Genomic DNA, 70,708 nt, shown 5'->3' on the forward strand with positions numbered 1-70,708 from the left:
AAACATTACAACAAACATTACAAAAAAAAAAAAAACATTTCGCATACAAACCAACAAATCAGCCAACCAACCCGAACCGAACTGAACCGAACCCAACAACATCATCAATGACATCAAAAGCAGGGAAAGTGGGAAACTGAAAATTCGTTTCGATTTCGAGTTTGACTGAATGGCGACCAACAACAACAACAATAACAACAAAATCATAAAAAAGTAGCAAACAAACAAACAACAACAATAACTAATGAAATAATAAAAGACAAATAACAACAACAAAAATAGCAACAACAACACCAACTAATGTAATAATAAGGAACCAAGAAAAGGAATGAAAACGGAAAACAAAACTTTCAAGAGAACATCATCGTCGTAATTTTTTTTTGAAAGGCCCTAAACTAATGAGAGAGTAGCAAGTTTGTTTCTGAGAAAGAGAGAAAAGAATAAAAGAAAGAAGAAGAAGAGATGGAAAGAAAGGAAAAAAGAAAAACTATAAACTTTCTTCAAATTTTTTACGTCATTTTGACATTTTATTTGCGAAAAAAACGGAAATTATGACAGCCTTTTTGGAGAGGGAGGGAGTAGCCAGTAATTCGCATTACAGCACACAAAAGTGAAAAAAGAAAATAAAATCAACAACAAAATAATGTTGTTGTATTAATAAGTCACACAGGGATTAGTTTGGAGAATTTAGTAGTTTGAGAAAAAAAAAAATCAAAATTCGTGCAAAACGAAAGATATATTGGGACTTTTCAATTACATAAAATCGGATGAAAATATATATGGGAGCTATATCTAAATCTGAACCGATCTTCACGAAACTTTGCACACATTATTCTAGACTTAATTCCGTACCCTATACCAAAATTCGTGTAAATCGAATGATTTTCAGAGACTTTGGTCCATTATTTACCTAAAATCGGATGAACATATATATGGAAGCTATATCTAAATCTGAACCGATTTTCATGAAACTTAGCACATGATATTCTAGACTTAATTCAGTACCCTATACCAAAATTCGTGCAAATTCATAGATATATTATAACTTTGGTGCACCAATTACCTAAAATCGGGCGTAATTATATATGGGAGCTATATCTAAATCTCAACCGAACTTCACGAAACTTAGTACACATAATTCTAGACTCAATTCAGTACGCTATGCCACATTTCGTGTAAATCGAAAAATATATTCGCATATTTGTGTACCATTTACATTAAATCGGACGAAATTATATATGGGAGCTATATCAAAATCTGAACCGATTTTCACGAAACGTAGCACACATGATTCTAGACTTAATTCAGTACCCTATACCAAAATTCGTGTAAATCGAAAGATATATAGGGTCTTTGGTGCACCATTTACATTAAATCGGACGAAAATATATATGGGAGCTATATCTAAATCTGAACCGATTTTTACGAAACTTCACGCACACCATTCTAGACTCAATTCAGTACGCTGTGCCGAATTTCGTGCAAATCGGAAGATTTATAGGGACTTTGGTGCACCGTTTACATTAAATCGTACGAAAATATATATGGGAGCTATATCAAAATCTGAACCGATTTTCACGAAACTTGGCACACATAATCCTAGAGTTAATTCAGTACGCTATGACAAATTTCGGGCAAATCGAAAGATATATAGGGTCTTTGGTGCACCATTTACATTAAATCGGACGAAAATATATATGGGAGCCAGCAACGTACACAGGATTTCATTTCGGGGGGGCCCGGTAGTACAAAATGTAAAAATTCGCTGTTGCAAACATAAATTTACTGTGAAAAAATTCATTTCGGGGGGGGCCTGGGCCCCCAGGGCCGCCCCCCTGCGTACGTCCCTGATGGGAGCTATATCTAAATCTGAACCGATTTTCTCCAATTTCAATAGAGTTCGTCCTTGGGCTAAATAAGTGACTTGTGCCAAATTTCATCCAAATCGGATCATAAATTCGATCTGTACTTTGTTTACAATTTGACATGGGCAGACAGGCGGTCGGACATGCATAAATCGACTCAGAAAGTGATTCTATGCATATTCTCAAAATGAACCATGGGTCTATCTCGATTCCTTTTGCCTGTTACAAACATATGCTCAAAGACATAATAGCCTGTACCACAGTGTGGTGAAAGGTATAAAAAATATATCATAGTAGATTTTTGTAGGTTCTAGTTTTTTTTAATTAAACGGAGTAATTAAAAATTTATATGTTTTTATAGAGTTCGGATTTACATTAAATGTATAAGTTTATAAAGTATTGACCATTTGTGAGGGAGGTGCCAGAAGGAGTAGGCCAAAGGGTCCCATCTGTGGACTTGATCTAGGCTTGGTAAAGAAAATAGGTTGTGCAGGTTTTGGTTCAAATCGGACATTATTTTGTGCAGAGTTTGGTTCAAATCGGATATTCCAAAAATGTTTAAGATTTGTGAGTGAGTGGAAAAAATGGGTCCCATCCTCGGACTTAATCTATACTTCGTAATGATAATAGGTTTTGCAAAGTTCGGTTCAAATCGGACATTATATTCGCCTGATAATGGATTTATAAGTATTGAGAATTTTGACCATTTGTGGGGGAGGTACCAGAAGGAGTGGAACAATGGGTCCCATCTCTGGATTTGATCTAGATACTGTAAAGATAATGGGTTGTGCAAAGTGAGGTTCAAATCGGACATCCTTTAAGCCTAATATTGCTTTTTTAAATATTGAAAGTTTTGACCATTTATGAGGGAGGAGTGGGAGTGGGGTGAAAGAAAATAGGTTGTGCAAAGTTTGGTTCAAATCGGACATTCCATTCGCATGATATTAGATTTATAAATATTGAATTTTTTACCATTTGTGAGGGAGGTACCAGAAGGAGTGGACCAATGGATCCCATCATTGGACTTGATTTAGGCTAAAACGGATTTTATTCAAAGAATATGGGGTCTAAAACCAAAATTTCGATGAGGCACATTTCATTAGCCATATGGCTGGGGGTATAAAAAACACACATATATAAAGGACTCTGCAAATATTACTATGGAGGAGTTTGAAAAAATATTCTTTAAAAAAATCTACGCCATTTTTAGTCTTCAAACAATTTACGCCCATGGAGGACCTTGAAAAAAAATCTGTAAAAAATACACGGCCTGGATTTGTGGTTCTATATTCTGAGCTTGTCCAATATTTCCCGATATTTGCACCCTCCTGACCGACTAGAGGTCAACAAATATTACTAATATTCAGTACAGCTCTTCTAATTACTTGTCCAGATTCCCTTCACCGTGGCTTGTGTTGTGATGTTCGGCTTTCAATTGTGGTCTATAGATCGACTCGAAATACACAAAAAATGAGTTTTCGGTCCACTTTGGGTCTAGGACCAGTATTTCGAGACAAACTCTTGGGGCTGCACGAAGCTATAATACCCTGACAACATAGTTTGTAGGGTATAATCATGATTATGAAATACAAGATATTAAAAAAAATATTGATGAGCCCTGATTAGATTAAATAGCTACCTAAAAAAATCGATTTTTTGGGTTCTGCATATTTTTTTAAAAATTATACGGCAAAATTAAAAATGTTATGGAGGGTATTTTTATACCCTTCACCACACTGTGGTACAGGGTATTTTATGGCTTAGCGCATATGTTTGTAACAGGCAAAAGGAAACGAGATAGACACATGGTTCGTTTTGAGAATATGCATAGAATTACTTTCTGAGACGATTTATGCATGTCCGTCTGTTTGTCGGTCTGTCCGTCTGTCTGCTCATGTTAAATTGTAAACAAAGTACAAGTCGCATTTATGATTCGAATTGGATGAAATTTGGCACAGATCATTTATTTGGGCCAGGGACGAACCCTATTGAAATTGGGAAAAATCGGTTCAGAATTAGATATAGCTCCCACATATATAATTTCGTTAGATTTTTAGCAAATGTTGCATCAAAGAGTCACATTTAGTCCGATTGACACGAAATTTTGCACAACGCACTGAAGTTAGTGTAGCATAACATGTGCCAAGTTTTATTGAAATCGGTTCAAATTTAGATATAGCTCCCACATATAATTACGTCCGATGTTTAGCAATTGGGGCACCAAAGAGTCACATTTAGTCCGATTGGCACGAAATTTTGCACAACGCGCTGAAGTTACGATAGCATAACGTATGCGAAGTTGCCATATATATTTTCGTCCGATTTTTAGTAAATAGGACACCAAAGATTTAAATTTAGCCAGATTGACACGAAATTTTGCACAACCTACTGAAGTTAGGACAGCATAACGTATGCTACGTTTTTTTGGAATCAGTTCAGATTTGGTTATAGCTCCCATATATATTTTCGTCCGATTTTTAGCAAATGGGGCACCAGAGAGTCCATTTAGTGCGATTGGCACGAAATTTTGCACAACTTACTGAAGTTAGGATAGCCTTAAATGAACCAATTTTTTTTGAATTTAGTTTAGATTTCAATATAGCTCCCATAAATAATTTCGTCCTATTTGTAGCAAATAGTACATTAAAGAGTCAAATACAGTCGCACATAATTGTGCACAACGTACTGAAGTTAGTGCAGCCTAACGTGTGCCAAATTTGATTGAAATCGGTTCAGATTTAGATATAGCTCCCCCATATATATGTTCGTTCGATTTTCAAGAACCCCCAAAATTGGGGGATAACCTTATATGCCTATGCGTGCGATATAGCACATCTTCGAACTGGACCTGCCTGCGGACAAAATATAACTCTACGCAAAATTTTGGCGATCTACCCCAATTCGTTTAGAGGCTAAACAACAGACCGACGGACATGCTTAAAATGTCATAGAATTTTACGCTGATCAAAAATATGTATTTTTTAGGGTGAAATAGTTATAAAAGAAAAAACAAACTTAATTTGTCCGATTATTAATCGTTCGGTTATGTCGGTTTACATATAGACACAGATCATATATATAATTTAGTCCACTTTCATGTCAATGGTCGTTCTATAATGCGAGGTCTGTTAGGATGTATCCCTTGAATATAACCAAAGTGGTAAAGGGTATGATATAGTCGGCACCGTCCGACTTTACTACTTTCCTTACTGGGTTTTTAGATATGTTTTTGGTATTGGTTGCATTTTCGCAACAGAAGTTTTTCAAGGTTAAAAACCTATGTCGTATATAATGTGTCTGCCTCATTTTAGGTATTTTAATAGTTCTACCTGAAGTTAGGAAGATAAAGTTCCTTCGGTCAAATAATTTCAATGTAGTTCTATTTATTGATATATAAGAGTCTCTACCGATTTTTGGTATTTTGAAGGCCCTAACCTAATTTCCTTTAAGATCCTTTAAATCTTTTAAAAAATCCACGCCTTGTTTGGATACTTTAAAAAATCTATGCCTTGTTTGGATCCTTTAAAAAATCCACGCCTTGTTTGGATCCTTTAAAAAATCCACGCCTTTTAGTCCTTCAAAAAATATTTTGAAGGACTAGGGCCTTAGAAAAATATTCCGAACAATATTTTCACACAGAATAGAAATTCTGTTCCACTGTGCATTTCGTCATTTTCATGTTACGACTATTATACGTATATCGTACAGTGCGTCAACGCGATGGTAATAAAAGTGTACGTATATACTCCCGTATATACACGTGCCTGAGCCAGTATATATTAGGGGGGTCTGCTATAAAATTTATGTAATTAGGGTCATAAAAACATCGTAACGAAAACAATGTCAGAAATTTGCCAAAAAAAAAAAAAAAAAAAAACACACACACACACACAAATGATATAAAAAAACAGTAAGAATGAAAGAAGGAAGGGAAAGGAAACAGAACAGCAACAAAACAACAATAAAATGAAGAGCTGGCGCTCCGCAATGAAGGCTGCTTTTGAGGCTTAGAGTCTGAAGAGTCCTCTCATCATTAACTGGCTGGATGTTATCTCTGTCTCATCAGATAACATTTTACTTCTATTTACTTGATTAAAATGATATGAAGAGATGGGGTGGCACAGAGGGGAGGAGTAGGTGAAGGGGGGGGGGGGAATTGAGGGAAGGAGGTTGGTACTAAAGGGAAATACTGAAACATCATTGCAGGATATAAACCTACTTTTATCATAATAAATGTAAACTCGTGTAATATTTTATTTGGTCTCTTCTTCTTCTTCGTTTTTGTTTTCGCTTTGATTAAAATATGAATGAAGGCGAAGAAACAGTCGAAGAATAATTCATATGTAAATGTAAGTGCATAAACCTTTTTCTCTCTCTCTCCTACTCTTAAGCACACAATTTACATACATATTTATTAGGCTCAACGCAACTCATCTCGGGTGTGTGTGCGGTTATAACCCACTTCACAAAAGCATATTTTTTTGGCTTTCCTCTATTATTTTATTCGGTAATAAGACCAGAACAAACAGACACACACATACACATCTCTCAAGGATAATCTAAGGCTAATGTATGCCCAAAACAAAAGACTGGCATTCAAACATCCATCCCATCGCGCCACTAGTCAAATATTCACATATCATCTGTCTGTGATCCGAGAAGCCCAAGTTCAAATTTAAAGAACTAGACCCATCCACCGACGGCCTGTCCTCCTGCCCTCGAGTCAGCCAGAAGGCACTTTTGTCCCCCGTACTTTTGTGGCTTTGACTCTGTGCGGTGTTTCTAATTAAATTTAATGCCTCCATGAATAATTTCGTATGCGTAAGCACATCCTTTGTGGACTTGTTTTCACACACACACAGAGACAATCTCTTCCACACACACAAAGGACAAAGTGATGGCATTTTTTCCCTTATTGTTGTTGTTCTTGTTGTTTAAGGTCCATAATTTTTAATAGGGAAACTGTCATTGCTGCCCCGTCCTGCCATAACTTTTGCCTTGCCTCAATGATTTTCATTCAAATTACGATGTTAATGATGATTTTCTTGCTTTTCCACTTTTCTTTGTTTCCTCATTTTTTTTGTTGTTGCTGTCGTTGTCATCATCCTTCTTGCTGTCCTTATAATTGCGTTAATTTGTTTTCCGCATTGTTATAACATTTACGCACACCTGCGAATTTAATATGATCTCATATGTGTGTCGGACTTTGGTACATAATTTACATTAAATCGGACGAAAATATATATGGGAGCTATATCTAAATCTGAACTGATTTTCATGAAACTTAATACACATCATTGCAGACTTTATTGAGTACGCTATGCCAAATTTCGTGCAAATCGAAAGATATATAGGGACTTTGGTACACAATTTACCTTAAATCGGACGAAGATATATGTGGGAGCTTTATCTAAATCTGAACCGATTTTCACGAAACTTGACGCACTTCGTTATGGACCTAATTCAGTACTCAATGCCAAATTTCGTGAAAATCGAAAAATATATAGGAACTTTGGTGCCTCATTTACCTTAAGTCGGACGAAAATATATACGGGAAATATATCTAAATCTGTACCGATTTTCACGAAACTTAGCACACATCATTCTAGACTTAATTCAGTATGCTATGCGAAATTTCTTGCAAATCGACAGATAAATAGGGATTGTGGTACACAATTTACCTTAAATCGGACGAAGATATATGTGGGAGCCAGGGATGTAGGCAAGGGGGTGGACGGGGGGCCCGGCCCCCCGAAATGAAATCCTGTGTACGTTGCTGGTGGGAGCTATATGTAAATCTGAACCGATTTGTCCCAATTTCAATAGGGTTCGTCCTTGGGCCAAACAAATGCGCTGTCCTAAATTTCATCCAATTCGAATCATAATTGCGACCTGCGCTTTGTTTACAATTTAACATGGACAGACGGATATGCATAAATGAACTCAGAAAGTGATTCTATGCATATTCTCAAAAGGAACCATGGGTCTATCTCGATTATTTTTGCTTGTTACAAACATATGCACAAAGACATAATACCCTGTACCACAGTGTGGTGAAGGGTATAAAAATCAGAGCCTTAGGAAGACTTTGAAAAATTATTAAAAAGTCCAAGCCATAGGAAGGCCCTGATAACCATATATTTTATTGTTCTCTAAAAAATCCACGCCTTGTTCTGGCCCTTAAAAAAATATTCGTTAAAAAATCCAAGCCTTCTTTGGATCCTTGAAAAAATATTCTTTAAAAAATCCACGCCTTGTTCTGGTCCTTAAAAAAATATTCTTTAAAAAATCCACGCCTTGTTCGGGTCCTTAAAAAAATATTCTTTCAAAAATCCACGCCTTGTTCGGGTCCTTAAAAAAATATTCTTTAAAAAATCCACGCCTTGTTCGGGTCCTTAAAAAAATATTCTTTCAAAAATCCACGCCTTGTTCGGGTCCTTGAAAAAAACATTCTTTAAAAAATCCACGCCTTATTCTGGTCCTTAAAAAAATATTCTTTAAAAAATTCACGCCTTGTTCGGGTTCTTTAAAAAATATTCTTTCAAAAATCCACGCCTTGTTCGGGTCCTTGAAAAAAAACATTCTTTAAAACATCCACGCTTTTTTTGGATCTCTGAAAAAATATTCTCTAAAAAATCCACGCCTTGTTTGGATAGACCCTAAAAATATTCTTTAAAAAAGCCACGCCTTGTTTGGATCCTTGAAAAAATATTTTTTTAAAATATCCACGTCCTTGGAAGACCGCCTTTGGGAATCCAAGCCTAGAATAATCTTATTTTTAAATTTTTTATTCCGCAAAATATGCAGTCATATTTCTTGGAAATTATTCTCCCACGAGGTCCTCCCGCCTCCATTTGTTATGCCTCATCATTTATCACCTTGTGTTTCAGTTTTTTTATTGTTGATGTTTTAGTTGTTGGTGTTGTTGTGGTTGGAGTATGGTTGTTATTAGCATTCATTAATTAATCATACGCTGCGGAGAGACCACCAGCACACTAACTAAAGGCTGTGTGTTGTTTTTTGGCTCCTCCTTCACATTTCAATGTCAACAGTCTATTTTTAGAAACTGTTTGGTGTTTGTTTTTCTTGATAATTTTTTTCCTAATGTTTTGAGGCGGAAGTTAGAATAGGGAGGGAGAGAGGGAGGCAGGGAGGGAGGAATGGAGGGAGGAAGGGATTGAGAGGCAGAATAAGGTTCGGGGATATGTCATTAGGTGGTAAACAATTTGCAGTTGGTTGCCAAAATCGAATTTAATAGCTCATAGTGGGCGTATGCGTAATCACAATAAATCATATCAATCATACGTCTGATGGGGGAAGCATTTTTCGTCACTCTTAAGGGAAGTGTTCAGATGTTAGGTATATTAGAGGTTACTAGAATGGAATTAAGTCTAAAACACATTCCGCTAGAAAAAAACTCCTCAAATTTTTAGAGGATATTTTTTCCCTAAAACGCCTTTTTCCCTCTGCATTCCGTCCCCTAAAGAAACTCCCCCTCCAGTGATAATTATGTCACTTTTTTGGATTTTTTGTAGTTTTAATTGCAGTTTAACTCAATAATAAAATGACCTAATTCCAAGGTCATCACCTTCAAAGTTGTTAATCATTGTCGAAAGAAATTTTGACAAAGAGAAACAAAAACAAAAACAAAAATGAAAACTTTGTCATTTCTTTGTTTGTTTATTCGGTTCTTGGGAATGTCCTTTTCAACAACTATTAAATTAAAAGTTTTTGTGTGTGTGTATTTTTGTGGGAGGGTAATTAGTGGAGTAAAGGTTAATATAAACGCAGAAAAAAACATTTTATGACCCACACAAAAATCCATGCACGTGTCTCTGCCGGAATCCGAAGTAAAATAATTAGAAGCATTTCCAAAATTTCGTGACCGCTGCAAGACTTTGAGACATGAGGTTTATTTCAACATGCAATATTCAGATCAGGAAGTTAAGGAAGAGAGAGAGAGAAATAGGACCTTAAAAATCAAATAAAGAATATTACTTTTAAGGTCCTTTATGGGAGTGGATTTTTTTAAAATATTTTTTTTTTTAATTTTTTAAGGCCTACCCAAGACGTGGATTGGAATTTTTTTCGGGGTACTATCAAGGCTTGTATTTTTATACCGCTCACCACACTGTGGTACAGGGTATTATGTGTTTCTGCCTGTTACAAACAGGCAAAAGGAAACGAGATAGACACATGGTTCCTTTTGAGAATATGCATAGAATCATTTTTTGAGTCGATTTATGCATGTCCGTCCATACGTCCGTCTGGGTATCTGTCCATGTTAAATTGTAAATAAAGTACATGTCGCAATTATGATTCGAATTGGATGAAATTTGGCACAGGTCACTTATTCGGTCCAAGGACGAACCCTATTGAAATTGGGAAAAAATCAGTTCAGATTTAGATATAGCTTCCATATATATTTTCATTTAATTTAATGTAAACGGTCCTTATATATCTTTCGATTTGCACGAAATTTGGCACATGCTAATGATTTAGGTCTAGAATGATGTGGGGTGAGTTTCGTGAAAATCGGTTCAGATTTAGATATAGCTCCCATATATATTTTCGTCCGATTTTAGGTAAATGGTATTCCAAAGCCCCTATATATCTTTTGATTTGCTCGAAATTTGGCATAACGTACTGAATAAAGTCTAGAATGATGTGTGTTAAGTTTCGTGAAAATCGGTTCAGATTTAGATATAGCTCCCATATATATATCTTTCGATTTGCACGAAATTTGGCATAGTGTACTGAATAAAGTCTAGAATGATGTGTGTTAAGTTTCGTGAAAATCGGTTCGAATTTCGATATAGCTCCCATATATATCTTCGTCCGATTTTAGGTAAATTATGTACCAAAGTCCCTATATATTTTTCGATTTGCACGAAATTTTGCATGGGGTACTGATTTGAGTCTAGAATGATGTGTGTTAAGTTTCGTGAAAATCGGTTCAGATTTAGATATAGCTCCCATATATATCTTCGTCCGATTTTTGGTAAATTATGTACCAAAGTCCCTATATACTTTTCAATTTGCACGAAATTTGGCATAGTGTACTGAATAAAGTCTAGAATGATGTGTGTTAAGTTTCGTGAAAATCGGTTCGAATTTCGATATAGCCCCCATATATATTTTCGTCCGATTTTAGGTAAATTATGTACCAAAGTCCCTATATATTTTTCGATTTGCACGAAATTTGGCATAGCGTACTGAATAAGGTCTAGAATGATATGTGTTAAGTTTCGTAAAAATCGGTTCAGATCATCTCCCATAGGTAAATGGTATACCAAAGTCCCTATATATTTTTCGATTTGCACGAAATTCGGCATAGCGAAGGTCTAGAATGATGTGTGGTAAGTTTCGTGAAAATCGGTTCAGATTTAGATATAGCTCACAAATATAACAAGGCGTGGATTTTTTAAAGAGTAGTATTTTAAGGTCCTTCCAATTTTTCGATTTTTTAAAGAGTAGTTTTTCAAGGTCCTTCCAAGGCGTGGATTTTTGAAAGAATATTGTTTAGTGTCCTTGCAAGACGTGGATTTTTAAAAGAATATTTTTTAAGGTCCTTCCAAGGCGTGGATTTTTAAAAGAATGTTTTTTAAGGTCCTTCCAATTTTTCGATTTTTTAAAGAGTAGTTTTTCAAGGTCCCTCCAAGGCGTGGATTTTTAAAAGAATATTTTTTAGGGTCTTGCAAGACGTGGATTTTTAAAAGAATATTTTTTAAGGTCCTTCCAATTTTTCGATTTTTTAAAGAGTAGTTTTTCATGGCCCTTCCAAGGCGTGGATTTTTAAAAGAATATTTTTTAAGGTCCCTCCAAGGCGTGGATTTTTAAAAGAATATTTTTTAAGGTCCCTCCAAGGCGTGGATTTTTAAAAGAATATTTTTTAAGGTCCTTCCAATTTTTCGATTTTTTTTCAAGGTCCTTCCAAGGCGTGGATTTTTAAAAGAATATTTTTTAAGGTCCTTCCAAGGCGTGGATTTTTAAAAGAATATTTTTTTAAGGTCCTTCCAAGGCGTGGATTATTAAAAGAATATTTTTTAAGGTCCTTCCAATTTTTCGATTTTTTAAAGAGTAGTTTTTCAAGGTCCCTCCAAGGCGTGGATTTTTAAACGAATATTTTTTAAGGTCCTTCCAAGGCGTGGATTTTTAAAGGAATATTTTTTAAGGTCCTACCAAGGCGTGGATTTTTTTAAAGAATATTTTTTAAGGTATTTCCAAGGCGTGGATTTTTAAAAGAATATTTTTCAAGGTCCTACCAAGGCGTGGATTTTTTTAAAGAATATTTTTTAAGGTATTTCCAAGGCGTGGATTTTTAAAAGAATATTTTTCAAGGTCCTTCCAAGGCTTCGATTTTTAAAAGAATATTTTTCAAGGTCCTTCCAAGGCTTCGATTTTTTAAAGTATTTTTTTTTTCATTTTTTCCCTCCCACAATACCACGAGATATTCCCCTATAAAACACCTCGACACCTGTCATTTTCACTTTCCCCAAAAAAAAAAAAAAAAAAAACGAATATCCTTTTACCCCAAACAAATTATGACAAATGTTTTCTTGTTATTGTACCGTGAAAAAGGGATTTGTTTGTTTTTTCTATCCCTTTCGCAAATGTCAACTCTAAGTGAGTGTGTGAGCGGAATATAAAGAAGAAGAAAAATGGCAAGAGAAAAAAAAAACACAAAAGAATATCCTCCGCATTTATATGACGTAAGAATGAATGGCATAGAAATTTATTGTCGGCATATAAATTCTATTTACAAAATAGCTGAATTTACAGAAAAGCGTAAACATATCTGCCCCCCCCCCCCCCCCCCCCCCCCCCCCCCCCCCTCTTACCCGACCGAACAGAAGGCAGTTTAATGTCATAATGCAAATGTTGTTGTTGTCGAAAAACAACAACAACAACAAAAATAACAACAAATTAAAATTTCATATTTCATTTGAAACTGAAGTTGAGTGGAAGACATTTAATGGCTGCTTCGTTTGGGAGGGAGGTTAGGAGAGGGTGGCTGTGTATTTTATTGCCACAAATATTTCTTTCCAGGAATGCTGGTGACAAATGATTTGGTTGGAGGGGAAGGGGGGGAATAAAGAAATTGAAATTATTTTTTACGAATTTTAATGAAAAGGTACATTTTTTTAAAGAATATTTTCAAGGTTCTTTATTTTTAAAGAATGTTTTCTTAGGTCCTTTTGAGGTATCGCTATAGGTGTGGATTTTTTTAAAAACAGTTTGGAAGGTCCTTCCTCGGCTTGAATTTTTATACCCTACACAACTATGTTGTCAGCGTATTATAGCTTTGTGCAGCCCCAAGAGTTTGTAACACCGCGAAATATTGGTCTTAGACCCACCTTTAAGTATAACGATCGTCATATCTCGACTAGCTGAGACGATGTAGACATGTGTGTCCGCCCGTCCGTCCGTCTGTTCATTATAATTTGTAAACACGATACAGGCCACAGTTATGGACCAATCTTCACGAAATTTTGCATGTAGAATGGGTTCTACCCAATGAAGACCCCTATTGTTTGGTGGTAAAGATCGGTTAATATTTAGAGGATGAAATGGACCAAATACTCCAGAGGCCGCAATTATGGCCCGAACGTGGTAAAATTTTACATGAAGAAGGGGATCGGACCAAATAATAAACATGATTGTTTTGATAAAGATTGGTCAATATTCAGCGGGTCAAATGGACCCTGACTTTTGTCAGGTTCCACTTGGTCGCCCCCGTCCGACTATTCTGCTCCGCTCACTGGTTTATAAATATTTTTGTATATTTTTATACCCTCCACCATAGTATGAAGGGTATATTCGTTTTGGTTTTCCGTTTGTAACGCATCGAAATAATAATTTCCGACCCTTGATCAGCGTTAAATTCTATGACGATTTAAGCATGTCCGTCTGTCCGCCTGTCTGTTGTAATCACTATAGTGTCCAAACTCATTGAGATAGATCGCCAAAATTTTGCGCAGAGTAGTATTTTGTATGCAGGCAAGTCGAGTTCGAAAATGGACTACATCGGCCCACGTTTAGGCATAACACCCATTTAAGGGTACCCCCCCCCCCCCCCCCCCCCCCCCCCCAGTTGTCGGTATTTTGGGGTTCTTGAGCGCGTTTTTCAACCGAATTCGCTGAAATTTGCTACATTTGGTTCTTATTGGGTGGCAAATCTCCCCACTAAAAATGTGGATCCATTTTTTTGGATATCCCCTATATAAGGGTACCCCTAAATTTTCGATATTTAGAGGGTTTTTATCTCATTTTTCGACCGAATTAGCTGTAACTTAGTATTTTGAGTTCTTAATACGTCCCAAATCTCTCCACAAAAAATTATGAATATAGGTCCATTTTTTCGGATAGCCCCCATATAAGGGTACCCACCTCAATTTTCGGTATTTTGGGGTTCTTGAGAACGTTTTTCAATTGAATTCGCTGAAATTTGTTACTTTGAGTTCTTATTGGGTGGCAAATCTCAAAACTAAAAATTATAAATATAGGTCCATTTTTTCGGATAGCTCCCATATAAGGGTACCCCCAATTTTCGATACTTTGGGGTTCTTGGGCGCGTTTTATAACTGAATTCGCTGAAATATTGTACAGTAGGTTATTATTGTATACCAAATTACTCCACTAAAAATTATAAATATAGGTCCATTTTTTTGGATAGCCCCCCATATAACGGTACCTCCTAATTTTCAGTATTTTAGGAATTTTGGTCGTATTTTTCCGCCGAATTAGCTGTACTTTAGTACTTCGAGTTCTTATTGGGTAGCAAATCTCTCCTGTAAAAATTTTACATATAGGTCCATTTTCGGGTAGCCCTCATATAAGGGTACCCCCCAATTTTCGGCATTTTGGGGTTCTTGAACGCGTTTTTCAACCGAATTCGTTGCAATTTGGTATTTTGTAGTCATATATGGTAACAATCCTCCCTGCCAAAAATGATTAATATTCGCCCCTTTTTTAGGGGTAGTCCCCATATAACCCCCTTTTTATAACCTTCACCACACTGTGGTACAGGATATTATGTATTTGTGGATATGTTTGTAACAGGCAAAAGGAAACGAGATAGACACATGGTTCCTTTTGAGAATATGCATAGAATCACTTTCTGAGTCGATTTATGCACGTCCGTCCGTCCGTCCGTCCGTCTGTAGATGTTAAATTGTGAACAAAGTACAGGTCTCATTTATGATCCGATTTGGATGAAATTTGGCACAGCTCATTTATTTGGCCCAAGGACGAACCCTATTCAAATTGGAGGAAATCGGTGCAGATTCAGATATAGCTCCCATATATAATTTCACCCGATTTTATGTAAATGATGCACCAAAGTCCCTAAATATCTTTCGATTTGCACGAAATTTGGAATAGCGTACTGAATTAAGTCTAGAATGATGTGTGTTAAGTTTCCTGAAAATAGGTTCAGATTTAGATATAGCTCCCATATAGAGTTTCGCCCGATTTTAGGTATATAGTCCACTAAAGTCCCTATAAATCTTTCGATTTGCACGAAATTTGCCATAGCGTACTGAATTAGGTCTAGAATGATGTGTGTCATGTTTCGTGAAAATCGGTTCAATTTTTGTCACGCTCATGGAGGAACCCTACGTCCAGATTTAGATATACCTCCCCTATATATGATTTTCGAAATTTAGCATAGCGTACGATTTAATGGTACTAAATTGTGAAAATCCAAAGTCCCATACATATATATATCTATATATCTTTCAATTTGATTTGCACTAGAATGATGTGAAATTTGGCACAGCGTAAATATGAATTGCACGAAATTTGGCACAGCTAGGTCTGGAATGATGTGTGTTAAGTTTCCTGAAAATCAGATTTAGATATACCTCCCCTATATATGTTCGTCCGATTTATATATATATATATATATCGTTATGAATTAGGCCTAGAATATGTGTGTTATGAAAATTCCAGTTATATATATATATATATATGCACCGATATATAATATTTTTCCGATTTAATGTAAATTTGGCACAAAGCATTATAATGAATTAGAAATTGTGGCACAGCGTAATGAATTAGAATGATGTGTGTTAAGTTTCCTGAAAATCGGTCCAGATTTAGATATAGCTCCCATATATATTTTCGTCCGATTTAATGTAAATGGTGTACCAAAGTCCGTTAATATCTTTCGGCTTGCTGGTCCTTTAAAAATGCGACGTCTGTTAGGATTCATCTGTTGAATATACCCAAGATGGTGAAGGGTATCATATAGTCGGCCCAGTCCGATTTTACTACTTTCCTTACTGGTTTATATTAAAATAATTATCTGATTTGTTCCGCGTTTTGTATTGGGTTTACCTGCGGAGGATATCAAGATAAACAAATTAGAATGTGAGGTTCGAGAATGAACTATATCAGTCTGCAGTTAGGTCTAGTCCCCATACAATGATATCTACCGATTTTCGGAATTTTTAATACTTCAAATGTTCGGTAATTCCTACACTATGTAATCAATATTGGTTCCGCTTTAGGTACCGCCTCCAGGGACGTACTCATACATAAGTTCTCATTTCATATTGAACCAGCAGCTTCCACCCAACCTCCCGCAATAAAACCTGTGGTGGTGACCAGATGTAACTGTAACCTCTAAATTGCAGCATTTTTGGGATGTTCCATCCTAAGATCCGTCGTCAAAATCGTTCCACTTTTTGGCGTATTTTGGAAAAACATCCATAAAAAATCTGAAATTTGTAATTCATGTATATCGGCAGGCATTTAGGCATCTCCTCCATATAATGATACCTCCTGAGGGGAAGAATTGAGATAAATAACTTAAATATTGGGGTTCGAAATTGACATATATCGGTAATTAATTAGGCCAAGCCCTCATATAATGATTACCCCAGATATTCGCTAATTTGGTGTACATAATTGTTTACATAAATCCGTATGTAGCATTATCGGTATATGTTCACTTTTTGGAATTTTCCCTATATTTTCATTTCAAGTATCTGTCAGTATACCTATGGTGGAGGGTGTCCAATGTTCGGCCCGGCCTAACTTAACGATTTTTTGCACTTGTTAAAGTCTATAGAAAGTGTGGAATTAAAAAAAAATATTTTTGAGAGCCTACCAAGGCGTGGATTTTTTAAAAAATATTTTTTTGGGATCCGTTCAAGGCGTGGATTTTTAGAGCATATTTTTTCAGGATTCTGCGAAGATGTGATTTTTTTAAGAATATTTGTTCAGTGTCCTGCCAAGGCGTGTTTTGTTTAATATTCTATATTTTTTCAGGTTCAACCAAAGGCATAGATTTTTTTAAAGAATATTTTTTCAAGCTCTTCGAGAAAATATTGATTTTTCAAAGCCTTCCATAACGGTGGATTTAATTTTTTTTATTTATTTTCCAATATTTTTTTTGTATTTTCCAAATGCACATCTGGCTGACCCATTTTTTCCCTGACATACATCCATTCAATTCTCATTGAGGTAGAAACAACGAACTGTATTCAATTATTTATTTAGGACTGATTGATTTTTTTGGCGATGATTCAATAAAAAAGAAGAAGCAGAAGACGAAATTATCTACTGGTTTATTTAAGAAGAAACACCACCTCAACCACCACCACCATCAGCACCACCACCACATTGACATCATTGCAATTACGGTGCAATGATGTAAAAATTAAATGACAATGTAAAAGAAGGATGGAAGAAGAAGAAGGAGATGTGGAGGCGAAAGGGGCCCATTGGATTAGCATCATCATCGTCACACACTTTCATATTCATTATTTTCTTACATACAATTGTTGTTGTTGTTGTTGTAAAAATAACAATGTGAGTGGGTGGGTGTTGTTGCCGATGTCGTTTTATTTTGAAGGGTTTGTTTTTGCGACACCCCTCCCCCACACTAAATAAGCCATTTAGTTGTTACGTAGTAACTTGGTTAACTAACAAAATCGCATTTCTTTTTCGTCTTCTTATTTATTCTTCATCTTCTTTCGGCTGTTGTTATTGTGTTTGTTCGTTTTTTTACATGGGAGGATTTTCTCTTGAATTTCAGGAGTATTATTTTCTTTACTCTCTTTAAAATTTTTTTACTCAAATACTCATCTAAAGAAAAAAATCGCTCAACTCATAGAGTAACTATCCCTCCCCTTTACCATATCAAGGAGGGGAGTTGAGGGCGTTTATGTGAGGGAAATATTATTATTTATCGTTTAGAAAAGATTTTTCTGTTTTAATATTCTTCAACATTTTATAAAATTTTGAATTTTGAATTTTTATACCCTACACAACTATGTTGTCAGGGTATTATAGCTTTGTGCAGCCCCAAAAGTTTGTAACGCCGCGAAATATTGGTCCTTGATTCACCTTTCAGTATACCTACCGATCGTCATATCTCGACTAGATGAAACGATTTAGAAATGTGTGTCCGTCCGTCTGTCCATTATAATTTGTAAATACGATACAGGCTACAGTTATGGACCAATCTTCACGAAATTTTGCATGTAGGATGGGTTCTGGCCAAGATCGGTTAATATTTAGGGGATGAAATAGACCAAAAACTTTATTTTTGTCTGATTTTGTGGTCGCAATTATGGCCCAAACATCGCGAATTTTTACATGGAGAAGGGGATCGGGTCAATCTATAAGCATGCCTGTTTTGATAAAGATCGGTCAATATTTAGCGTGTCAAATGGACCCCTTACTTTTGGGTGAAAAATTGCTAAATTTGTATTATATGGCGTATATATTTACTCCTGAAGGACACGATGTTGATAGTATATCCATGAGGAGTAGATGTTCGGCTTTTAACTGTGGCCTATAGATCAGGGTTAGCCAACAATACATATGCAAACTGCTATGATTGTGTTGGACACACGCATAGATCCGTTGGGAGAGTAATTTTCGCTCTCTCGGTACAGATCGTCTATGTTAAAGCATTGCAGAGCATACGACATGTTCGATGTCGAGAATAATGTTGAGTTCGAACACAGAACTGTGATTGTATTGGTACTCTCCCAAAGCGCCCACGGGCGCCTGTTTGGTGAACAGTGCTATAGATCGACTCGAAAAAAACACATAAAAATAAGTCTTCGGTCCACTTCATCCAAATATTATTATTTGATTATCTCCGAAAATTATAGGCGTTGTCCTTGACCATACCTGGATTCTCATGGAAAATTTCTAAGCGATCAGCGCTATATTTCCGCCCTCTAGTGTTGTAATGTCTTACTAAATAATAAATGAATAGGTTTAAACGTAAATTTAAAGCCGAACATAAATTGTTAGTAATATTCTCTAGTCGGTCAGGGAAGTGCAAATATCGCGAAATATTGCCCAGACTCAGAATATAGAACCGCAGAAAGTTAGATTTTCGTGGTAGTTGTGCAGGGTATCATATGGTCGCCCCCGTCCGACTACACTGTTCCACTCACTAGTTGTCCCAATCGGACATATATTGGGAGTTTAGTGTATCATTCACAAAAAACCGGAGGAATCTATATATCGGAGCTATATCAAAATCTGAACCGATTTCAACAAAACTTCGCTGACATCAATCTGGACCTAATTCAGTACGCTGTGCAAAATGTTGTCCCAATCGGATTAATATTGGAAGTTTGGTGTATCATTTACATAAAATCGGACGAAACAATATATATGGGAGCTATATCGAAATCTGAACCCATTTTCAGGAAACTTAACACACATATTTCTAGGACCTAATTCATTACTCTGTGCAAAATTTTGTCCCAATCGGACAAATATTGGGAATTTGGTGTCTCATTCACAAAAAAAATGGGAGCTATACCTAAATCTGAACCGATTTTCTCAAAACTTCGCAGACATCAGTCTGGACCTAATTCAGTACGCTGTGCAAAATTTTGTCCCAATCTGAGTTTGGTGTACCATTCACAAAAAATCGGACGAAACTATATATGGGAGCTATATCTAAATCTGAACCGATTCCAACAAAACTTCGCATACATAAGAATGGACTGATTCAGTGCGCTGTGCAAAATGTTTTCCCAAACGAACCAATATTAGGAGTTTGGTGCATCATTCACAAAAAAAAAATCGGACAAACCTATATATGGGAGCTATATTTATGTATATCTGAACCGATTTTAACAAAACTTCGCAGACATCATTCTGGACCTTATTCAGTACTCTATGCCAAATTTTGCCTGGAAAGATATATACAAACATATGCCCCATTTACATTAATATCTGTACCAAATATATATGTGAGCTATGAAGGGTTAAAACTTGGCACACATGTTTGGATCCTAAAAAAAATTTTCTTTAAAATAATACGCCTTGTTCTGGTACCTTTAAAAAATATTCTAAATACGAGGTATATTAAATCTTAAAAATTTTCTATTTTCAAAAATCCACGCCAAATTGTTCTTGTCCAAATTTCAAATTTTAATAAATGTGATTACTTTGTTCACAAAAAAATGGACGGACGAACTTGGACATGGTCCTCAGAAAAAATATTCTCAAAAGGAATATCTCAATTCCTTCTGCCTGTTACAAACATATGTACAAATACATAATACCCTGTACCAAAGTGTGGTGAAGGGTATAAAAATCCACGCCTTGTTTGGATCCTTAAAAAAATATTCTTTAAAAAATCCACGCCTTGTTCTGGTCCTTAAAAAATATTCTTTAAAAAATCCACGCCTTGTTCTGGTCCTTAAAAAATATTCTTTAAAAAATCCACGCCTTGTTCTGGTCCTTAAAAAAATATTCTTTAAAAAATCCACGCCTTGTTCTGGTCCTTAAAAAATATTCTTTAAAAAATCCACGCCTTGTTCTGGTCCTTAAAAAATATTCTTTAAAAAATCCACGCCTTGTTCTGGTCCTTAAAAAATATTCTTTAAAAAATCCACGCATTGTTCTGGTCCTTAAAAAATATTCTTTAAAAAATCCACGCCTTGTTCTGGTCATTAAAAAATATTCCTTAAAAAATCCACGCCTTGTTCTGGTCCTTAAAAAAATATTCTTTAAAAAATCCACGCCTTGTTCTGGTCCTTAAAAAATATTCTTTAAAAAATCCACGCCTTGTTCTGGTCCTTAAAAAATGCACGCCTTGTTCTGGTCCTTAAAAAATATTCTATAAAAAATCCACGCCTTGTTCTGGTCCTTAAAAAATATTCTTTAAAAAATCCACGCCTTTGTAAGTGGAAAAAGTAATTCTTAAAAAGGCACTGCTATGGAAGACCATGAACAAAAAAATATATAATAATTTAAAAAAAAATCACTCCTATCCTGGCTTATAATTATAATTTTTTAAATCAAGCCTTATTGCTGGTATTTTTTTTTATTTATTTAATAACTCAATCCCGAAACACATACAACTCAACTACCATTGAACTACTTTACTCTTCCCTTGCTTCCCTCTTACTTCCCCTTATAGTGGTTATCTCATTGAGTTGAGAATACTGTTAGTTTTTAACTCTCTCTCTCTTCACATTACTCTGTTACAAGGTGTGAGTATTTGATAACGGCATGTTTGTGATTGTTGGTGATGTTGTTTGGCTGACAATGTCAACAACAACAACAAAAACATGGAAGAGAACAAAACTAATAATGATGACGAGATGATGACGATGATAATGATGGGAGAGTATAACTGATAATGAAGCTGAGTATGTTGTTGTTGTAGCAGCCCTATTGCTTTTACACAATGGGCTGTGGTTGACAGACGTTGGCCGAGAAATACTTGGGTCGTTTCGCATCTTCGTGCAAACGAGCTGAGTATGTAGTTGTTGTTGTTGGCCTACAAAAAACAACAAGGTATATAAATTGTATGCTGATTATGATAATTTTGCTATTCTTTACGAGCTAAGGTATTAATAACATACATGCATATATAAAGAAGAGAATTACGCACGCACACACACACGTATATAAAGCAGTAAAACGATGAAGCTGTGTAGAGTTAAACTCTTCAAAGTAAATAAATATTTAAGTGGCTCTATTTTATTTATTTCTATATAAATTATTTGAATATATTTTTTTAGCTGAATTAAAAAAACAACAACAACAACAAAAAAGAGAATAAGAAAATAAATCATCTATATACAAACCTGCAACAAAAAAAATAGTTTTTTTTTTCTTTTTTTCGTCTTGAAATTAAAACAATTTTTAGTTCAATAATATCCCCATCTTGTGCCCACCTGAAAGAAATTGAAAAAAAGAGGAGAAAAAAAATTAAATAAACGGCCCACAAAAGAAGAAGAAGAAAAAATAAACAACAACAAAAACATGAACAGGAAAGGTGTATAAATATCCAATAAAATTATATTTTCATCAGCGTTCTAAGAAAAAGAATTGATTTGAAGAAAAAAAATATGAATTAACCAAAAAGCAATATCCCTATGAAATAATTTCAAATTAAAAAAAAAAATATTTAACTTTATTTTACATTTTAAAGGATAAACAAAATTTGGCAAAAAACAAATTATTTTAAAGAAAAAAACAAAAATTAATTAAAAAATAAATACTACCAAAAATTTATTTAAATAATCAAAAATAAGAAAAAAAAATATTTAAGTGAAAAAAATATTTAATAAAAAAATTTGCATTTAGTTTTACAAAAAGAAGAAACATAACCCAAAAAAACTAACTCTAAAGAATTTATTTAACGAAAAAAATAAAAACAAAATCAAGTGTTAATAATTTCAAAATTTTACGTTAAAAAAATAATTTTGAAAAAAATCAACAACAACAATTTCACATTGTACCTACAACAAACAAACAACAGCAGCAAACCATTTCTTTTTGGTGATCTTATAAACAAAAAACTAATTTGAAAAAAAATATTTTTGTTTCTTTTGGTGATCTTATAAAAAAAAAAAACAAATTAAAAAAACAAGCATTTTTTTCAATTTTTTTTAAAACAAAAAAATTTCCAAATTTTTGTTCGAATTTCCTCATTTGTGAATTTTGAATTTGTGTGTGTAATCCAACGGCCATAGCATGCACGGACATCATCATCATCATCATCACAACCAGGGAGCGACGATTTTCCATCTAGACGAGATTTTATAAAATGCACGTTAAACCAACCACCACCCAACGCAGAGTAAGTGGACCTGGAGCATTTGGAACATTCAGCGACCAATGGTAAGTGCAGAACCTTTTTTTCTTCAGATTTTTAATTTTTCTGTTACATGTTTCTATCTGTTACCCTTCTCCTACCTCTCTCAATCACTTTGTCTATATCTCTTGTCTATGTATTTTTTGTTTGTTTGTGTGTGTTTTATGTTCTCCTGAGTTTTATTTTATCCTTCATGTGTCACAAACTAACATTATTATCTCACCTACACTAATATGGATTATTGTCTAAGTATATATAGAGAGATTATAGTTAATTTGTGTGTGTGTGTGTCTGTGTAAACTATTGACACAATTATCTGTGTAGTAGTTACAAAATGAACAAAAAAAAAAAAACAAAATACACAGGATAATAAGAGGAATAAGACAACAAAAAACGGAAATGGAATATGGTGTGGACTTAAAAAAAAATAAAAAATATTTTCTGTTTTTCAAAAAAAATATTTTTTAGAGTCCAGTCAAGGCGTGGATTTTTAAAAAAATATTTTTTAAAGTCCAGTCAAGGTGTGGATTTTTAAAAAAATATTTTTTAGAGTCCAGTCAAGGCGTGGATTTTAAAAAAAAAATATTTTTTAGAGTCCAGTCAAGGCGTGGATTTTTAAAAAAATATTTTTTAGAGTCCAGTCAAGGCGTGGATTTAAAAAAAAGGCGTGGATTTTAAAAATCCTGATAGACCCATGGTTTTTAGAGTCCAGTCAAGGCGTGGATTTTTAAAAAATATTTTTTAGAGTCCAGTCAAGGCGTGGATTTTTAAACAATATATTTTTCAGAGTCCAGTCAAGGCGTGGATTTTTAAAAAAATATTTTTTAGAGTCCAGTCAAGGCGTGGATTAAAAAAAAAATATTTTTTAGAGTCCAGTCAAGGCGTGAATTTAAAAAAATATATTTTTTAGAGTCCAGTCAAGGCGTGGATTTAAAAAAAAATATTTTTCAGAGTCAAGGCGTGGATTTAAAAAAAAATATTTTTCAGAGTCAAGGCGTGGATTTTTAAAAAAATATTTTTTAGAGTCCAGTCAAGGCGTGGATTTTTAAAAAAAAATATTTTTTAGAGCCCAGTCAAAGCGTGGATTTTTAAAAAAATATTTTTTAGAGTCCAGTCAAAGCGTGGATTTTTAAAAAAATATTTTTTAGAGTCCAGCCAAGGCGTGGATTTTTAAAAAAATATTTTTTAGAGTCCAGTCAAGGCGTGGATTTTTAAAAAAATATTTTTTAGAGTCCAGTCAAGGCGTGGACTTTTAAAAAAGATTTTTAGGGTTCAGTCAAGTCGTGAATTTAAAAAAAATATTTTATAGGGTCCAGTCAAGTCGTGAATTTAAAAAAATATTTTATTTTGTAGGGTCTATGCAAGGGTTGGATTTTTCAAAGAATAATTTTTGTGGTCTAAGCAAGGCGTGGATTTTTCAAAGAATATTTTTTAGGGTCCAAGCAAGGCGAATATTTTTATAAATTGTGTATGGCCTTCCATGGGCGTAGTTTTTTAAAGAATACTTTTACAGGGCCTCCTAAAGGCTTTGTGATACCCTTCACCACACTGTGGTACAGGGTATTATGTCTTTGTGTATATGTTCGTAACAGACAAATTTAATCGAGATAGACCCATGGTCCCTTTTGAGAATATGCATAGAATCACTTTCTGAGTCGATTTATGAATGTCCGTCCGTCCGTCTGTTGATGTTAAATTGTAAACAAAGTACAGGTCGCATTTATGATCCGAATTGGATGAAATTTGTCACAGCTCATTTGTTTGGCCCAAGGACGAACCCTATTGAAATTGGGAAAAATCGGTACAGATGTTAGCTCCCATATATAGTATCGTCCGATGTTATGTGAATGATGCACAAAAATCCCAATATTTGTCCGATTGGCACAAAATTCTGCACGAAAGTACTGAATTATGTCTAGACTGATATCTGCGAAGTTTTATTAAAATCGGTTCAGATTTAGATATAGCTCCCATATATATTTTCGTCCGATTTAGGGTAAATTGGGCGGCAAAGTCCCTAAATATCTTTCGATTTGCACGAAATTTGGCATTACGTACTGAATTTAGCCTAGAATGATGTCTGCCAAGTTTGGTGAAAATCAGTTCCGATTTATATATAGCTCCCATTTATATTTTCGTCCGATTTAATGTAGATGGTGCACCAAAGTCCCTATATATCTTTCGATTTGCACGAAATTTGGCACAGCGTAATGAATTAGGTCTAGAATGATGCGTGTTAAGTTTCCTGAAAATTGGTCCAGATTTAGATATAGCTCCCATATATATTTTCGTCCGATTTAAGGTAAATGATGCTCCAAAGTCCCTTAAAATCTTTCGAAATTTGGCACAGCGTAATGAGTTAGGTCTAGAATGATGTGTGTTAAGTTTCCTGAAAATCGTTTCAGATTTAGATATAGCTCCCATATATATTTTCGTCCGATTTAAGGTAAATGGGGCACCAAAGTCCCTATATATCTCTCGATTTGCACGAAATTTAGCATAGCGTACTAAATTGAGTGTATAATGATGAGCTTTAAGTTTCGTGAAAATCGGTCCAGATTTAGATATAGCTCCCATATATAGTTTCGTCCGATTTAATGTAAATGGCGCACCAAAGTCCCTATATATCTTTCGATTTCCACGAAATTTGTCATATCACACTGAATTAAGTACATAGTGATGTGTGTTTAGTTTCGTGAAAATCGGTTCAAATTTACATATAGCTCCCATATATATTTTCGTCCGATTTAAGGTAAATGGTGCACCAAAACCCCTAAATATATTTCGATTTGCACGAATTTTGGCTTAACCTACTAAATTGAACCTAGAGTGATGTCTGCCAAGTTTCGTGAAAATCGGCCCAGATTTAGATATAGCTCCCATATATATTTTCGTCCGATTTAATGTAAATGGACCGCTAAAGTTCCTAAATATCTTTCGATTTGCACGAAATTTAGCACAGCGTAATGAATTAGGTCTAGAATGATGTGTGTTAAGTTTCGTGAAAATTGGTCCAGATTTAGATATAGCTCCCATATATATTTTCGTCCGATTTAAGGTAAATGGTCCACCAAAGTCCCTATATATCTTTCGATTTGCACGAAATTTAGCATAACGTACTGAATTTAGCCTAGAATGATATCTGCCAAGTTTCGTGAAAATCGGTTCAGATTTAGATATAGCTCCCATATATATTTTCACCCGATTTAAGGTAAATGGTGCACCGAAACCCCTAAATATGTTTCGATTTGCACGAATTTTGGCATAGCGTACTAAATTGTGTGTATAATGATGAGTGCTAATTTTTCTGAAAATCGGTTCAGATTTAGATATAGCTCCCGCATATATTTTCGTCCGATTTAATGTAAATGGTCCGCCAAAGTTCCTATATATGTTTCGATTTGCACGAAATTTGACATAGCGTACTAAATTGAATTTATAATGATGTATACTAAGTTTCGTAATAACCGGTTCAGATTTAGATATAGCTCCCATATATATTTTCCTCCGATTTAAGGTAAATGGTGCACCATTCGTTCAACTGCATGTCAGTGTTCTTCCGAAAAGTCTTTTAGGTGACTTTGTAGAATATACCCAAAGTGGTGAAGGGTATCATATAGTCGGCCCAGTCCGATTTTACTACTTTCCTTACTGGTTTAAAGAATATTTTTTTTCAGGGTCTTCTAAAGACTTTGTATTTTTTTAACAGCATGTTTTTGTAAAATTCCAAACGAACGAATTCGAGTGACTTACGACCAAACCATTATTTATGTTTATAGATGTTTTCTGATTCAAAACAAAAATAAATGACATATTTTTCAAAACCAAGGAGTTTGGTCGTAAGACACTCGAATTCGTTCGTTTGGAATTTTACAAAAACAGGCTGTAAATAATATTTTTCCTCCATATTCCGTAGGGTGCGTATGATGTATGAATGGCTATTCGATTGCCATGTAAATCATACGCCACATTAAACAGTAATGCCAAACACCAATCCTTCACTGCAATTTAAAATGTTTTCTTCAAAAAAAAAAAAAAAAAAAAAAAAAGTAAATAAATAAAAAAAAAATATTACATTGATCCAATGGGAGTTATTGGAAAATATATAAAAAATACAATAATAAAAAAATCACACACACACACAATGAGCAATGGCCTTTCCCTTCCCTTAAGGCTAATTATACTCCTGGGAAATGGTGGAGCGAGCGAGATATTTAAAGTGATGAAATAACAATCGTAACAGCAACAATAACCACAATTACAACAACAACAATTTTGGAAACATGCAAACAGTTAACCTTTGTTGCTGGAATCGCGCCATTGGTGGTTTTTGTTTTCTGTCAATGCCACGCGCACACACACACCAGCACACACATCCAAATGACCATAAACATTTCCGTTTTACAATTGCGTTTCACTTATCGTCCTGTGTAATCTCTGGCAAATGTAATAACAAAAAAAAGCAACAATAATCACAAAAATAAATTAATGAACCATAGAATGAATGAAAACGAAATACACAAAACAAAACCATTTACCATTTTTATGTCTTCTCAATATTCGGATTATTTTATAGTCATCGGTTTTATTGTTGGTTATCGATAACACTGGGCAACAAAAAAATAAAAACATTTTTTTATGATCCACCTAGGATTTGGTTTTGTGACAGAATAATTTTTCAGGGTCCAGCCAAAGCGTGGATTTTTAAAAGAATATTTTTGAGGGTCTAGCCAAGGCGTGGATTTTTTAAAGAATATTTTTCAGGGTCTAGCCAAGGCGTAGATTTTTTAAAGAATATTTTTCAGGGTCCTTTAGAGGCGTGGATTTTTTAAAGAATATTTTTTAGGGACCTTCAGAGGCGTGGATTTTTTAAAGAATATTTTTCAGGGTCCTTTAGAGGCGTGGATTTTTTAAAGAATATTTTTCAGGGTCTAGCCAAGGCGTAGATTTTTTAAATAATATTTTTCAGGGTCCTTTAGAGGCGTGGATTTTTTAAAGAATATTTTTTCAGGGTCCTCCTAAGGCGTGGATTTTTTAAAGAATATTTTTTCAGGGTCCTCCTAAGGCGTGGATTTTTTAAAGAATATTTTTTCAGGGTCCTCCTAAGGCGTGGATTTTTTAAAGAATATTTTTTCAGGGTCCTCCTAAGGCGTGGATTTTTTAAAGAATATTTTTTCAGGGTCCTCCTAAGGCGTGGATTTTTTAAAGAATATTTTTTCAGGGTCCTCCTAAGGCGTGGATTTTTTAAAGAATATTTTTTCAGGGTCCTCCTAAGGCGTGGATTTTTTAAAGAATATTTTTCAGGGTCCTTTAAGGCGTGGATTTTTTAAAGAATATTTTTCAGGGTCCTTTAGAGGCGTGGATTTTTTAAAGAATATTTTTCAGGGTCCTTTAGAGGCGTGGATTTTTTAAAGAATATTTTTCAGGGTCCTTTAGAGGCGTGGATTTTTTAAAGAATATTTTTCAGGGTCCTTTAGAGGCGTGGATTTTTTAAAGAATATTTTTTCAGGATCCTCCATTTTTTTGAATATTGTTGTACAGTGTTATCCATCGAAACTTGACACAATCTTTTCTTGTATAGTTTCCCCTTTCCATTCCTCTTTCATTTTCATTTCATCCGTTTTTATGTTGTTGCTGTTTTTTTTAGTTAGATTAGTATTCTTTGATTGTGCTCCACCTTCTATTTCTTATCCCTTTCTTCAATGTTGGGTTTGTGTTTATTTTCGAAGTGCTTTCCTGTTCTGTTCTGTCTGTCTCCTTTTTGTTTTGTGTTGGTTATGAAATACGAACTATTTAATGGTATTACGTGGTTAATATTAATGTTCCAATGTGTTGTATAACCTCAAAAAAAAAAAAAAAAAAAAAAATGAAAATAGAAATAGAAAAAAAAATATATAAAAATAAAATAAATGTTGTTAATATTGTTCGATATTGTAATTTTGTGTTAATGGTTTCATCAAAAAAAAAAAAAAAAAAAAAAAAATGGAAATTCAACACCTAACCTGAGAAACCAATCTTATTACCCATAAGCTATAAGAAATCCGTCCTTAGTTGCTTTTCCATTATTTTTATTTTCTTCCATGTTATCCTTCTGGTTCTATATACCTTCCTTAATATCTCTGCATTTTTTGTTATCGTAATTTTATTTTCAAATTTTATAGTTTTCTTTTAGGTGGTATCATAAAAGAAAGAAAGAAACAAATTCTGTGAAAATTGAAAAAGTGTTTCGAAAAAAAAAGAAACAACGAAAATTGAAATCCTTGGCTTCCTGCGTCCCCTTTTGTTTGCTGTTGTGCAATGATGACCCTTTTTTATTGATATTTGGAGCTTTGTTTCGTTTGCTTTTCATTTTTTGAAGCATACTTTGTGGCGCTTGCGAATAATTGAGTTGAGTTGATTTAGTCAATTTAGTTTCTGTTGATTGCATCTTGACATGACAACGAAGAAGAAAAAAAATCATTAAAAAATAAGCAAACTCACACACACACATACATACATATATTAATATATAATAGGGATGAGTTTTAATGATGAAGTCATAATGCTGGAAAATTAAATGAAAATTTTCAGTGCTGATGTTTTTCAATTCTTTCTTGAGGGTCCACTTTAAGGCCTACCAAAGGCGTGGATTTTTTAAAGAATATTTTTTCAAGGCCTACCAAAGGCGTGGATTTTTTAAAGAATATTTTTTCAAGGCCCACCAAAGGCGTGGATTTTTTAAAGAATATTTTTTCAAGGCCCACCAAAGGCGTGGATTTTTCTATAAGGCGAATTTTTTCAGTTACCCTGAGGAGACTTTTTTCTATAGAAAAAAATGTCATCAGGTCCCCTGAGGACTATTTTTTCTATAGAAAAAAATGTCATCAGGTCCCCTGAGGACTATTTTTTCTATAGAAAAAAATGTCATCAGGTCCCCTGAGGACTATTTTTTCTATAGAAAAAAAAATGTCATCAGGTCCCCTGAGGACTATTTTTTCTATAGAAAAAAAAATGTCATCAGGTCCCCTGAGGACTATTTTTTCTATAGAAAAAAATGTCATCAGGTCCCCTGAGGACTATTTTTTCTATAGAAAAAAAGTCATCAGGTCCCCTGAGGACTATGTCATCAGGTCCCCTGAGGACTACTTTTTCCACAGAGGACTACTTTTTTATACCCTTCACCACACTGTGGTACAGGGTATTATGTCATAGTGCATATGTTTGTAACAGGCAAAAGGAAACGAGATAGACACATGGTTCCTTTTGAGAATATGCATAGAATCACTTTTTGAGTCGATTTACGCGTACATGTATTTTTGTGAACAAAGTACAGGTCGTATTTATGATTCGATTTGGATGAAATTTCGCATAGGTCACTTATTTGGCCCAAGGACAAACCCTATTGAAATTGGGAAAAATCGGTTCAGATTTAGATATGGCTCCCATATATATTTTCGTCCGATTTAATAAACATGGTCCACCAAAGTCCCTATATATCTTTCGATTTGCACGAAATTTGGCACAGCGTAATGATTTAGGTCTAGAATGAGGTGTGCTAAGTTTCGCGAAAATCGGTTCAGATTTAGATATAGCTCCCATATATAGTTTTGACGATTTTATGTAAATGGTGTACCAATGTCCCCATATATCTATCGATTTGCACGAAATTTAGCATTACGTACTGAATTGAACATAGAATGATGTCTGCCAAGTTTCGTGAAAATCGGTTTAGATTTAGATATAGCTCCCAAATATATTTTCGTCCGATTTAATGTAAATGGTGCACCAAAGCCCCTATATAACTTTCGATTTGCACGAAATTTGGCACAGCGTTATGATTTAGGCCTAGAATGATGTGTGTTAAGTTTCCTGAAAATCGGTTCAGATTTAGATATAGCTCCCATATATATTTTCGTCCGATTTTAGGTAAATGGTCCACCAAAGTCCCTATATATCTTTCGATTGGCACGAAATTTGGCACAGCGTAATGATTTAGGCCTAGAATGATGTGTGTTAAGTTTCGTGAAAATCGGTTCAGATTTAGATATAGCTCTTATATATATTTTCGTCCGATTTAATGTAAATGGTCCACCAAATCCCCTATATAACTTTCGATTTGCACGAAATTTGGCACTGCGTAATGATTTAGGCCAAGAATGATTTGTGTTAAGTTTCCTGAAATTCGGTTCAGATTTAGATATAGCTCCCATATATATTTTCGTCCGATTTTAGGTAAATGGTCCACCAAAGTCCCTATATATCTTTCGATTTGCACGAAATTTGGCACAGCGTAATGAGTTAGGTCTAGAATGATGTGTGTTAAGTTTCGTAAAAATCGGTTCACATTTAGATATAGCTCCGGTATGTATTTTCGTCCGATTTAATGTAAATGGTCCACCAAAGTCCCTATATATCTTTCGATTTGCATGAAATTTGGCACAGCGTTATGATTTAGGCCTAGAATGATGTGTGTTAAGTTTCCTGAAAATCGGTTCACATTTAGATATGGCTTCTATATCTGTCCAAATGAAAAATTTAGTATCGGTTGCAGAATAACATGTTTATGGATCCAATTTCATTGTACTGGTCCTTTAAAAATGCGACGTCTGTTAGGATTCATCTGTTGAATATATCCAAAATAGTGGAGGGTATCATATAGTCGGTCCCGTCCGATTTTACTATTTTCCTTACAGGCTCTATAGAAAAAAAATGTATAGAAAAAATGTCATCAGGAATTCTTTTTATAGAAAAAATTTTTTAGGTCCCCTGAGGAGACTTTTTTTATAGAAACCAGTAAGGAAAGTAGTAAAGTCGGACTGGGCCGACTATATGATACCCTTCACCACTTTGAGTATATTCTACAAAGTCAACTAAAAGGCTTTTCGGAAGAACATTGACACGAAGTTGAACGAAAGATATATAAGAACTTTGTTGCAGCATTTACCTTAAATTGGACGAAAATATATGGAAGCTATATCTAAATCTGAACCGATTTTCAGGAACCGATTATCACGAAACATAGAACACTTTGTTATAGACTCAATTTAGTACGCTATGCTAAATTTCGTGCAAATCGAAAAATATTTAAGGACTTTGGCGCCCCATTTACCTTAAATCGGACGAAAATATATATGGGAGCTATATCTAAATTTGAACCGATTTTCAGGAAACTTAACACACATCATTATAGACCTAATTCATTACGCTGTGCAAAATTTCGTGCAAATCGAAATATATATAGGGACTTTGGTATACAATTTTTCTTAAATCGGATGAAAATATATATGGGAGATATATCTAAATCTGAACCGATTTTCACGAAACTTTGTACACATCATTATAGACACAATTTAGTACGCTATGCCAAAATTCGTGCAAATCCAAAGATTTCCAGGGACTTTAGTAGACTATTTACCTAAAATCGGGCGAAACTATATACCGGAGCTATATTTAAATCTGAACCGATTTTCACGAAACTTAGCACTCATCATTATAGACTCAATTTAGTAGTAGTATATAGGGACTTTGGTACACAATTTTCCTTAAATCGGATAATAATATATATGGGAGCTATATCCAAATCTGAACCGATTTTAACAAAACTTCGCAGATATCAGTCTGGACCTTATTCAGAACGCTGTGCAAAATTTTGTACCAATCGGACAAATATTGGGAGTTTGGTGCATCATTCACATAAAATCGGACGACTATATATATGGGAGCTATATCTAAATGTGAACCGATTTTCTTCAATTTCAATTGGGTTGGTCGTTGGGCCAAATAAGTGAACTGTGCCAAATTTCGTCCAAATCGGATCATAAAAGCGACCTGTACTTTGTTAACAAAAATACATGGACGGACGGACATGCGTAAATCGACTCAGAAAGTGATTCTATGCATATTCCCAAAAGGAACCATGGATCTATCTCGATTCCTTTTGCCTGTTACAAACATATGCGCAAAGACATAACACCCTGTACCACAGTGTGGTGAAGGATATAAAAAGTAGTCCTCAGAAGACCTGAGGAATTTTCTATGGAAAAAGGGGACCTGAGGATTTTTTTCTATAGAAGTCTCCTCGGGGGACCTGAGGATTTTTTCTATACTAAAAAATGTCATCAGGTCCCTTGAGGACTACTTTTTTCTATAGAAAACAGTTCTCAGGTCCCTGAGGAGAACTTTTTTGTAGAAAAAATTCCTCAGGACACTGAGGCCCTTAGGAGAATTTTTTCTATAGAAAAAAATTCCTCAGGTCCCCGGAGGACTACTTTTTTTATAGAAAAAATTCCTCAGGACACTGAGTTGACTTTTTTCTATAGAATACATTTTTTCAAGTCCCCTAAGGAGACTTTTTTCTAAAAAAAAAAATCCAGGACCCTGAGACTATTCTCTATAGAAAAAATTCCTAAGGGCTTTGAGGACACTTTTGTGTATAAAAAAATTCCTCAGGCCCCATGAGGACTATTTCTTTGTAAAGAAATAAAATCGTCAGGACTCCTGAGAATTTCTGTTTTTCCCAAAAAAAAATCTCAGGTTCCTTGAGAACTCAGGACAACATTTTCTATAAAAAAAAGAAAATGTCCTGAGGACTACATTTTCTATAGAACAAAATCCTCAGGGCTCTGAAGAGTCTTTAAAAAATACTCTGCTCTGAGGTGGCTGTTTTCTTTAAAATTCCTTAGGATACTGAGACAAACTTTTATGTTCTAACATCTGTCCTTTTGTTGTGAAAATGTATTAATCTGACATTTGGGTTTCGGAATTATCTGTGGACCCATTATTTACGTTCAAAAAAAGTTTTGACAAAATATGACCATATGTATGTATGTACGTTTATTTCCACACCCTGCATTATAAATACGGCCATTAACATTTCAAATGAGGATTGAGAATGTCATTTTACAAAAACAACAACAACAAAAAATATGACATATGAACACATAAATGTCAAATAAAGAAAAACAGACATAATTTTCGAACATTTGTGACCAATTGCCGGGGCTTAAGGGATTTTTCGGTTTCCCATTTCGATTTGAGTAATTTATGTTTTTGTATTTTTTATTTTTTTGGTTGCTGCTGATGTTGTTGTTGTTATTGCCGTTGTTTTATTAGACAAAATTTGTATATTTGAGTTTATTGTGTTGTTGTTGTTGTTGCTGTTGTTATTTTATGTAGCATATGTTGTTCTACATTATAATGTTTATATAATATGCCACAATTTATAGGAGTTCCCAGTGACAGCAAAAAAAGCACACACACATACATACATATTTACATAAATGCCTATCAGAAGCCTCTCTGCCAGCCCTTTCATAAACATGAATACATACATATTTTACATACATTTGTGTTGTATTTTCCAGTGAGTGTGTATGTGAGGGGGAATCACATTTGTTTGGATTATGACCTCCCTCACCTCTTTGCCAACCACTGCAAATCTCTGTGGCTTATAGCTAAAAATCATAAAATATGGGTCACAATTTCCATTGACCACAAAACAGAGAGAGAGAGACAAATAAACTGACAGACACAGGACGACAACAACACCAACACCTATAAAAATATGTAATTTAAATTAATGTTGCCAAACCTAATTGACCACTCATTTTAACCACTTTTAACAAAGTGTCACATGGGTTTTGCTAATAATTGTAACAAATTTGCTATTAGAGGGGGAGAGGAAGAGGCTCAAAATTTACCAAATAATTAATAAATGGGGATTTAGAATATTGTACGGATTTAAATAATAATATTTATATTTTGATCAAATGAAATGTGTGACTAGGGATAAGAAAAAAAATAAAAATTAAATAAAATTGGATATAGAAAAAAATAAATCAATTTCAGGGGATCAGGCCCAACAATGTGCGGATTTTTAAAGATACTTTTTTTAAAAACCACAAAGATTTCGGTTTGGTTTTTTTTAACGGCCAATATAGGTGTGGATTTTTTGTATTTAAAAAACTGCTGCTGAAGATATTTTTTTACAAAAAAAAAATCACCAGCGCTATGAGGAGACATTTTTCTACAAAGAAAATCCTCTGAGAGCTAGAATGAGACATTTTTCTGTAGAAAAAAATCCTAAGGGCTCCGAGGAGACATTTCTCCATAGAAAACAATTCCTTATGGGCCTGTATAAACTATTCTATAGAAAAAAATTCAAGTCAGGCCCCTGAGGAGGAGACTTTTGTGTATAGATAAAAATTCCTCAGGTCCCTGAGGACTATTTTTTTTTTTTTGTAAAAAAAAAATAAAATCCTCAGGTCCCCTGAGAAATATTTTTCTCCTGAGAACAACTTTTTCCTACTTTTTTCCCATAGAAAAAAATTTCTAGGCGCCTGTGGAAAATTTTTTCTAAATTCACGTCAAAAAAATAAAATCCTCAGGTCCACTGAGAAATATTGATTTCTACATAAAATTAAACCGCAGGTCTCCTAAGAACTATTTTTTCCTACTTTTTTCCAGAAATCCTCAAAGCCATGAAGGGACATTTTTCTATAGAAAAAATTCCTCAGGTCCCGTGAGGACTATGTTTCTTTTTCTTTTTTTAAATCCTCAGGTACCCTGAGAACTATTTTTTTCCATAGAAAAAATTTCTAGGCGCCTGTGGAAAATTTTTTCTATAGAAACAAAATCATGTCAGGTTCCTGAGGAGGAGACTTTTGTGTATCGATAAATATTACTCAGGTCCCCTGAGGATAATTATTTTTTGTAAAAAAAAATAAAATCCTCACATCCCCTGAGAAATACTGTTATCTGCAGGTCTTCTGAGAACTATTAGTTCCTACTTTTTTCCAGAAATCCTCAAAGCCTTGAGTGGACATTTTTCTATAGAAAAAATCACTCAGGTCCCGTGAGTACTACGTTTTGTTTATAGAAAAAACTTCTCAGGTCCCCTGAGGACTATTAAAAAAAAAGAAAAAAAAAAATAAAATAAAATCCTCTGGTCCACTGAGAAATATTGTTTTTTACATAAAAATAAACCTCAGGTCTCCTGAGTCCAATTTTTCCTACTTTTTTCCAGAAATCCTCAGAGCCCTGAGGAGACATTTTCTATAGGAACAAAATCCTAAGGGCTCTGAGGAGTCATTTCTTTATAGAAAAAAAATTCATTTCAAAATTCAATTCAAAATACATCTCCTGAAAAGTACTGTTATCTACAGAAAAATAAACCTCAGGTCTCCTGAGAACAATTTTTTCCTACTTTTTTAAAGCCTTGAGGGGACATTTTTCTATAGAAAAAATTTCTCAGGCCCCCTGAGGACTATGTTTCATTTTATTTTTTTGTAAAAAATAAAATCCTCTGTTCCCCTGAGAAATATTGTTTTCCTCATGTCTCCTGAGAACTGTTTTTTTTCTTACTTTTTTCATAGAAAAAAATTCCTAGGCGCCTGTGGAAATTTTATTCTATAGAAAAAAAATTCACGTCAGATCCCTGAGGAGGAGACTTTTGTGTATAGATAAAAATTCCTCAGGCCCCCTGAGGACTATTTTTTTTTTTTTGTAAAAAAATATAATCCTCAGGTCTCCTGAGAAATACTCTTTTCTACAGAAAAATAAACCTCAGGTCTCCTGAGAACGATTTTTTCATACTTTTTTTCCAGAAATCCTCAGAGCCCTGAGAAGACATATTTTTTATAGGAACAAAATCCTAAGGGCTCCGAGAAGTCATTTCATTATAGAAAAAAACTCAAAAATTCTCAGGCCTTTGGGTAGACTTTTGCGTACATACAAAAATTCCTCAGGTCCTCTGAGGACTATTTTTTTTGTACAGAAAATAAAATCCTAAGGTCTTTTACTTAATATCGGACGAAAATATATATGGGAGCCATATCTAAATTTGAACCGATTTTCACGAAACTTACTACACATCATTCTGGGCTTAATTCAGTACTCTATGCCGAATTTCGTGCAAATCGAAGGATATATAGGAACATTGGTGCACCATTGTCCTAAAATCGGACGAAAATATATATGGGCGCTATATCTGAATCTGAACCAAATTTCCCGAAATTCAACACACATCGTTCTAGACTTAATTCAGTGCGCTATGCAAAATTTCGTGCAAATTTAAGGATATATTTAGGGACTTTTACTTAAAATCGGACGAAAATATATATGAGAGCTATATCTAAATCTGAACCGATTTTCAGGAAACTTAACACACATCATTCTAGACTTAATTCAATACGTTTTGCAAAATTTCGTGGAAATCGAAATATATAAAGGTACCTTGGTGCACCAATTTCATTAAGACGGACGAAAATATATATGTGGGAGCTATATCTAAATCTGAACCGATTTTCACGAAACTCAACACACATCATTCCATACTCAATTCAGTATGCTATGCCAAATTTAGGGCAAATCGAAGGATATATAGGAACTTTGGTGCACCATTTACCTAAAATCGGACGAAAATATATATGGGCGCTATATCTAAAACTGAACCGATTTTAACGAAATTTAAAACACATCATTTCAGACTTATTTTTTAGTATGCTATGCCAAATTTCGTGCAAATCGAAATATATATAGGGACTTTGGTACACCGTTTACATTAAATCGGTCAAAAATATATATGGGCGATATATTTAAATCTGAACCGATTTTCACGAAACATTACACACATCACTCTAGACCTAATTTAGTACGCTATGCCAAATTTCGTGGAAATCGAAAGATATATAGGTACCTTGGTGAAACGAAAATATGTATGGGAGCTATATCTAAATATTTCAATAGGTTTGTCCATGGGCCAAATAAATGAGCTGTACCAAATTTCATCCAATTCGAATCAAAAATGCGACCTGTACTTTGTTTACAATTTAACATGGACGGATTGACAGACGGACGGACATGCATAAACCGACTCAGAAAGTGATCCTATGCATATTCTCAAAAGGAACCATGTGTCTATATGGATTCCTTTTGCCTGTCACAAACATATGCACAAAGCCATAAAATACACTGTATTTGTCAAGGACCTGAATATGGCGTGGGGTTTTTAAAGAATATTTGTCAAGGACATGGCGTGGATTTTTTTTTTAAATACCTTTCAAGATCCACCACAAAGCGTGGATTTTTTAAAGAATATTTTATAAGGACCTGCACATGGCGTGGGGTTTTTAAAGAATATTTTTCAAGGACTTGAATATGGCGTGAATTTTTAAAGAATATTTGTCAAGGACTTGCACATGGCGTGGATTTTTTAAGGAATATTTTCAAGGATCTCCACAAGGCGTAGATGTTTTAAATAATATTTTTTAAAGACATCCACAAGGCGTGGATTTGTTAAAGATTATTTCTCAAGGACCTCCACAAGTCGTGGGTTTTTTAAAGAATATTTTTTAAGGACCTCCACAAGGCATGGATTTGTTAAAGAATATTTTTTAAGGGTCTCCACTAGGCGTGGATTTGTTAAAGAATATTTTTAAAGGCCAACTGAGGCGTGGATTTATTAAAGAATATTTTAAAGGACCTCCACAAGGCGTGGATTTTTTAAAGAATATTTTTTAAGGACCTCCACAAGGCGTGGATTTTTTAAAGAATAATTTTTTAAGGACCTCCACAAGGCGTGGATTTTTTAAGAATAATTTTTTTAAGGACCTCCACAAGGCGTGGATTTTTTTAAGAATAATTTTTTAAGGACCTCCACAAGGCGTGGATTTTTTTAAGAATAATTTTTTAAGGACCTCCACAAGGCGTGAATTTTTTAAAGAATATTTTTTAAAGGACCCTAACAAGGCGTGGATTTTTTAAAGAATATTTTTTAAGGACCTCCACAAGGCGTGGATTTTTTAAAGAATATTTTTTAAGGACCTCCACAAGGCGTGGATTTTTTAAAGAATATTTTTTAAGGACCTCCACAAGGCGTGGATTTTTTAAAGAATATTTTTTAAGGACCTCCACAAGGCGTGGATTTTTTAAAGAATATTTTTTAAGGACCTCCACAAGGCGTGGATTTTTTAAAGAATATTTTTTAAGGACCTCCACAAGGCGTGGATTTTTTAAAGAATATTTTTTAAGGACCTCCACAAGGCGTGGATTTTTTAAAGAATATTTTTTAAGGACCTCCACAAGGCGTGGATTTTTTAAAGAATAATTTTTTTAAGGACCTCCACAAGGCGTGGATTTTTTAAAGAATATTTTTTAAGGACCTCCACAAGGCGTGGATTTTTTAAAGAATATTTTTTAAGGACCTCCACAAGGCGTGGATTTTTTAAAGAATATTTTTTAAGGACCTCCACAAGGCGTGGATTTTTTAAAGAATATTTTTTAAGGACCTCCACAAGGCGTGGATTTTTTAAAGAATATTTTTTAAGGACCTCCACAAGGCGTGGATTTTTTAAAGAATATTTTTTAAGGACCTCCACAAGGCGTGGATTTTTTAAAGAATATTTTTTAAGGACCTCCACAAGGCGTGGATTTTTTAAAGAATATTTTTTAAGGACCTCCACAAGGCGTGGATTTTTTTAAGAATAATTTTTTAAGGACCTCCACAAGGCGTGGATTTTTTAAAGAATATTTTTGAAAGGACCCACACAAGGCGTGGATTTTTTAAAGAATTATTTTTTAAGGACCTCCACAAGGCGTGGATTTTTTAAAGAATATTTTTTAAGGACCTCCACAAGGCGTGGATTTTTTAAAGAATTATTTTTTAAAGACCCACACAAGGCGTGGATTTTTTTAAAGAATTATTTTTTAAGGACCTCCACAAGGCGTGGAATTTTTAAAGAATATTTTTGAAAGACCTGAATATGGCGTGAATTTTTAAAGAATATTTTTTAAGGACCTCCACAAGGCGTGGGTTTTTTATGGACCTCCACAAGGCGTGGATTTTTTAAGGACCTCCACAAGGCGTGGATTTTTTAAAGAATAATTTTTTTAAGGACCTCCACAAGGCGTGGATTTTTTTAAAGAATATTTTTTTAAGTACCTCCACAAGGCGTGGATTTTTTAAAGAATATTTTTTAAGGACCTCCACAAGGCGTGGATTTTTTAAAGAATATTTTTTAAGGACCTCCACAAGGCGTGGATTTTTTAAAGAATAATTTTTTTAAGGACCTCCACAAGGCGTGGATTTTTTAAAGAATATTTTTTAAGGACCTCCACAAGGCGTGGATTTGTTAAAGAATATTTTTAAGGACCTCCACAAGGCGTGGATTTATTAAAGAATATTTTTAAGGACCTCCACAAGGCGTGGATTTATTAAAGAATATTTTTTAAGGACCTCCACAAGGCGTGGATTTATTAAAGAACCTTTTTAAGGACCTCCACAAGGCGTGGATTTATTAAAGAACCTTTTTAAGGACCTCCACAAGGCGTGAAAAATTATTTTATTTTCCTTTTTTATAACTAATATATTTTGTCCAAAAAATAATTTTCCATCACATTCAAAATCATTTCGAAAACGTTAACGTTTCAACACCATTAATTTTCCCCCTGTCATTCACAACTGTCTTTTGTTCCAGAATTCTCTTTCGATTTCTATTTTTATAATTTATTATTTTTTTTTGTATTGACTTTTTTTTCAGAATTTATCAAAACAATTTATTTATAAATATTTAATTTGTTTTTCCAGAAGAAAAAAGAGAAACTCAAAATAAAAATAAATCAATAAGTGAACAAAAAAAAAAAAAAAAAAAATAAATACCAAATCAAATCCAAAAAGCGAAAAAAAATCCTGAATGAAATTTTAAACCAAAAAAAAGTATTGAATATTGAAAACATCAGAAAAAAATCCTGCCCCGACCCACTCCAACAAAAAGGCAATATTTCTCTAACGATGGAACTGATGATAATGACCTCAACATTGAAGGTATTCTCACTCAAATAGAAAAAAAAATACAAATGCTTGTAAAAAATTTAAATCAATTTCTTAATTCTTACCCCCCTCTTTGCCTACTTCAAATAAAACAGTTAACTTGATTCCCTTCACAAAAACCACCCACCTCCTCTTCATTAAAATAAAAACTAAAAAATAGTTGTATTTGTAAAACTTCTTTTCACCACTAAGCTATAAAATCTCTACTACTTTTTTGTCTCGTTTGTAAAAAAAAAAACTTTTTTGCATTTACAATTAAAAATAGCAATTTTTTATAATACCCCTCGTATTGCTCTTCCCCTCTATTTTAATAAAAAAAACTTCCCAAGCAAGCCTTAAATTTAGTTAACTGCAAAAAAAAAAAAAAAACCAAAAAACACACCCAGACTTGTGTATGCTTCTTTTTCTATATAATAAAACATAAATATAATAATAAAAATTAAAAAAAAGTTAAAACATAATAAACTGCTTATGAAACTAAAGTCTCTTAAAACAGATTAAATTTTGCTAACACCACCTAAAAATAACTATTTTTTTTTAAATATTTTTATTTTTTAGTTGGCATGTCATTTTAATTTTTTTTTTTAATATTCATTTTTGTGTAATTTTTAAGGCCTACTAGATAGTTTAACCAGTAAGGAAAGTTCAAATGTCGGACGGGGTCGACTATATGATACCCTTCACCACTATGGATACATTCAAGACATGTTAATATCTACAATATCCTGTAGATATAGAAATTTCGCATACATCAGTCGGGACCTAATTTAGTACGCTGTGCAAAATTTTGTCTCAATCGGATAAATATTGGCAGTATGGTGCTACATTTACATAAAATTGGACGAAACTATATACAGCATATTTAGATATAAATCTGAATCGATTCCAACAAAATTTCTCATACATCAGTCGGCACCTAATTCAGTACTCTGTGCAAAATGTTGGAAGTTTGGTGCACTATTTACATTAAATCGGACGAAACTATACATTGAAGCTATATCTAAATCTGAACCGATTTCAACAAACCTTGGCATATAACTATCTAGACCTAATTCAATACTCTGTGCAAAATTTTGTCTCAATCGGACCACAATTGGGAGTTTGATGCATCAATAAGTTAAAATGGGACGCGTTCAAGAATCCCAAAATACCGAAAATTGAACTCGACGTACTAAATTACAGTCAATTCGGTCGAAAAATACGATCAAAACCCCCTAAATACCAAAAATTTGGAAGTACCGTTATATGGGGACTACCAGAAAAACTGGACCTATATTTATAATTTTTAGTGGAGTAATTTGGTACACAATAATAACCCAATGTACAAAATTTCAGAGAATTCAGTTATAAAACGAGCCCAAGAACCCCAAAATACCGCGACATTGGAGGTACCCTTATATGGGAGCTATCGGAAAATATGGACCCTAAACGTGGACCGATTTTCTCCAATTTCAATAGGGTTCGTCCTTGGGCCAATTAAGTGACCTGTGCCAAATTTCATCCAGATCGGATCATAAATGCGACCTGTACTTTGTTAACAAAAATACATGGACGAACGGACAGACGGAGCGACAGACGGAAATGCATAAATCGACTCAGGATGTGATTCTATGCATATTCTCAAAAGGAACCATGGGTCTATCTCGATTATTTTTGTCTGCTACAAACATATGCACAAAGACATAATACCCTGTACCACAGTGGGGTAAAGGGTATAAAAACCAGTGAGTGGGGCAGTATAGTCGGACGGTGCCGATCAGACCGACTAGAAGTCAACAAATATTACCAAGCCCTTCACCGTGGCTTGTGTTGTAATGTTCGGCTTTCAATTGTGGCCTATAGATCGACTCGAAAAAAACACAACAAATTAAGTTTTCGGTTCACTTCATCCCAAATTTATTATCTGATCACCACCGAAAATTATAGGCGTTGTCCTTGACCATAACTGAAATCTCATATCAGCGCTATATTTCCACCCTCCAGTGTGGTAATGAGTTACTAAATCATATCAGAATACGTAAGCACCTGTATATATTTAAGTGCAACTCCCACATCCGAGTACATATGACAATATAATTGGTATCAATTTAAAGGTCAACCACTCCTCGTGGATATACTATCAACTTTTGGGGTCTATGTCCTTCAGGGTTAAATATATACGCGCCAGAATAAAGTTTTGTAATTTTTCACACAAAAGTCACGGTCCATTTGACCCGCTAAATACTTAATGTCTTTTTCAAAACAAGCATGCTTATTCTATGTCCGATACCCTTGTCCATGTAAAATTTCAAGATGTTCGGACCATAACTGCGGACTCTGGAGCGACCAGAAAAACCGACAAAAATTAAGTATTTGGTCCATTTCATCCCATCTTTACCAAAAACAATAGGGATCTTCATTGACCAGAACCCATCCTACATGCAACATTTCGTGAAGATTGGTCCATAACTGTGGCCTGTATCGTGTTTACAAATTATAATGGACACACGGACGGACGGACACACATGTCTAAATCGCCTCAGTTAGTCGATATATGACGATCGGTATACTTAAAGGTGGGTCTAGGATTAATATTTCGCGGCGTTGCAAACTCTTGGGGCTGCACAAAACTATAATACCCTGACAACATAGTTGTGTAGGGTATAAAAAACTAACATTTTTTTCGAGAGGTTCCAAAGGCCTAAATTTAAACAAACATTTTCACCACACTGTGGTACATGGTATTATGTCTTTGGGCATTGTTTGTCCGTCCGTCTGTCTCTCTGTAGATGTTAAATTGTAAGCACATTTATGATCCGAATTAAAAAAAAAATTGGCATAGGTCACTTATTTGGCCCAAGGACGAACCCTATTGAAATTGGGAAAAATCGGTTCAGATTTAGATATAGCTCCCATATATATTTTCGTCCGATTTAAGGTAAATGGTGTACCAAAATCCCTATATATCCTTCGATTTGCCCAAAATTTGTCACAGCGTAATGAATAAGGTCTAGAATGATGTGTGTTAAGTTTCGTGAAAATCGGTTCAGATTTAGATATAGCTCCCATATATAGTTTCGTCCGATTTAATGTAAATCGTGTACCAAAGTCCCTATATATCCTTTGATTTCCATGAAATTTTGCATAGGGTACTGAATTAGGTCCAGAATGATGTGTATTAAGTTTCGAGTAAATCGGTTCAGATTTAGATTTAGCTCCCATATATATTCTCGTCCGATTTAATGTAAATGGTGCTCTAAAGACCCTATATGTCTTTCGATTTGCAGGAAATTTGACACAGCGTAATGAATTAGGTCTAGAATATTGTGTAGTAAGTTTCCTGGAAATCGGTTTAGATTTAGATATAGCTCCCGTATATATCTTCGTCCGATTTAATGTAAATCGTGTACCAAAGTCCCTATATATCCTTCGATTTCCATGAAATTTACCATAGCGTACTGTAAATGGTGCACTAAAATCCCTATATAGCTTTCGATTTGCACGAAGTGCGATTTGGGATGCTGAATTCAGTCTAGAATGATGTGTGTTAATTTTTCGGTTCAGATTTAGATATAGCTCCCATATATAGTTTCGTCCGATTTTATGTAAATGGTGCACCAAAGTCACTATATATCTTTCGATTTCCACGAAATTTTGCATAGGATACTGAATGTGTTAAGTTTCTTGAAAATCGGTTCCGATTTATATATATATTTTCGTACGATTTAATGTAAATTGTGCACTAAAGACCCAAAGTTTGGCCACAATTTTGTACAATATACTGAAGTTACTATAATTGAAAGTGTTATATATTGAAGTATTTCTAACAACCTGTTTTATATATTTGTTCAAAATTTTGTGTTTTTTTCTGTATTTGTATTTACACTTGATGTTGTTGTTGTCCGCATGTTCATGGGGATTTTCGTGCCTTTGAGATGGAAATCTGTCCTTACCATAGCTCGTGTGTTATGTTTCGAGAAAATCGGGTTAGATTTAAGTTCGTTCAATTTAATGTCAATGTTTCTTCGAAATGGCGACGTCTATTAGGAAACATATGTAGAATATACCCAAAGTGGTGAAGGGTATCATATAGTCGGCCCTGTCCGACTTTACAACTTTCCTTACTGGTTTTAAATTAATTTTAGGGCTTTACCAAAGGCGTGGATTTTTTAAAAGTTATTTTTAGGGGTCTACCACAGGTGAGGATTTTTTTTTAAAGTTATTTTTAGGGGTCTACCATAGGCGTGGATTTTTTAAAAGTGGGGTTTTTTCAAGAATATTTTTTCGAGGTCCTTCAAAGCCTTGTTTTTTTTAATATAATTTTTTTTGTATTTTTGTAACCTTTTCAGTTTCGGAACATCATTTATTTTCCATCTGTATGAAATTTACCATTCTTTTATGTTATTGTTATTATTGCTGTTGTTGTTTATATACCATATTTATGCAAATTATTTGTTGTTGTTAATATGTTGATGTTCTTGTTGTTGTTCTTGTTGTTTGGCATGCCATGACATATAGCATGTTTGCACTTGGTGGCTTTGTTCGTTGGTGATCTGTTTTTCTTTTATTTTCCTCTGTTGTTTTTTTCCTGTGTGTGTGTGTGATTTTTCCTCAATGCTTCATTTCATCAGAGGGCTTTTGTTTAATAGAAACAAAGCAACAAAAACAAAAGAAAAATGAAAATATGAAACATTCATTTATAGCAAATACAATAATAATAATAAAAAATAATCATAATGCAAAAATGTTAAAAATCTATTGAAATTTGCAAACATACATACACATATGTATGTCTGTACATACACATATGTATTTATTTATGGTATTCATGGATAAAAGAAAACATCTCTGAATTGTTTTTTAGCCATGATTTTCATGTGTGGCTTGGTTAAAAAAAAATACAAAAAAAAAAAAAACAGAAAATAATAATAATTTCTGCCATAACAAGGAGAGTCTGTTTCTTTTTTATAGTCAACCTGCCAAAACAATAGCCTGGCTGGCTGGCTGGCAGCCGAATTATTGCAATTAAATAACAAAGAAAAAGAAATCAAACAAAAAGGTCGATATTTAAAAAAGAGAACAAAGTGAATTTTTGATGCAATTAATAATAGAGTAAAGGAAGGGAATATACCAATTTTTTAACGGAAATTATGATTGGTGGGTTGGATGGTAATACCAAACTACCAAGCAATAATTATATTTCAATGACAACTGTGGGTGATGATTAAAAAAAACATTCTAAAGGTCTTCCATAGATGTAGATTTCTTTTTCAAAAAAATCTAGAGGCGGAAATAAAAAATAAACACACTAAGGTCCTTTGTTGGACTATACAAAAATGTTTTCAAAAATAGTTATAGGCGTGGATTTTTGTATTTTTTTTTTTTCAAAGGATAAAAAGGCGTGGATGTTTTAAAAAATGTTTTTAAAGGGACAATATTTTAAAGGATAAACAATAAATTAGAAACAAATATTTTTAAAGGATAAACAATAGACTTGGATTTTTTAAAAAATAAACCATAGAAGTGTTTTTTTTTTAATTTACAATAGGTCTGTTTTTTATTCCTTTTTTTCAAAGTATAAACAATAGGCGTGGATTTTAAAAAGATATTTATTTTGAAAAAAAATTTTTCGCCTGAAAAAATGTTTCTGTATAAAAAGTCTCCTTAGGGGTCCTGAAGGATCACAAGGCGTATATTAACAGTCCTCAGGGACATGGTAAACATTTTTCTATAGAAAAGTCTCCTCAGGGACCTGGAGAAATGTTTTCTATAGAAAAAAGTCTTCTCAGGGACCTGACGAAGTTTTTTTCAATAGAAAAAAAGTCTCCTAAGGAACCTGGCGACAATTTTTCTTTAAAAAAAGTCTTTTAGAAAAAAGTCCTCAGGGACCTATTGAGATCCATGAGGACCTGAGGGCCAGGGATGGGCCTGAAGATTTTTTCAATAGATTTTTTTACATAAAATCGGGCGAATATATATATATATATATATGGGAGCTATATCTGAACCGATTTTCACGAAATTTAACACACATCGTTCTCGACTTAATTCAGTACGCTATGCAAAAGGTACATAGGAAGGATATATAGGAACTTTGGTGCACTATTTACCTCAAATATGGGAGCTATAACTAAATCTGAACCGGTTTTCACGAAACTTGCCACTCATCATTCTAGACTCAATACAGTAAGATATGCCAAATTTCGTGCAAGTTCAAGGATATATAGGGACTTTGGTGCATTATTTCCCTCAAATCGGACGAAACTATATATGGGAGCTATATCTAAATCTCAACCAATTTTCATTTTAACAATCATCATTCTTGACTCAATTCAGTACGCTATGCCAAATTTCGTGCAAATCGAAATATATATAGCGACATTAGTGCCTCATTTGCCTTAAATCGGGCGAAAATATATATGGGAGCTATATCTAAATCTGACCCGTTTTTCTTCAATTTCAATAGGGTTCGTCCTTGGGCCAAATAATTGACTTGTGCCAAATTTCATTCAAATCGGATCATAACTACGATCTGTACTTAGTTTACAATGTAACATCTACAAACGGAGAGACATGCTAAATCGACTCAGAAAGTGATTCTATGCATATTCTCAAAAAAGGCGTGGATGTTTTAAAAAAAATAGTTTTCAAAGGATAAAAAGGCGTGGATATTTAAAAATACTATTTTTGAAAGGATAAACAAAAGGTGTGGATTAAAAAAAAATAAAAGATAAACAATAGGCGTGGATTTAAAAAATATTAATTTTGAAGAAGTCTTTTTCTATAGGAAAAAATCTCCTCAGGGGACCTGAGGAAATTTTTTTCTATAGGAAAAAATCTCCTCAGGGGATCTGAGGAAATTTTTTTCTATAGGAAAAAATCTCCTCAGGGGACCTGAGGAAATTTTTTTCTATAGAAAAAAGTCTCCTCAGGCGACTTGAGCAAATTTTTTTTTTTATAGAAACAAGTCTCTTCAGGCGACCTGAGGAAATTTTTTTCTATAACAAAAAGGCTCCTCATGGGACCTGAGGAAATTTTTTTTTCTATAGAAAAAAGTCTCCTCAGGGGACCTGAGGAAATTTTTTTCAATAGAAGAGATTGTTTCCTATAGAATAAAAGTCTTCTCAGGGAGCACGAGACACCTGACAATATTTGTCTATTGAAAGAAGTCTCCTCAGAATTTTATTTAATAAAAAAGTCTCATCGAGGTCCTGAGATTTTTTTCTATAGAAAACTATCTTCATAGGGACCTACGGTAATTTTTTCTATAGGAAAAAGTAATCCTTAGGGACTAGAAATTTTTTTAGGTAGAAAGCCTCCTCATGGGCCTAAAGATTTTTTTCTATTGAAAAAATATCTCAGTTCGATGAGGAGACTTTCTCAATAGAAAAAAAAATTCCTCAGATACATGAAGAGACTTTTTTTTAAAAGAAAAAAAATTCTCCGGCTCCTGAGGATGTTTTCACTGAGGTTCATTCTATATATTTCCTGAATACTTGCAGAGAATCCATTCCTCTGGAACCTCACTAAGAATATTCGTTTAAACTCCAACTCCTACCAGAGGTCTTAAAAAATAATTTTTAAAAATTTAATTGTAAATAAATTTAAAAAAATCATGAATTTTTCTAACATTTTCCCAAATAAATGATTTTTTTTTGTCATACTTACTGAATCATTGATTTTTAATAGTTCCCGAAAGTCACGCAATATTTTCTCCTTTTGTCCAAAAAAAAAAAAAAAAAAAAACTTCTAAACAATCGAAACCCCCCGGACCATGGCGAGGACTTAATGAATGAATGGCGTTGAAAAGAATCATTCAACAGAAACAAAACCAACAACAAACAGAACATTAGCTATAGTGGCAGTGGTCGTGGTGGTTTTACGCTTATCTGATTTTCTACCGCTTATAAATTACATAATTAAATACTCACACACACAACGACACACCGAATATTTCAATTGGCGATTGTCAATGCAATTTGCAAATGGATTCGAATCGTATCGATGCGAATTGAATTGTTGATCAGAATAATCGCCTGGCAGCTAAGCTACGGATTGTTGAGGCAGCATCATGGCTAAGTTTCGCCAGTCCAATAAAAATTAGCTTGGCTTTCAGAAACTGCGAAAAAATATTGAGTCTGGTCGGTTTGGCAAATAAATAAAAATTAAAAAAAAACTGCAACATTTAATCGCTTCCAATCTTATTTTACTGCTGCTAATCGGTCATTGTCATTGATCACTTGAATGGGTGTGTGTGTGTGTGTGTTTGTATGTATGTTTGTATATATGTCAGATGCTTGCTACATTGAGAGCCTTAGCGGGCTATGTCGATGCCGTTGTTACTTGTCGCCAAAGGCATCAGAATGACCGGCCAGCCAACTAGCTAGCCATTCACCAACCTCTCATAGCTCTCAGTACCCCAGTAAGTACATACCGACCGTCCGACAGACTGACAAACATATCTCCTCGTCGATTAAACGAGTGAGATATTGACCTTGACTTATTAATACCGTTTTTTTTTCTTTTTCTTTTTTTTGTATTTGTTGTTTTGTTATCTTCATCTCGTACGATAGAGAGACACACACACACAAACCGCCGGACCAGCAGACAGACAGAGATATACTCTTGGATACTTGTGGCCTCCATTGATGGCTCTGTATCAAGAGGAGATACACAGAGTAGTTTCTTTTAATTTTATTTCATTTTTTTGTTGCTGGGATCAGAAATGCGATTGTACATAGATATGTATGTATATGTGTCTGTATGTATGTACATATGTTTCTTTGATTTTAATTGAACAAAAATGTCTTCATCTTCCGAGCAGCTACCCCACCGTCACCACCTTCATCGTGTCTCTGGCAAGTCTCTGGCTTCTTAATTGTTCCATAATACCCTGCCAACCATACAGACAAACAAACAAATCAACAACAACAACAAAAACACACACATTTCTTTTTGCGATAGATCTTTGGCACATCAATGGATATCGGAGGAGAGAAATGGAAACAAATAGAAATACAGAATCTACAATGTTCCCCATCACACTAGTTTTAACCAGAAGTGATGCAGATGGCTTTCTTCTGCATCACTTTTGGTCACAGATAATTAAAAAAGGCCTGCATATTTTCAAGACGCGGAGAGAAGTTTCAAACATTTTTCAAGAGTCTCGATAGGCGTGGATTTTTTAAAAAATTAAAAAAAAATAGCTTCCATAGTTTTCAAAGTCCCGGATTTTTTTTTTAAATTATTTTTCAAGAGGCTCCATAGCTCGTGGTTCATTCGACGCCGATATTCACCGTCGACGCAGATCGGCCCGTAGCTATTTCAGAGAATTTTTCTTTCAAACACCCCAAAAGCTGTCTCATCTGCTTGCGCAAGTACCCATGCTTCACATCCATATAACAGCACGGGTAGTATCAGCGTCTTGTAGAGTGTGAGTTTGGTTTGGCGGGAGGTGGCCCTGTTTCTAAACTGCTTACTTAGACCATAGTAGCATCTGTTGGCCATCACAATCATTATCCGAATTTCAAAACTGACGTCATTCGTTTTATTTATGGCGGTACCAAGGTATCTATAATCTTTGACTACCTCGAAGCTGTAGTTCTCAAGTTTCACAGTTGGTCCGAGACTACTCAACGTCTTGCGCGTTCATACCATCAGCTTGGTCTTCTCGCCGTTTACTGCCAGACCCACTTTGGCAGACTCCTTCTCAATTTGTTTAAAGGCGGCTGTTACCGCTCGCAATATTTGACCCATTATATCGATGTCATCGGCGTAGGCGAGTAACATGTGTTGTTTGGTGTACAGGGTGCCATTTCTGTTCACTTTTGCCTCTCGTATGACCTTTTCCAGCAGGATGTTAAAAAGGTCACACGACAAACTATCTCCTTGACTGAATCCTCATTCGGTATTAAAGTTGTCCTGCATAGCGGTATTAATTTTGCAGTAATGCCAAAAGCAGACATGGCTTTAAACACCACCGAACGGACAGTGCTGTCGAATGTGTCGATGTGTTTTTCGTGGGGTTTTTTCAGTATATGGCGCAGGGTGAAAATCTGGTCAATGGTGGATTTGTCAGGTCTGAAGCCGCATTAGTATGGTCCAATAATATGATTGACCATTGGTTTCAGTCGTTCACACAGCACACTGTATAGCACATTAGATGCGATGGGAAGATGGCTAATTCCTCTATAGTTGGCACATATCCTCTTGTCTCCTTTTTTGTGCACGGGACACAGGATGCTGAGGTTCCCATCATTGGGCATGCATTCCTCTAGCCCAATTGTACTAATCAGCTGGTGCATGCTCCTGACCAGCATCTGAACACCAGTCTTGAATAGTTCGACTTGTAAACCATCGGCACCTGCTGCTTTATTATTCTCCAGCCGATTGATTGCTATTCCGACTTCATCTTGGCTAGGTGACTCTATACCGTCATTACTTATTGGTTCTGGAGTATCCTCTTCACCGCCACTAGCTTGATACCAGAAGCTTTTCAAAATGTTCCTTCCAGATTCTCAACATGCTGTCTGTATCTGTCACCAGGTTTCCTACTTCATATCTACAGGAGGATGTGCCTGCACCAAAGCCTTCGGTTTGGAGTTTTACTTGTTGGTAAAATTTCCGGACTTCATTCTGACTCCTGTACATCTCGATTTGCTCACACTCACGTTTTTCTGGTTTCTTATTCTGTTTTCTGAAAATACATTTCTCCTCTCTCCTTTTCTCCCGACAATTCTCCATCACATTACGTGTTGCTACTGTCTTCAGGGTTGCCCTATACGCTGCTATTTTCACATCAGTAGCATTATGATACTCCTGATCGTACCATGGGTTTCTTGGTGGTGGTTTTTGGTACCCAAGTGTTGTTTTTTGCTGCAGTTTGTAGGGAGTGGTAATTTTTTGCATGATCAATTTGATTTCTCCTTGCTTGATCAGGAGAAATCCAGGTGGCCTTGTGTATATCAAGATGCTTGAATCTGGTGCTGCTAACTACCACGTTTTTTTGCTGTCGCGAAGTCATCAACCTCATGCCGTTGTCGGATGTTTCTTCATGGGGGCTGATTGTTCCGACGGTGGGGCCAAAGATATTTTCCCTTCCGATTTTTGCATTTTAATGTCATGGCCAGGGCAGCGATCATATGTTGTTTCTAGGCGCTCATAAAATATGTCTTTGGTCTGCTCATCTTTGTCTTCGGTCGGAGCATGGGCGCAAATAAGACTGATGTAGAAGAACTTCGCTTTTCTACTCGAGTGAATCTGGAGAAGAGGTCTTTTATTCTCCTGTAAACCATAAATCCGCAGCCAAATTCATGTCTCGTTTCATGGCAGCTACAATACAGGGCGTAATCGTCCGATTTACTTACACCTGTCCCTTTCCATCGCATTTCCTGTAAGGCAATAATATCAGCTTTGTACTTCTTGAGTACATCTGCCAAAGCGAACACTGTGCCTGTTCTGTACAACTTGCTCACATTCCAAGTGCAGATTCGCAGACGGTGGTCCTTTATACGTTTGCGGGGGTCGTCAACATTAAGGGGTTTAGTTTTTATACCCTTCACCACACTGTGGTACAGGGTATTATGTCTTTGTGCATATGTTTGTCACAGTCAAAAGGAAACGAGATGGACCCATGGTTCCTTTTGAGAATATGCATAGAATCACTTTCTGAGTCGATTTATGAATGTCCGTCTGTCCGTCCATGTATTTTTGTGTACAAAGTACAGGTCGCATTCATGATCCGATTTGGATGAACTTTGGCATAGGTCACTTATTTTGGCCCAAGGAAATTGGGAAAAATCGGTTCAGATTTGGATATAGCTCCCATATAAATATTCGCCCGATTTAATGTAAATGGTCCACCAAAGTCCCCAAATATCTTACGATTTGCTCAAAATTTAGAACAGAGTAATGAACTAGGCCTAGAATGATGTGTGTTAAGTTTCGTGAAAATCGGTTCAGATATAGATATAGCTCCCATATATATTTTCATCCGATTTATTGTAAATGGTGCACCAAAGTCCCTATATATCTTTCGATTTGCACGAAATTTGGCACAGCGTAATGAATTAGGTCTAGAATGATATGTGCAAAGTTTCTTGAAAATCGGTTTAAATTTAGATATAGCTCCCACATATATTTTCCTCCGATTTAATGTAAATGATGTACCAAAGTCCCAATATACGTTTCGATTAGCACGAAATTTGGCACAGCGTAATGATTTTGGTCTAGAATGATGTGTGTTAAGTTTCCTGAAAATCGGTTCACATTTAGATATAGCTTCTGCATCTGACCAAATGACATGAAATTGGATCCATAAACATGACATGTTTATGGATCCAATTTCATTTTACTGGTCCTTTAAAAATGCAACGTCTGTTAGGATTCATCTGTTGAATATACCCAAAGTGGTGAAGGGTATCATATAGTCGGCCCCGTCCGACTTTCATTGTAGGAGGAGTTTTCCGAGTGTGGGCAACTAACCCGACGGCTCAACTCATTTTTTTTATAGTTCTTATGGGTGAACTTGAGGCACATATTAGCTCCATATTTCATTGGGTAATGAAAATAGCTACCCCAGGTGACACCGCGGGGAGGTCAGTGTCCACAATTGAGATGAAAGTGGGACCAAGATAAGCCTGGACTTCGCTAGGTTAAAGCCAATCAGAGCTGTTGCTTGGTATCTATCATCCCCTACGCCAACCTTACTTAAGGCCTGGATTTCTAAAAAAATATATTTTTTTCATAATCTACCCACGGCGGGAATTTTTAACAAGACCTTGGTTAAGTCCCTAATTTTTGTAAAAATTTATTTCTTAAGGTCTACCAAAGGCTTGTATTATTTAAATATTTTTTTATTTTGACGGTCCAACAAAGGCGTCTTTGGAAGATCCCGAAAAAATAATTTTTAAAAAGTCCATGCCTTTGTTAAATCCCTAAATATCATTTTTAAAAATTCCTCCCCTTTGGTAGATCATGAAAAATAGTTTTTATGTTCTTTGTTGTTGTTGTACATTTCCATTAATTCCTTGGCAAAAAAAAAAATAAATGTACAACCAAACAAACAAATTATGGCAGCAGCAATAGTAGCATCTCAATTAATTTATGGCAAGAAGTCAACAAATTCATTTATGATGGCAGAAAATATTGATCTCCCCCTGACGTCTATCTCTAGACACACTATGTGTGTGTGTGTCTACAATGCGGTAGCCTGATCTGAATATTCTTCCGATTACTACCTAGGTTCCAATTTTAATTTTTTTCCTCTTCTGTCATAGTGAATAAAATATGGAACCATCATGGCCCAGAGTAAATAAACTAAAAACGATCAAACCAATTACATGGATCCGCAATGGATCTGCTGTTTGTTTATCAATGAGTTTAATTTTTTGTATTGTCTTGAAAATTTAAATATTATTTCTCTCTGTTCAATTGAACCCCCACATGTCACAACAAAACATGTATATTTTTAAAAACAATTTGGCATCGAATAATAAACAATAAAAATAAATATTGAAAGTTGTTCTGGGCGGCTAAGAGATGGAGGTGATGGGGTTCGGAATTTTTTTAAGAAAAACTTTAAAGGGTCCTCTATGGGAAAATTACTTCTTGTAGACCTTTCACAAGGATACCTCCTTCTATGGATCTCTCATAATTAAAATATCCACTCTCTCTCTCTTTCTCTCTCCCTCTCTCTCTCTCTCATCACAGAGTTCTGTTATTAATCTCTTCAAAATGATTCACAAGACCCCTAAATTACATAATCAAGATCACGAATTTTTAAATTAATTTTAACAACAGTCGATGAATTATTTTTATTTTCCTGACGGTGTAATTTGGAATATTGACTGGACAGGCTGGTTAGCTGGCCGGTCGATGTGCGTTGGTGTTATTTTTATGAGCGCTGGTGATGGCAGGAAATAACCCAGATTCTACGAAACGAAACAGAAAAAAAACGTTCATTAATAAATAAAAGTCATTGCGTAACGAAAAATGAACAAACCGCCGAACGAATTATAAAACCTAAGGCAACCATCATACCCTCTCCACCTCCTGTTCCCAAAAGTCTCAGTATTCCCACTCCATTGCCAATGCAATTGAGATCAATTTATTTGCAATGAGTGGGAGGTAGTAGTGATCACTGCAGGGAGGCGGCAGATTATATCACCACCTTCCCACTAACGAGGTAGAATCTTAAAAAAAATAAATCCCCATTAAAGGAGATTCCGCAAACCGTCCAGATCCACCTCGTGTCGCTGTAAGCTGTAACAGCACGTTTTGGAAGTATTCCAAATTAAAAGATTAATGGAAAACAATTCGTTTTATTTCAATTTATTTTCCGAAACTACTGAGGATAAAAATGGACTGGACGCATGACTCAGGGTGGGTGGTTAACGGAGAGAGATTAATGCCAATAGTCGTAGATCAGATAATTTCAAGATCATGAACGTGTGGACACATGCCGAGTGGACAAGGACAATTAAGTTTAAGGTTTTTTTTACTTAATGATCGTTTTAGGTAATCAATTGAATAGGAGAAAAAAAAGAAATACGGATATTAGCTGAATTATGTGATCACATTTTTTTCTTCTTCTTCTTCAACTAGGAAGATATGTAATTGACAATTAAGATCTGAAACGAGATAATGACACCACACTTTGAACAGATGCCGTAATTAATTTTGATAATAATACTCGGAAGCTGAGTGAATTTTTCTTTTTTATATACAAAGTAAATCCTCCTCAGACAATAAGCCTATTAAGCAGATCATCTCGGAGTCAATAGAAAAGTTTAAAAAATCTCCTCCCTTTCAAAAAAAAAAAAAAAAACAAAAAAATAGTCCTCAGCGGACCTGAGAAATTTTTTCTATACACAAAAGTCTCCTCGAAGCATTGAGAATTTATTGTTTCTATAGAAAAAGGTTCCACAGATGTCTCCTCGGAGCCCTTAGGATTTGTTTCTATAGTAAAATCGACCTGGCGATTTTTTTGCCTCTGTGGAAGCCTTGAGGATTTTTTTATACCTATTACCAGGGTATTATGTCTTTGTGCATGTGTTTGTAACAGGCAACAGGAAACGAGATAGACACATGGTTCCTTTTGAGAATGTGCATAGAATCACTTTCTGAGTCGATTTATGCATGTCCGTCCGTCTGTTCTTGTTAAATTGAAAACAAAGTACAGGTAGCATTTATAATCCGAATTGGATGAAATTTGGCACAGCTCATTTATTTGGCCCAATGACGAACCGTATTGAAATTGGGAAAATCGGTTCAGATTTATATATAGCTCCCATATATATTTTCGTCCGATTTTAGGTAAATGGTGCAAAAAGCCCCTATGTATCCTTCGATTTGCACGAAATTTGTGCACCGCATACTGAATTGAGTCTGGAATAATGTGTGGTGAGTTTCGTGAAAATCGGTTGAGAAATATATATAACTCCCACATATATTCTCCTCCGATTTAATGTAAATGGTGCACCAAAGTCCCTATATATCTTTCGATTTGCACGAAATTTGGCATGGCATACTGAATTGAACCTGGATTGATGTCTGCCAAGTTTCGTGAAAATCGGTTCAGATTTGCATATAGCTCCCATATATATTTTCGTCCGATTTTATGTAAATGGTGCACTAAAGACCCTATATATCTTTCGATTTGCACGAAATTTGGCACAGTGTAATGAATTAGGTCTAGAATGATGTGTGCTAAGTTTCCGGAAAATCGGTTCAGGTTTAGATATAGAGCCCATATATATTATCGTCCGGTTTCAGGTAAATAGAGCACCAAAGTGTCTACATATCCTTCGATTTGCACGAAATTTGCCATAACGTACTGAATTGAGTCTGGAATGATGTGTGCTGAGTTTCGTGAAAATCGCTCCAGATTTAGATATGGCTCCCATATATATTTTCATCCGATTTAAGGTAAATGGTGCAACAAAGTCCCTATATATCTTTCGATTGGTATGAAATTCGACATAACGTACTGAATTGAGCCTAGAGTGAAGTCTGCCAAGATTCGTGAAATTCGGTCTAGGTTTAGATATAGGTCCCATATATAGTATCGCCCGATTTAATGTAAATGGTGCACCAAAGTCCCTATATATCTTTCGTTTTACACGAAATTTGGCATGGCGTACTGAATTGAGTCTGGAATGATGTGTGCTAAAAATCGGTTGAGATCTAGATATAGCTCCCATATATATTTTCGTCCGATTCTAAGTAAATAGTGCAGTAAAGCCCCTATATATCCTTCTATTTGCACAATATTTGGCATAACGTACTGAATTAAGTCTAGAAAGAAGTGTGTTAAATTTCGTGAAAATCGGTTCAGATTTAGATATAGCTCTCATATATACTTTCGTCCGATTTTATGTAAATGGTGCACCAAAGTTCCTATATATCTCTCGATATTTTTAAAACAAAAGATATTTTTAAAACAAAAAAATATCTACTTATTTAAATAAAAATCTAAAGTCATATAATAATTTTCAGTCTATAAATATTTCAAAACAAAAAATTCAAAAAAAAAAAAAAATGTAAACTTTCTATTCTCCAACAACTAGTTCGAAATGTGGAACAAAACTACCATTGAAATATATTGACAATGTCAGGGCCACAGCCTGTGGCGTTAGCGAGGCCTTATCTAAATAAATCTATGAATGAATATTCCAATTTTTTACAAAATAAAAAAAATCAAAATACCCATACACTCACACACAGCTAAATTTTGTAAAGATCAACATTCTTTTTATTTGTTTACTTTACGAAAAAAATACAACAACAACAAAAACAAACAATAAATTGATTAGTTTTTATAGATTTGAAAGAATGTTCGTTCGGTGGTTCTATAATCTAAGCTAAATGTTTTGAATGCTGCGAGAGAGAAAAATAGGGAGAGAATATCTGTTAGATATTGAGCGACGACTAAATGGGTTGTCTGGACTCTAGATGTTGTAGATTATATATATATATATATATATATATATCGATATTGCATGAATGTGTGTTGTATTGGGTTATTGTAAATGAAGAAAAATAGGGAGAGAATATCTGTTAGATATTGAGCGACGACTAAATGGGTTGTCTGGACTCTAGATGTTGTAGATTATATATATATATATATATATATATATCGATATTGCATGAATGTGTGTTGTATTGGGTTATTGTGAATGTTTTACTATTGTGAATGTTTTACCTCTCTTATTTCTTTTTGTATTTAAAAAAAATATTTTTTACAATTTCCCCTTGTCCGGCACATCCTAATATATTTACTCCACAATAAAACTTAAGCACATACACACACACACCACCTCTCACATAGCTTTTTTTCTGTTTAGAATATTGATCTCCAAATATCTACTCTGATTTATTAATGGTGTTCTGTTTATTCTCTCTCTCGTTCTCTTCCACACACTCTCTCTCTCTCCGTTTGGATATAACCACCATTCACAGTGCTAGCAGAGAAAACTTGTATAGCAGTGATCAGCAACATCATAAACAACAAACACTACAACAACAACAACAGAAACATCAACGCCAAACAGCAACAACAACAACATCAGGGCAACAACAGCAGCAGCAACAACACCACCACCATTCACATCAACAGTTATTGCGCCAGTCGTTGATCAACCTCAGTGGTGCTCAGAACGTTCAGAGTACCCCACCGCTATCGGGTAGTCATTCGGATAACAACAGTTATTGTAGCGCCAATACATCGCTCGAACAACCGGAATCGCAACAACAACAACAATTGTCTTCATCTGCCGCCTATTTGCACTGTTCGCCCCGAAGTTCGCGTTCACCATCCCAACACCATCAACACGACCAGCAGCAGGGAAATCCGATCGGTTGTGGCACTGGGCCAGGTGGTGCCAAACTCCACAAATCGATTTCGTGCAGCTGTGAATCGTTGAAATGTGCCGAATCGGTATCCTTGGCCGGAGGTCTTGAAACACCGTCGCCCTGTTTGGCCAACGACGACGAATCGCAACGTCGTAATTTCGATACTAGCACAACAAAATCGCTGAGTCGCAATTTTCGGGATTCGACAGCGTTAACAAAAAGAAACGAAGGAGAAGACGACGAACACGATCAACAACAACAACAACGGGATAACAACGAATTTTCCTTGGACCCTAGCAAGAAATCGATTAGCGGTGTAAGTGTGCGCAGCGGAAGTTTTGGCCCCGCGGCCAGATCCTTTACAACCACACCGTCGTCCACAGGTGATGGTGATCGCCATTCGCTGCCCTACGAAGAAACATCGACAACAGCAACAGCAGCAGGTCAGCGTTTGTCCAAGCAAACCTCGTACGACAGCAGCAGTAACGGCGGCGTAGCAGGACATCGTTCGCCCCAACTGCTATCCCTAGCTGATGCTCGGCACCAGACCCCGGGACCAGGAGCCACTAAGTCCCACTACACACACCAGTACCTGGAGAGCTGCAGCCCCACCAGCCGTCTCTCACAGAGTCCGAACAGTAAAAGCAGTAGCTTGGCCATAGCCGATGCTGAATATCAGGACGCCCAGCAGTCAACCGGAGATTTTACACAACTAGTCGTTCGCAACTTGAGTCATTCGGATCCCATTCGATCCGAACTAGATCCGGAACTCAGCCATTGTCCGGCCTCGTTACTGAAGACCCATTACAGTGACGTTAACATCTACGCCAAGAACGAACTTGATCGCCACCTATCGCAACCGGATAAACAGCAGCTGGTCAATAACGCCTACATCTTCAAGTGTATCGGAGGAGCGGGTCAACAGAGTCCCACATCGTTCCTCAAGACCAATAAAATCAAAGAGCAGACGCGTAAACTGCGCAATCTCTCGTTGAAAACCAATCCGTCGACGGGTAAAAAGAAATCGCAAATCCTATCGAAATCGAACGCGGTCTCCGATAACTCCCTGCATCCGGGTGACAAGTATTTGAATCTCTATTTGGTGGAAAAGAAGAATAAGCAGCCCTCAGCAGGCCAGAGTGCAGCATCACGCCACAGTGCCCCCTTTGTGGTCAACGGAGCTGTGAAGCCCTCGTCATATCCCGCATCATATCGTTCCTCAGTGAAGAGTGAAACAGCCGTAAGTGCCGCCATACAACAACAAGCCGCAAGTGCAGCAGCAACCAGTACCAGTCCCAGTGTTGCCGCAGGTGTTCACGGCAGTAGTCTTAGCGATCATCCGCCGCCGACGCACGTCTCATCTGCAGCAGCAGCAACAGCAGCGGTCGTTCAATCAACTCCGGTCAATTATCAACAATCCAATCCAGGCAACGCCGCAGCCGATACCCCCACCCCCACATCGACCACTTCGACTTCCACCAAACGGCCAACCACGAAACCAGCCAAAATTAACAACAAAGGCTGCAATCTGGTCAACAACGGCACCAAACTTAGCGTCAGCACAAATTCGTGCAATCGTCTACATGCCGGTTCGCCACATGCAATATCACCGAAAAGCTCTGTATCCAGCAACGGTCACCTCAACAAGTATTGTCTGACCGACATCAGTCGCCGCAAGACCGAATTCAACCGCCAGCTAAGCGCCCCGACCGACTACACCCACCATTCGTCGACCAGCAACGGTGCGAGTAACGGTGGTGGTTCGCGTCACTCCCAGCAGGAGGTCCATCAGGTTGGCGCATCCACATCGACGGTAGCCAGTGCCGCTGCGGTCTTCAAGTCGTCCGGCGCCCATTTGTCACAGTCGTCGTCGCAGTCGCACCAACAGTCGCAGCTCCAGTTGCAACAGCTCCAGCAGCTACAACAACAACAACAGCAGCAACAGCATCCGTTACAACAACAGCAACAACACCATCTCTACCATCAGCATCAGTTTCATCCGCATCCGCACCAGCATCTGTTGCAGCATCAGCACCACCACTACCAACACAGTCAACAGCATTTACACCAGCAACAGTTGCCGCCGCATCAGAGCGCGTCAACAACAACAGTATTAACGAAACCGACATCGAATTCGTGCACGAATAGTTTTAATCGTCGCCACATCAAACGGCAGAAAAATACGAAATTAAATGAAAGGTAAGTGCTTCGCGGATATCCTTTTTTTTGCTTTGAGGGGAGAATATGGAAGATAGCCTCCTGAAGGATTTCTTTCTTCGCGATTTTTATAAAAAATATGTTTTTTTCGACAATTTCCACGGGCATTAAGTTTTATAAGAATATTTATGCGTGTCAACCTGAGGTCCTCAATGGTTATGGATATTTTAGAGAATAAGTTTGAGTTTGGTCTACCCTAGGCGTGTATTTTTTAAAGAGAATATTTTCAAGGTCCACCCTAGGCGTGGATTTTTTAAAGAGAATATTTTCAAGGTCTAGCCAAGGCGTGGATTTTTTTTAATTATTTTTTTTAAGGTTTACCCTTGGCGTAGACTTTGGATTGGAGTGGATTTATAAACAGATTTTTTCTTCAGGCAGGTGAATTTTTTAAAGAGATTTTTTCTGACAGATGGATTTTTTAAAATTTATTTTTAGAGGCCCGGATATTTTTTTAAATTATTTTTTATAAATATTTTTGAAGGTCCTCTTTAGGCGTGGATTTTTATACCAGAGTGTGTACAGGGTATTATGTCTTTGTGCATATGTTTGTAACATGCAAAAGAAAACGAGATAGACCCATGGTTCCTTTTGAGAATATGCATATAATTACATTCTGAGTCGATTTATGCATGTCCGTCTGTCCGTCCGTCCATGTATTTTTGTGAACAAGGTACAGGTCGCATTTATTATTCGAATTGGATGAAATTTGGCACAGCTCATTTATTTGGCACAAGGACGAACCCTATTGAAATTGGGAAAAATAGGTTCAGATTTAGACGTAGCTCTCATATATATTTTCGTCCGATTTAAGGTAAATGGCGCACCAAAGTCCCTATATATCATTCGATTTTTACGAAATTTGGCACAGCGAACTGAATCAACCCTAAAGTGATGTGTGCTAAGTTTCGTGGAAATCGTTTCAGATTTAGATATAGCTCCCATATATATTTTCATCCGATTGTAGGTAAATGTTGCACTAAAGTCCCTATATGGCCTTCGATTTGCACGAAATTTGGCACAGCGTACTGAATCAACCCTAGAATGACGTGTGCAAAGTTTCGCGAAAAACGGTTAAGATTTAGATATAGCTCTCATACATATTTTCGTCCGATTTAAGATGAATGGTGCACCAAAGTCCCTGAAAATCATTCGATTTGCTCGAATTTTGGCATAGCTTACTGAATTAAGCCTAGAATGACGTGTGCTAAGTTTCGTGCAAATCGGTTCAGATTTAGATATAGCTCCCATATATATTTTCACCCGATTTAAGGTAAATGGTGCACCAAAGTCACTATATATCATTCAATTTGCACGAAATTTGGCATAGCGTACTCGATTAAGTCTAGAATGATGTGTGCTAAGTTTCGTGAGAATCGGATCAGATTTAGATATAGCTACCATATATGTTTTCGTCCGATTATATGTAAATAGTGTCTATATATCTTTCGATTTGCACGAAACTTGGCGGAGCGTAATGAATTAGGTCTAGAATGACATGTGCTAAGTTTCGTGAAAATCGGTTCTGATTTAGATATAGCTCCCATATATATTTTCGTCCGATTATATGTAAATGGTGCACTTAAGTCCCTATATGGACTTCGATTTGCACGAAATTTGGCGTAGCGTACTGATTTTCGTCTATAATAATGTGTGCAATGTTTCGTGAAAATCGGTTCCGATTTAGATATAGCTCCCATATATAGTTACGCCCGATTTTAGGTAAATGATGTACCAAAGTCCCTGAAAATCATTCGATTTGCACGAGTTTTGGTATAGCGTACTGAATTAAGTCTGGAATGTCGTGTGCTAAGTTTCGTGAAAATCGGTTCAGACTTAGATATAGCTCCCATATATTTTTTCGCCCGATTTTATGTGAATGGTGTACCAAAGTCCTTATATATTTTTCGATTTGCACGAAATTTGGCGTAGCTTACTGGATTAGGCATAGAATGGTGTGTGTTAAGATTCGTGAAAATCAGTTCAGATGTAGATATAGCTTCTTATCTGACCAAATGAAAAATTTAGTATCGGTTGCAGAATGACAATGCATCCAATTTCATTTTACTGGTCCTTTAAAAATGCGACATCTGTTAGGATTCATCTGTTGAATATACCCAAAGTGGTGAAGGGTATCATATAGTCGGCCCCGTCCGACATTACTACTTTCCTTACAGGTTTTTTATTATTTTGAAATTAAAAAAAATCAGGTTAATTAACAAAAATTTGTATTATTTATTTGTATTTGTATAAATATTTGTATTATAATAAATTTGAATTGAATCGTCTTTAAAAATTTAAAATTCAATATTTTCTGGAAAGTAAACAAAAATTGACAGCAGTCATCACAAAAATCATTGCCAGTAAAAATGGATTAGCAAAAAAATATATTATTGTATTTAATATTTGTTTTTGTATTTTTTGTTTTATAAAGGACTCGGTTAATAACCTTTCTAGTGAAGACATAAAAATTACCGGACCTGCTCCTGTTTTTTTTTTCGTTCTGCGTTATTTCGAATATAATCATTCGAATAATTAATCGTTTACAGCTAATTTGCTTAAGCTGTGTCATAAATTGAACATTGATTGAAAATTAACGGATTGTCAGCAATAATAATACGAATTTTGCAAACAATTTATTGTCGTGTATTGAATGTAAATAATATTCAAAACAAAAAAAATCTAGACTATCGATGTTTTTCAAAAAATACTTTTTAAATATTCACTTCAATATTGTTTTAAAAAAATATATATTTTTTTAAAAAATCTACTCTAAAGTCGTTAATAAAATATTTTAAAAAATGTGTGGCTAGTTTAAAACTTCCAAAAAAATTTTTAATTTTTATAAAAATCTCATTAACAAAGTCTATTGCCTTCAATATTGGATTTTTTTTTTCAAATCAACAAATTTATGTGAAATATATTTGTTGTCATTTAAAGGCGTCATATTTTCATGTACCAATTCGGGACTTCCCTTAACCACAAAACGTTAAGTGACAAACAGCAACACAATTAATTACTTTATTAGTGTGAGTGTATGTCTGTGTGTTTGTATTACATTCTTAGAATTATTACCACAACAAAAAAAGATTATTCAGCAGGTTATGTATGCGTAAAAAAATTATCGTAAAAGGGGGATAACAACACTACTTACAAGTAATTGGAGGAAGTTAATGAATTCAAATTCGAATTCAAGCAAAGTTGGAAGAAAAATTTGGAACAGTGTTCCGAAAATGAAAAATATCAAAAAGAAATTTTATAAAATGTTGAAAAATTATTTAAAAATCATAAATTTGAAAGACAATGAAAAATAATTAAAATCCAGTAAGGAAAGTAGGAAAGTCGGACGGGACCGACTATATGATACCCTTCACCACTATGGGTATATTAAACAGGACTATTAACATGAAATTGGATGAACGACTTAGATCAATCCATAAACATGTCATTCATTTGTTACAATGGACTTTAGTGCACCATTTACATTGAATTGGACGAAAATATGTATTTTGAGATATATCTAAATCTGGACCGATTTTCACGAAACTTGACAGATATCATTCCAGGTCCGATTCAGTACGCTTTGCCAAAGTTCGTGCAAATCGAAAGATATACAAGGACTTTGCTGTATAATTTACCTTAATTCGGACGAAAATATATATGGGAGCTATATCTAAATATGGACCGATTTTCACGAAACTTGGCAGATATTACTCTAGGCTCAATTCAGTATGCTGTGCCAAACTTCGTGCAAATCGAAAGTTATTTGGGGACTTTGGTGCAACATTTACCTTAAATTGGACGAAAATATATATGGGTGCTGTATATAAATCTAACCCGATTTTCACGAAACTAAGCACACATAATTCTGGACCCAATCCAGGACTCTATGCCAAATTTCGTGCAAATCGAAAGATATATAGGAACTTTGGAGACCCATTTACCTTAAATTGGACGAAAATATATATGGAAGCTATATCTAGATCTGAACCGATTTTCACGAAACTTAGCACACATCATTGTATGCTTATTTCAGTACGCTATGCCGAATTTCGTGCAAATCGAAAGATATATAGGGACTTTGGTACACCGTTTATCTTAAATCGGACGAAAATATATATGGGAACTATATCTAAATCTATACCGATTTTTACGAAACTCAGCACACATTTTTCCAGACTCAATTCAGTACACTTTGCTAAATTTCGTGCAAATCGAAAGATATTTAGGGTATTATCATATTTTATTTTATTATTAGATATTTTAAGGACTTTGGTGCACCATTAACCTAAAATCGGAAGAAAATATATATGGAGCTATATCTAAATCTGAACCGATTTTCATGAAACTTGGCAGATATAACTCTAGGCTCAATTCAGTACGCTATGCCAAATTTCGTGCAAATCGAAGGACGTATAGTCACTTTGGCGCACCATTTACATTAAATCGGACGAAAATATATATGGGAGCTATATCTAATTCTAAGACTTTGGTGTATCATATAGAGACTTTGATGTATCATTTACATAAAATCCAACGAAACTATAAATGGGAGCTATATCTAAATCTGAACCGATTTTCTTCAACTTCAATAGGGTTCGTCTTTGGGCCAAATAAGTGACATGTGTCAAATTTCATCTAAATCGGATCATAAATGAGAGCTGTACTTTGTTCACAAAAATACATGGACAGACAGAGGGACGGACATGCATGCATCGACATACAAAGTGATTCTATGGATTTTTTCGAAAGGAACCATGTGTCTACGTGTTTCCTTTTGCCTGTTACAAACATATGCACAAAGACATAATACCCTGTACCACAGTGTGGTGAAGGGTATTCAAATCCAGGCCTTTGGAAGATCCCTAAAAATAATTTTTAAAAAATGCAGGCCTTTGCTGGACACCTGAAAATAATTTTTCGTAGTTCCCTAAAAATAATTTTTAAAAAATCCATATTTTTTTAAATCCACTGTTCAAATATTTCAAAATATTATTTTACTTCCATATACGTTTGTTTATTACATTTGTTTGTTTGTTGTTGTTTAATTTTAATTGTACAACGTGGTGTTTGAGTGACTCCACAATACCGCTGATATAAATACAGCTGATATGTACAGACATACATACATTCACAGCACGATAGGCCGTGTTTAGGAATGTATCGTTTGCTGGGTAGGCAAACAAGGTGGCTCTCGGTACAATGTCGACGATGACAACGCCGCGTACCTACAAACATATGTATTTCGATTTCAATTTCAATTAAAAATTCAACAATAGAATCGTTAGCGCACGGTGGCGACGGACAGACAGACAATTGTGATTTTTATATGACATATCTATCAATTTTATTTCGTGATTTTTTGTGTTTCAATTTCAGTTTCTGTTTTTTTTTTGCATTTTTTTCGGGAGGTGACTTAGGAGGGGTGGGGAGAGGTGTCTTGGGTTTTTAAATCAAATTTCAATTTGTAGTTAATTTGAGCCATAAAAAAATAAAATTGGAAAAAAAACACCTGACGTCTCTGACCAAATGCAACCTTGAATAAAAAAAACATATCCATGCGGAAGGAAATACTGAGGGAGGGTATTTAAAAAAAAGCTATTTTTATTTTATGAAATTTAAAATGGATTTCGTTTTCTGTACGCCAAAATAAATGCATAAGCCGGTGTGTGTGCGTGCCGAAATAATATAAACAGTAATTTTGAGAAATTATTTTTTTATCTATTTTAATATTTATTAAAAACAGTTGCCAATCAAAATTTGCAATAAATCCGATTTTTTTTTTAATTTTCTTTGTTGTTTCAAAGAAATATTTTGGCCTAGACATTACCACCACCGCTACTATTTCCAATTTTTTGTTTGTTATTTTTATTTAGAAAAATTTCAATCTACTTTATTGATGGCTTTTCTTATACGGAGAAAAAGAAAAATGATCGACGTTGATGTATACAGACATCTGTCTGTGTCTGTATTTACAAAATAATTTCGGAACATAGACAGTTGAAGTGAATATGGCAGTGCCGATGTCGATGTACATTTTGATGTGATTAAAAATTAATTATTTTTTCCCAATTCTCGGCATGGAAAAATAATAAAAAACCAGTAAGGAACGTAGTAAAGTTCGACGGGGCCGACTATATGATAACCTTCACCATTTGGTTATATTCAACAGATGAATCCTAACATTAAATCGGACGAAAATATATATATGGGAACTGTATCTAAATCTGAACCGATTTGCAGGAAATTAACCACACATTATTCTAGACCTAATTAATTACGCTGTACCAAATTTCGTGCCAATCGAAAGATATATAGGGAATTTGGTACACCATTTACCTTAAATCGGACGAAGGTATATATGGGAGCTATATCTAAATATGAACCGATTTTCATGAAACTTAACACACATCATTGTAGATCTTATTCATTACGCTGTGCAAAATTTCGTGCAAATCGAAAGATATATAGGGACTTTGGTGCACCAATTACATAAAATCGGACGAAAATACAAATGTGAGCTATATCTAAATCTGAACCGATTTTCACGAAACTTGGCAGACATCATTCTAGACTCAATTCGGTACGTTATGCCAAATTTCGTGCAAATCGAAAGATATTTAGCGACTTTAGTGCACCATTTACATGAAATCGGACGAAACTATATATGGGAACTGTATCTAAATCTGAACCGATTTTCATGAAACTTAACACACATCATTGTAGACTTATTTCAGTAAGCTATGCTAAATTTCGTGCAAATCGAAAGAGATATAGGGACTTTGGTACACCATTTATCTTAAATCGGACGAAAATATATATAGGAGCTATATCTAAATCTGAACCGATTTTCAGAAAATTTAACACACATTATTCTAGACGTAATTCATTACGCTGCGCCAAATTTCGTGGAAATCGAAAGAGATATAGGGATTTTGGTACATCATTTACCTTAAATCGGACGAAAATATATATGGGAGCTATATCTAAATCTGAACCGATTTTCACGAAACTCAGCACACATCATTCTAGACCTAATTTATTACGCTGTGTCAAATTTCGTGCAAATCGAAAGAGATATAGGGACTTTGGTACACCATTTATTTTAAATCGGACGAAAATATATATGGGAGCTATATCTAAATCTGAACCGATTTTTCCGAATTTAAATAGGGTTCGTCCTTGGGCCAAATAAGTGACCTATGCCAAATTTTATCCAATTCGGATCATAAATGCGACCTGTACTTTGTTCACAAAAATACGGACGGACGGACAGACGAACGGACATGCATAAATCGACTTAGAAAGTGATTCTAAGCATATTCTCAAAAGGAACCATGTGTCTATATCGTTCCCTTTTGCCTGTTATAAACATATGCACAAAGACATAATACCCTGTACCACGGTGTGGTGAAGGGTTTAAAAATCCCCCTCTTCCAAACATGACCCCAGTAAATTCGAATCAAACCTCCCTTTTCCGAATGGAAAATTTCCTTGGAATATTTTTTTTCCATTATTTGCAAAAAACACGTTCATTGACTTCGTTCGTTCATCAATACACCATGTTTCCATTTTTTCCAATACAAAATTTTTCTCTGTATTCAAAAATAAAACAAAAAAAATCTAGTTTAAGTTTCAAATATGAATATTTATCAAAATAGTGACTTTCGTCGATAACACCTGAAATAACAAGGTGTGTGCTAATAAATATTCATTAAAGCAACCCTACCTCCCTCCCTGTATAGCAAAATCAAAATAAATCCGATACCAATTTATTTGAGAACGTCGATTGTTTTAGGCCTGGTTTGATTTTTGCCAATTAATTCTGATGGTGGGCGAAATAGAACCAGAACAAATGAATAATTAAACAAAGGAATAATAAAATAGGTATTAAAAGGGGTGAAGGGGAAGTGATAGTAATACATGTCAAGGTAAAAATAGGAAATCTTAAAGACATAGGGTGATTTAAAAAAATATTTTTATACCCATCACAACACTGTGGTACAGGGTATTATGTATTTCTTCATAAGTTTGTAACCGGCAAAAGGAAACGGGATAGACACAAGGTTCCTTTTGAGAATATGCATAGAATCACTTTCTGAGTCGATTTTCGCATGTTCGTCCGTCTGTTGGTATTAAATTGTAAACAAAGTACAGGTCGCATTTATAATCCGAATTGGATGAACTATGGCACAGCTCATTTATTTTGCCCAAGGACGAACCCTATTGAAATTGGGAAAAATCGCTTCAGATTTAGATATAGCTCCCATATATATTTTCGTCCGATTTAAGGTAACTGGTGTACCAAAGTCCCTATATATTTTTCGATTTCCACGAAATTTTGCATAACGTAGTGAATTAAGCCGATAATGATGTCTGCCAAGATTTGTGAAAATCGGTTCAGATTTAGATATAGCTCCCATGTATATTTTCTTCCGATTTAATGTAAATGGTGCACCAAAGTCCCTATATATCCTTCGATTTGCACGAAATTTGGCATTACCTACTGAATTAAGTCTAGAATAATGTGTGCAAAGTTTCGTGAAAATCGGTTCCGATTTAGATATAGCTCCCATATAGAGTTTCGCCCGATTTTATGTAAATGGTGCACCAAAGTCCCTATATATCTTTCGATTTGCACGAAATTTGGCACAGCGTAATGAATAAGGTCAAGAATGATGTGTTTAAAATTTCTTGAAAATCGGTTCAGATTTAGATATAGCTCCCATATATATTTTCGACCGATTTAAGGTAAATGGTGTACCAAAGCCCCTATATATCTTTCGATTTGCACGAAATATGGCACAGCGTACTGAATTAAGCCTAAAATGATATGTGCTAAGTTTCGTGAAAACCGGTTCAGATTTAGTTATAGCTCCCGTATATATCTTCGTCCGATTTAAGGTAAATGGTGTACCACTGTCCCTATATATCTTCCGATTTGCACGAAATTTGGCACAGCGTAATGAATAAAGTCTAGAATGATGTGTGTTAAGTTTCGTGAAAATCGGTTCAGATTTAAATATAGCTCCTATATATAGTTTCGTCCGCTTTTATGTAAATGTTGCACCAAATCCCTATCTATCCTTCGATTTGCACGAAATTTGGCATAACGTACTGAATTGAGCCTAGAATGATGTCTGTCTGGTTTCGTGAAAATCGGTTCAGATTTAGATATAGCTTCCATATATATTTTCATCCGATTTAAGGTAAATGGTGCACCAAAGTCCCTATATATCTTTCGATTTGTACGGAATTTAGCACAACGTAGTGAATTGAGTCTAGAGTGATGTCTGACAAGTTTCGTGAAAATCGCTTCAGATTTAGATATAGCTCCCATATATATCTTCGTCCGATTTAAGGTAAATTGTGTACCGAAGTCCCTATATATCTTTCGATTTGCACGAAATTTTGCACAGCGCACTGATTCCGGTCCAGACTGATCTCTACGAAGTTTTGTTAAAATCGCTTCAGATTTAGTTATAGCTCCCAAATATATTTTCGTCCGATTTAAGGTAATTGGTACACCAAAGACCCTATATATCTTTCGATTTACACGAAATTTGGCACAGCGTAATGAATTAGGTATAGAATGATGTGTGCAAAGTTTCGTGAAAATCAGTTCAGATTTATATATAGCTCCCATATATATTTTCGTCCTAATTAAGGTAAATGGTGCACTAAAGTCCCTATATATCTTCCGATTTGCACGATATTTGGTATAGCATACTGAATTAAGTATAGAATGATGTGTGCAAAGTTTCGTGAAAATCGGTTCAGATTTAGTTATAGCTCCCACATATAGCTTCGTCCGATTTTTTGTGAATGATAAAACAAACTCCCAATATTTGTCCGATTAGGACAAAAATTTCCACGGAGTACTGAATATCGCTT

The 70,708-nt window shown here is 35.1% G+C and overlaps 1 protein-coding gene across 1 annotated transcript; it reads left to right on the forward strand.

Annotated features, from left to right (window-relative positions):
* Positions 1–22,849: 22,849 nt before the first annotated feature.
* On the forward strand, positions 22,850–60,499 carry LOC133337731 (box A-binding factor-like; the record flags this gene model as incomplete). Its single annotated transcript, XM_061545937.1, has 2 exons — positions 22,850–22,988; positions 58,208–60,499. Coding segments are annotated over exons 1-2 (2,366 nt in total), but the record flags the coding sequence as incomplete, so codon positions are not given.
* Between the last annotated feature and the right edge of the window lie 10,209 nt (positions 60,500–70,708).

Source organism: Musca vetustissima, unplaced genomic scaffold (genome assembly GCF_032173495.1).
Source record: "Musca vetustissima isolate MV318-11 ecotype Yass unplaced genomic scaffold, APGP_CSIRO_Mvet_v1 utg45137, whole genome shotgun sequence".
Taxonomy (NCBI): domain Eukaryota; kingdom Metazoa; phylum Arthropoda; class Insecta; order Diptera; family Muscidae; genus Musca; species Musca vetustissima.